The following is a 72089-nucleotide window of genomic DNA, read 5'->3' as shown; positions in this document are numbered from 1 at the left end:
GAACCAAGCTTGGGTTCTTCAAAAACGTCACGATAGTCAGACAAGAATTCAGGAATCTCAGAGGGAATAGATGATGAAATGGAAACCAAAGGTACGTCCCCATGAGTCCCTTTACATCCCCAGCTTAACACAGACATAGCTTTCCAGTCGAGGACTGGGTTATGAGATTGCAGCCATGGCAATCCTAGCACCAAAACATCATGTAGATTATACAGCACCAGAAAGCGAATAATCTCCTGGTGATCCGGATTAATACGCATAGTTACTTGTGTCCAGTATTGTGGTTTATTACTAGCCAATGGGGTGGAGTCAATCCCCTTCAGAGGTATAGGAGCTTCCAAAGGCTCCAAATCATACCCACAGCGTTTGGCAAAGGACCAATCCATAAGACTCAAAGCGGCGCCAGAGTCGACATAGGCGTCCGCGGTAATAGATGATAAAGAACAAATCAGGGTCACAGATAGAATAAACTTAGACTGTAAAGTGCTAATTGAAACAGACTTGTCAAGCTTCTTAGTACGCTTAGAGCATGCTGATATAACATGAGTTGAATCACCACAATAGAAGCACAACCCATTTTTTCGTCTAAAATTCTGCCGCTCGCTTCTGGACAGAATTCTATCACATTGCATATTTTCTGGCGTCTTCTCAGTAGACACCGCCAAATGGTGCACAGGTTTGCGCTCCCGCAGACGCCTATCGATCTGAATAGCCATTGTCATGGACTCATTCAGACCCGCAGGCACAGGGAACCCCACCATAACATCCTTAATGGCATCAGAGAGACCTTCTCTGAAAATCGCCGCCAGGGCGCACTCATTCCATTGGCAGTATATTTCAGCTTCATCTTGCCCCTGAGATAGGGACATCAAAGCTTTTTCCGCCTGAAGCTCTAAATGAGGTTCCTCATAAAGCAACCCCAAGGCCAGAAAAAACGCATCCACATTGAGCAACGCAGGATCCCCTGGTGTCAATGCAAAAGCCCAATCTTGAGGGTCGCCCCGGAGCAAGGAAATTACAATCCTGACCTGCTGTGCAGGATCTCCGGCAGAGCGAGACTTCAGGGACAAAAACAATTTGCAATTATTTTTAAAATTTTGAAAGCAAGATCTATTCCCTGAAAAAAATTCAGGCAAAGGAATTCTAGGTTCAGACATAGGTGCATGAACAACAAAATCTTGCAAATTTTGTACCTTCGTGGCGAGATTATTCAAACCTGTAGCTACACTCTGAAGATCCATTTCAAACAGGTGAACACAGAGCCATTCAAGGATTAGAAGGAGAGAAAGAGAGGAAGGCTGCAGTATAGGCAGACTAGCAAGTGATTCAATTATGAGCACACTCAGAACTAGAGAAAAAAAAAAAAAAATTTTCAGCAGACTTCTTTTTTCTCTCCTTTCTCAGCCAATAATTTAACCCTTTTGGGCCGGTCAAACTGTCATGATTCTCAATGGCGAGAGAACATAGCCCAGCATATATAAGAACTAGCTCTTGGAAGATGGAATCTAAACTGACCATGAACTAAACCTGCCGCACAATTAACAGTGGCCGGGTAGCGTGCCTACGTTTTATCCCTAGACGCCCAGCGCCAGCCGGAGGACTAACTAATCCTAGCAGAGGAAAATACAGTCCTGGCTCACCTCTAGAGAAATTTCCCCAAAAGGCAGACAGAGGCCCCCACATATATTGGCGGTGATTTAAGATGAAATGACAAACGTAGTATGAAAATAGGTTTAGCAAAATCGAGGTCCGCTTACTAGATAGCAGGAAGACAGAAAGGGCACTTTCATGGTCAGCTGAAAACCCTATCAAAACACCATCCAGAAATTACTTTAAGACTCTAGTATTAACTCATAACACCAGAGTGGCAATTTCAGATCACAAGAGCTTTCCAGACACAGTAACGAAACAGCAGCTGTGAACTGGAACAAAATGCAAAAACAAACTAGGACGAAAGTCCAACTTAGCTGGGAGTTGTCTAGTAGCAGGAACATGCAAAGAAAGGCTTCTGATTACATTGTTGACCGGCATGAAACTGACAGAGGAGCAAGGTTATATAGAGACTCCCACATCCTGATGGGAACAGGTGAACAGAGAGGATGATGCACACAAGTTCAATTCCACCAGTGGCCACCGGGGGAGCCCAGAATCCAATTTCACAACACATTGAACTGAAGGTCCAGGGAGCTTATATAGCAACACCCCTGACCTAACGACCCAGGTGAGCATACAAGGGATGGCAGACATACCCAGAGTCAAATCACTAGTAACCACTAGAGGGAGCCAAAAGGTAAATTCACAACACTAACCCTAGCTAATTCTATTAATAGTGGGTTTTCTAGTTGATTTTGATGATTGGCAGCTGTCACACACTTCTCAGCATGCGTTTCAAAAACGCAAACGCAGTAAAAAACGCATGTAAACGCGTCAAAACGCAGTGTTTTTTTCTGCATGCAAAAACGCATGCGTCTAAAAAACGCAGCGTTTGCACGCGTTTGCATGCGTTTTTTCACCACATGCGTTTTTTTTAAAAACACTGCAGATCAAAATGCAAGTGTGAAACCAGCCTTAGCTATTCAGCTGTCTGGACAGTGCCTTGCTAAATCAGATACCAGTACCAATGTTGTTCCTGAGTAGCTGCACCCTGTGTTGTTCCTGATTGCCTTCATCCTGAACTGGCATCTCCTTCCTTGTAAGTTTCTTGAGCTTCCAGCCTCTAGTCTAGCTCTCTCACCCGCTGCTGCACCATAAGATATTACTTTCTCCGGTCTACCGACCTCTGATTATGCAATCTGCTAATCCTCCAATATCGTACAGCCACACATGTGAACCGACCTCTGAGTCCCCTACTGACTACATGACCTGCTAATCCTCCAATATCGTACTGCTACTTCTGTGTACTGAGCTCCGGCTTGCCTACTGACTATGCGATCTACTAATCTTCCAATATCGTACTGCCACTCCTGTGTGAAGCCTCTGGCTTCCCTACTGACTATGCAACCTGCTAATCCCCCAATATCATACTGCCACTCCTGTGTACTGACCTCTGGCTTCCCTACTGACTACGTGAACCGGCTAATCCTCCAATATTGTACTGCCACTCTTGTGTACCGACCTCTGGCTTCACTACTGACTACGTGACCTGCTAATCCTCCAATATTGTACTGCCACTCCTGTGTACTGACCTCTGGCTTCCATACTGACTACATGACCTGCTGATCCTCCAATATCGTACTGCCACTCCTGTGTACTGACCTCTGGCTTCCATACTGACTACATGACCTGCTGATCCTCCAATATCGTACTGCCACTCCTGTGTACTGACCTCTGGCTTCCCTACTGACTACGTGACCTGCTAATCCTCCAATATTGTACTGCCACTCTTGTGTACCGACCTCTGGCTTCACTACTGACTACGTGACCTGCTAATCCTCCAATATTGTACTGCCACTCCTGTGTACTGACCTCTGGCTTCCATACTGGCTACATGACCTGCTGATCCTCCAATATTGTACTGCCACTCCTGTGTACTGACCTCTGGCTTCCATACTGACTACATGACCTGCTGATCCTCCAATATCGTACTGCCACTCCTGTGTACTGACCTCTGGCTTCCATACTGGCTACATGACCTGCTGATCCTCCAATATTGTACTGCCACTCCTGTGTACTGACCTCTGGCTTCCATACTGACTACATGACCTGCTGATCCTCCAATATCGTACTGCCACTCCTGTGTACTGACCTCTGGCTTCCTTTGACTAGGCTACTAGCCTCTGCTCTCCCTAGTGGTTGCAATAATTAAAGACTCCAATCCTGACCGAATCATAACAGAATGTCCCTTCCAGTAACACACTGGTCATTACTTGCCCAGTGAATATAACATGTATGGAAGCTTAGAACAAGTTTAACTGCAAATATCAACTCAAATCTGTATGACTACGATGATGGAAAGATGGTTCACCCATCAATCTACTTTTTCAACACAAAGTGGGCATGCACATTAGATAAGACATCAGCAATGTTGTCTTAAGGTACCTTCACACTGAACAACTTAACAACGATAACGCTAGCGATCCGTGACGTTGCAGCGTCCTGGATAGCGATATCGTTGTGTTTGACACGCAGCAGCGATCAGGATCCTGCTGTGACATCGTTGGTCGGAGCTAGAAGGCCAGCACCTTATTTCGTCGCTGGATCACCCGCTGACATCGCTGGATCGGTGTGTGTGACGCTGATTCAGCGATGTCTTCACTGGTAACCAGGGTAAACATCGGGTTACTAAGCACAGGGCCGCGCTTAGTAACCCGATATTTACCCTGGTTACCAGTGTAAATGTAAAAAAAACCCAAACACTACATACTTACATTCCGATGTCTGTCGCGTCCCCCGGCGTTCTGCTTCCCTGCACTGTGTCAGCGCCGGCCGGCTGTAAAGCAGGGCACAGCGGTGACGTCACCGCTCTGCTTTACGGCCGGCGCTTACAATGCAGGGAAGCAGAACGTCGGGGGACGCGACAGACACGGAATGTAAGTATGTAGTGTTTGTTTTTTTTCACATTTACACTGGTAACCAGGGTAAACATCGGGTTACTAAGCGCGGCCCTGCACTTAGTAACCCGATGTTTACCCTGGTTACCCGGGGACTTCGGCATCGTTGGTTGCTGGAGAGCTGTCTGTGTGACAGCTCTCCAGCGACCACACAGCGACGCTGCAGCGATCGGCATCGTTGTCTAGATCGCTGCAGCGTCGCTAAATGTGATGGTACCTTTAGAACCAAGGAGTTAGGACAATACCGGTCATCCCCAGCCGTCTCCTAGTCTTGGATGATTTTAGTTTACCAAGGAATGAGGCTGGTTTTGGGAAGACACGCATGTGATAACAAGTCAATTGGCTGATATCAGTGAACATACCACTGAATATGAGACCAGCATATCACAGGCAAACACATAGAAATAGACTTCATTATAAGACAGAATGCTATCTGGATAACCAGAGATAAAAAAATAAAAGGAGACTCCATTTCCTGCAGATATACTATTTTCCAGCCGTCCTTCTTATCTTATATTTACAAAGCTACAGAGCTTTAGGGGTGTTTGTACGATTCTTGACATTGCATGTAAAGCTGGCCATACACCAGAGTATGGTAACGTTCACATTAGCGTTCTGCGCCGCAGCTTCGGGCGCCGCAGCGTCGCCGCATGCGTCATGCGCCCCTATATTTAACATGGGGGCGCATGGACATGCGTTGCACTTGCATTTTGCGACGCATGCGTCACTGCGGCGCACGCGTCATGGCGCAGAGGACGCAGCAAGTTGCATTTTTGCTGCGTCCAAAATCAAGCAAAAAAAGGACGCATGCGTCGCAAAACGCAGCGTTGTGCATGCGTTGTTCCTGCGTTGTGCGTTGCGTCGCCGACGCTGCGGCGCACAACGCAAATGTGAACGTAGCCTATGTACATGTTGGCTATTCCACACAGTTAGGGATTCATATACATTAGATGAAGGTCAGCAGGATCGGCCAACCATCTGATGTCGGGTCCTCCTGACTCTCCCATGACAGATGTTGTCTGGGGAGCAAAGAATTGAGAGACTCTAGAATCAAGAGAAGGTTCGATCCTTTTGTCTTCAAGGTGGTAAGCAACTGCCAGAGGAGTCTGGCACCAGCTTTCTCCACACACTTCATTGTAAACGCATGAAAGTCCAGCGGAGCCCTGAGATCATGTGTATGGGGGAGTGAGGAGAGATGGATGTCAGGGAAACGTGTATGTCCAGCTTTTCTCTACTGACTATGGTCCTGATTTAGATCATATCAAGCAATGGCAGATATCTGTGAAAGATTCAATATGCCATATTTTTTGTGGCTTTCTGGTGCAGATCTTGGCACATGTGCACCATATCTACTGGTAGAATAGGCAATAGAGTAATCTACTAACAGCTTTCTGTTGGCTTGTTGGAGCAAAACCATCTTGAGGAGACAACTACAGTGATTTCTACTGTCTACTTGACTGCATATAAAGAGATGTCACCACTTTCCATGAAAATAATAAAGATTGATGAAGAGAAGTTGGCACTCCGCTGAGCAACGTGCTAGAAAAAAGTTCTGTGACGAGAACCTAACTCTTGTACTATGTGAGCCAAACTTCACTGCTTCTCTTAAGACCCCCATACACATTAAACTAATGTTTGATGAACTTTCAGATATCAGTGGGTTTGGCCAACAGTCTAAGTTGTATGGGGGCTTCTCGAAACTTGTGCAACACCCCAGGTAACCGATTGTTGCAGTGATGTTGCCTTCCTTTCGGGGAGGGCAATATCATGCTTGGAGGCAATGGGAATTTCCTTCACCAGGTAAGGCCCCACAAACAATACATTCTGAATCCAGGCCACGAGGGGGAGCTCAGGACCCGGATTCAGGGGAGCTTCCCTCAAATATGGATATATGTCCTTGTCTGGAGGAGGAGCTAGCCAGTCTGGGAGAGACAGTGGACAGAGACAGTTAGTTTCCAGGAGGGAGAGATAGAGGAAGGACGTGTGGAACAGACAGAGAGGCCTAGCAGCCATGTGGGAGCTGCAGCCTCTGGGAAGAGAGATAACCTGAAGGGTGGTATGTGGTGGAGCTACAGAGGAAAAGAGCACAGGAGTGGAAAAAGGGCTCTGAGGGGAACTGTGACCGGGCACCCTCAGAGCCAGAGCACAGCAACTGGGCACTGGGAGCCCGAGGCTTTAGTGGGACTCTAAGACACTTAGCAGAACCGGAGAGCTAAGATCTTTATGTGATTGGCCCACACCACACCTGAGATGCAGCAGCACCTGAAGAGCCCGGGGCATGATAGAGTCCCTGTAAAATGGCTCAAGCTGCCCGTCATGCAGGTAACTGTCCCAGGACAGGAGAGAGAGGATTCCTTGCCAACAAGCTACAAGCAGCAGGGACCTCGCCATCTTAGCGCAAGTAGGAAAGGCTCATGAACCCCAACTGTAAAAGGGATCCTCTATTGACTCCAAGCTGGCCGGACCACATCACCACCTGTACCTGGTACTCTGGACTGAGATGCATTACTACCATCAGTAAACCAGGTAAAGACTTTACAACTTGTGTCCTCCACTTATTTGTCTGCATACAACAACCTTGCCACTCACCTTGGGAGCCCTGGGGACCCCACTTCACCTGTGGGAAGCGTCACCATCCAGCCACCATACCATCCCCCCAGAGGACCCCTTTAAGCGGCGTTGGTCCCTACTGACCGAGAACCACAGGTGGCGTAACGAACAATAGACTTTATTCACAATACCCCTTTAAAAGACCTTTCCCCTTTAATTTGGCTCCCAGGGTCACGGACCGGGTCGCAGCCACCATGACCTCCCCTTTAATAGCGACCGGACCCGGTGCCGAGTACCCCGCTGCCCTGGTAGGGTGCTCCACTTGCCCAAGAGGTGATATCGGGGGAGAGAAGGATTAGGCATGTATGATTTGGGACTGGCAATCCTTTTTCTCTTGGAGCGATAAGCCCCCCACATAGGGGGGTTCATAGAGAACATAGAAGCGTTTTGCAGAGCGAGCACCCCTGTGTATGAGTCAGATGAGACAGCTGCTGGCCAAACGACTGGCCGCCCTGTCATTCTTCCGACAGCTATCTATTGGGTATAGGACCCTATATACATTCCAAATATTTTTGGTTTCTATATGCCATATATTTATGATTTGGGGCCAAGGGCTTATAGGCTCCACTGCAAAATCTATAACAGAGCATTGACACTGGCACCCCTTAGGCATCAGGACCCGGATGCGACTGCGATGTCTGAATCATCCATGTTGGTGATGATGATTTTATGCATAAAGGAATTACATAATGAGTATCATCAAATATTGCCTGAAAGTGCTATGATTCGTGTTTTGTTATTATTTTTTTCCACTTCATGCACTTGCATTATGAGGCAATGGACAGGATGTGTGCCCATGTACGTGATATTTAACATTAAGTCATATGACTGCAGCTGGTTATCTAAGGATTTCATATGCAGGCTGATAAACTCTGTATGGTGCAACCAAAGAGGCAGATCCGAAACTGAACTTAATCTAGAAGGCACCTTCTGCACATAGATATAATTAGCATTTAGAGAATATTATTATTGTTATTATTATTATTATATTTTTATTTTATTATACTATTTTTTGTATTATTTGTGAATTATATTATACATTAATAACTAGTAATAATATTTATGAATGCATAATATAATACACATAATATGTAGCATAATAAAAAATACATCTAAAATCTAAAATATATAATTATAATAATTCAATTATTATTATTATTATTATTATTATTATTATGTTAGTAAATGTCATTGAACATGACAGTGCAGACCTGAAGATATACATAAAAATCCTCAAATTTCATCCTAGCATTTACCATATTGAAAATCAATCTACTACTTATCCACTACTTGGGCAACCTCTCTCAATTAGCATATTTGCCCACAGTAAAGTAATAAGGCTGCGTTCACACGTTCAGTATTTGGTCAGTATTTTACATCAGTATCTATAAGCCAAAACCAGTAGTGGGTGATAAATACAGAAGTGGTGACTGGTTTCTATTATACTTTTCCTCCAATTGTTCCACTCCTGGTTTTGGCTACAAATACTGATGTATGATTGTGATCTAACACTTATACTCACCTCCAGTGCAGGCGCCATTCCAGCAGTGTCGGCACTGCCTCTCTCAGGGATTGCGTGACATTGTTGTGTCACGCAATCCCTGTGGTCAATCAGCTTCCGCTTTACTCTCCTTCAGGCAAATCATCCAGAGGTAGGGGAGATGCATCTCTGTCACTTTCTCCGGATGCATGTGATAAATAAGGCGGGGAGAGTAAAGTCCACCATAAATGGCCACAGGGATCCCGTGACCTAACAACGTCACACAATCCCTGGGAGAGGCAGTGCGGGCACCGCTGGAATGGCCCCAGCTCTGGAGGTGAGTGTAACTGTTATTATATAATTAGCTGGGAAACATAGGGATTTAAAAGGAGTTGTCCAAGTAGTGGACAACCCCTTTAAAGGGATTGTTCAGATAAAATAATTCTGACCAATCTCTTTCAATTAGTAAACAATACAAGTTACTATCATACTTTATTTCTGATCCTGGTCCAGGAGTACCGATAACGTTGGTGTTGGCACATGACTGGAGCTGAGTGTGAAGGGGGGGCTGGCGGACTGCTTATTTGAGTAGCTAAGCCAGCCCCCTTCTCGGTATACACAATGGCTGTTAAATAGAAGGGGTCTGGCTTAGCTACTCAAGTGAGCAGTTATCCACCTCTTTCCAAGCATAATAGTGGTCATGTGACAACATAGGAAATGTCGGGAAGAAACAGAAGAGTGTGTGGTCACATGATTCATATCAGACTGAGGAAGACGACCATGTACAGTGCTCCACTATCTCTGTTAGCCCCAAAGTCTTTGAATACTGAAAGCAGGGCGTATGTTTGACTCCTGCTAAATTCAAACAGGAAAATGATTGGTTGGAATGTAGTGGATAAGATGAATGTATCCTATCCTGTCAGTAGGTAATATTTTTTTAATCTGGGAAAACACATTCAAATGATAATATTTAATTGCCTGAAGACACCACTAGAGGGAGCTAATTAGCTTAGTGCAAGCTGCTATGTATTGTATGCGGTATGCAGTTGGCTCCTAAGCTCCCTCTAGTGGTGACTGCAGGTGTTAGAATGTTTAAAAGAGTTTTCCAGGATGGACAGAAAAGTTTGCAGTCGCTGTATGTGACTGTAGACTACCAAATTCTAGCAGTGTGCAATGTGCAACTGTCAGGATTCCCCTTATTCCCATCTTGAGCAGGAGGTGGTGTGACTGCATGTATATGATTTGCTAACTTGCGGTCATGATTAGAGTCTCAACTGCTTCTTTCAATATTCTATTGAGAAAAGCTGATGACAATCTACTCGGTATGTGACTGCAAGTATGCAAATTGCATACTCATGGTCACATGACCTTCTATTTGCTCCGGAGAATAATGGAGAACTAGCTGTTTCCAGCCAGCTAACGCTCGGCACACTCACTGCCATCTAATTAATGCTGCTAGTGATTAAACTAAAGTAAATAATGTCAACATTCAATAGCGCTTCCGCAGGTGGTAAAGTAACTTAAAATGAAGTTAATAACAATAATAATCATTAAAAATCTGAATAATACTAATAATACATTTTATTCACAGTGTAAAATCAAAAACAAACTGGATTTAGTAAGATGTGCGTTTTTTATTCATTCCAGCATCTAAACAAATTTCATATGAACCATAAATTAAGTTAAAATTTCTCTGTAAACACAATTAAATTGTGGGGATGGAGCCTCATGTGGTAATGAGTGAGGATGGAGCCTCGTGTGGTAATGTGTGGGGACGGAGCCTCGTGTGGTAATGTGTGAGGACGGAGCCTCGTATGGTAATGTGTGGGGACAGAGCCTCGTGTGGTAATGTGTAGAGACAGAGCCTCGTGTGGTAATGTGTGAGGACGGTGCCTCGTGTGGTAATGTGGGGGGGCGGGATTATGTGTGATAATGTGGTGGGGGCAGGATTATGTGTGGTAATGTGGTGGAGGGCGGGATTATCTGTGGTAATGTGGTGGGGGGCGGGAATATGTGTGGTAATGTGGTGGGGGGGCAGGATTATCTGTGGTAATGTGGTGGGGGCGGGATTATGTGTGGCGATGTGGTGGGGGTGGGATTATGTGTGGTAATGTGGTGGGGGGCGGGATTATGTGTGGTAATGTGGTAGGGGGGCGGGATTATGTGTGGTGATGTGGTGGGGTGGCGGGATTGTGTGTGGTAATGTGGTGGGGGGATTATGTGTGGTGATGTGGTGGGGGCGGGATTATGTGTGGTGATGAGGTGGGGTAGGATTATGTGTGGTAATGTGGTGGGGGGCGGGATAATGTGTGGTAATGTGGTGGGGGGGCGGGTGTTGTGAATTCTGCTTTTGGGCTCCCTCCGGTGGTTGTAGGTGGTAATGCAGTTGTCCCTGAGTTGCTGTCCTGGTTAGGTGTATCTGCTGATTGCAGTTCTGACTGGGGTATTTAGGCGTGCAGGATTCATTAGTCCTTGCCAGTTGTCCATGGTTGTTGGGAGGTTTTGGTCCTGGTTTGGTTCCTTCTGCCTTCTGCCAAATCAGCAAAGATAAGTGTCTGGTTTTGTTTCGGTGGCACACATGCTGTGTGCTTAATAATTCTCTGCTATTCAGTGTTTTTTTGTCCAGCTTAGATTGTGTCAGTATTTTCTCAGTCTTGTTGGATTCTCTGGAGTGGCAGATATACATTCCAAGTCTTTAGTTAGATTGTGGAACTTTTTGTATTGTCTGCTGTGGATATTTTTTGGAAGGGTTTTAATACTGACCGCTTAGTATTCTGTCCTATCTTTCCCTATTTAGCTAGAGTGGCCTCTTTTGCTGAATCCTGTTTTCTGCCTGCGTGTGTCTTTCCTCTCCTACTCACAGTCAATATTCGTGGGGGGCTGCCTATCCTTTGGGGTTCTGCTCTGAGGCAAGGTAGTATTCCTATTTCCATCTATAGGGGTATTTAGTCCTCCGGCTGTGTCAAGGTGTCTAGGGTTTGTTAGGCACACCCCACGGCTACTTCTAGTTGCGGTGTTAGTTCAGGTTTTGCGGTCAGTACAGTTTCCACCTACTCCAGAGAAAGTTCATGCGGCTCCAAAGTCACCGGATCATAACAGGCGGGATTATGTGTGGTAATGTGGTGGGGGGATTATCTGTGGTAATGTGGTGGGGCGGGATTATGTGTGGTAATGTGGTGGGGGCAGGATTATGTGTGGTAATGTGGTGGGGGGATTATCTGTGGTAATGTGGTGGGGGCGGGATTATGTGTGGTAATGTGGTGGGGGCGGGATTATGTGTGGTAATGTGGTGGGGGGCGGGATTATCTGTGGTAATGTGGTGGGGGGCTGGATTATGTGTGGTAATGTGGTGGGGGCGGGATTATGTGTGGTGATGTGGTGGGGTCAGGATTATGTGTGGTAATGTGGTGGAGGCGGGATTATGTGTGGTAATGTGGTGGGGGGGTGGGATTATGTGTGGTGATGTGGTGGGGGGCGGGATTATGTGTACTGATGTGGTGGGGGCAGTATTATGTGTGGTGATGTGGTGGGGGGCGGGATTATGTGTGGTGATGAGGTGGGGGTGCGTAATTATCTGTGGTAATGTGGTTGGGGGCGGGATTATGTGTGGTAATGTGGTGGGGGTGGGACTATGTGTGGTGATGTGATGGGGCGGGATTATGTGTGGTAATGTGGTGCGGGGCGGGATTGTGTGTGGTAATGGGGTGGGGGGCAGGATTATGTGTGATGTGGTGGGGGGCGGAGCTACTGTGCAGGGGGTGGGATTAGCGAGTGTGATGTGGTGGGGGGGTGGGATTATGTGTGATGATGTGGTGGGGGCGGGATTATGTGTGATGATGTGGTGGGGGCGGGATTATGTGTGGTAATGTGGTGGGTGGGATTATCTGTAGTAATGTGGTGGGGGGCGGGATTATGTGTGGTGATGTGGTGGGGGCGGGATTATGTGCGGTGATGTGTTGGTGGGGGATTATGTGTGATGACGTGGTGGGGGGCGGGATTATGTGTGGTAATGTGGTGGGGGGGCGGGATTATGTGTGGTGATGTGTTGGGGGCGGGATTATGTGTGGTGATGTGGTGGGGGGCGGGATTATGTGTGGTGATGTGGTGGGGGGCAAGATTATGTGTGGTGATGTGTTGGGGGGCGGGATTATGTGTGGTGATGTGGGGGGGTGGGATTATGTGTGGTGATGTGGTGGGGGGGCGGGATTATGTGTGGTGATGTGTTGGGGGGGCGGGATTATGTGTGGTGATGTGGTGGGGCGGGATTATGTGTGGTGATATGGTGGGGGCTGGATTATGTGTGGTAATGGGGTGGGGTTTGGGATTATGTGTGGTGATGTGTTGGGGGGGCGGGATTATGTGTGGTGATGGGGTGGGGGGCAGGATTATGTGTGGTGATGTGGTGGGGGGCTGGATTATGTGTGGTAATGGGATGGGGGACGGGATTATGTGTGGTAATGCGGAGGGGGGCGGGAGTATGTGTGGTGATGTGGTGGGGGGCGGAATTATGTGTGGTGATGTGGTGGGGGGCTGGATTATGTGTGGTAATGGGGTGGGGGGCGGGATTATGTGTGGTGATGTGTTGGGGGGGCGGGATTATGTGTGGTGATGTATTGGGGGGGCGGGATTATGTGTGGTGATGTGTTGGGGGCGGGATTATGTGTGGTGATGTGGTGGGGGGGCGAGATTATGTGTGGTGATATGATGGGGTCTGGATTATGTGTGGTAATGGGGTGGGGGGTGGGATTATGTGTGGTGATGTGTTGGGGGGCGGGATTATGCGTGGTGAAGCGGTGGGGGGTGGGATTTTGTGTGGTGATGTGGCGGTGGGTGGAATTATGTGTGGTGATGTGGTGGGGGCGGGATTATGTGTAGTAACGTGGTGGGGGGACAGGATTATGTGTGGTAATGTGGGGAGCGGGATTATGTGTGGTGATGTGTTGGGGGCGGGATTATGTGTGGTGATGTGGTGGGGGGCAGGATTATGTGTGGTGATGTGGTGGGGGGCAAGATTATGTGTGGTGATGTGTTGGGGGGCGGGATTATGTGTGGTGATGTGGGGGGGCGGGATTATGTGTGGTGATGTGGTGGGGGGGCGGGATTATGTGTGGTGATGTGTTGGGGGGGCGGGATTATGTGTGGTGATGTGGTGGGGCGGGATTATGGGTGGTGATATGGTGGGGGCTGGATTATGTGTGGTAATGGGGTGGGGTTTGGGATTATGTGTGGTGATGTGTTGGGGGGGCGGGATTATGTGTGGTGATGGGGTGGGGGGCAGGATTATGTGTAGTGATGTGGTGGGGGCTGGATTATGTGTGGTAATGGGATGGGGGACGGGATTATGTGTGGTAATGCGGAGGGGGGCGGAAGTATGTGTGGTGATGTGGTGGGGGGCGGAATTATGTGTGGTGATGTGGTGGGGGGCTGGATTATGTGTGGTAATGGGGTGGGGGGCGGGATTATGTGTGGTGATGTGTTGGGGGGGCGGGATTATGTGTGGTGATGTATTGGGGGGGGCGGGATTATGTGTGGTGATGTGTTGGGGGCGGGATTATGTGTGGTGATGTGGTGGGGGGGTGAGATTATGTGTGGTGATATGATGGGGTCTGGATTATGTGTGGTAATGGGGTGGGGGGTGGGATTATGTGTGGTGATGTGTTGGGGGGCGGGATTATGCGTGGTGAAGCGGTGGGGGGCGGGATTTTGTGTGGTGATGTGGTGGGGGCGGGATTATGTGTAGTAACGTGGTGGGGGGACAGGATTATGTGTGGTAATGTGGGGAGCGAGATTATGTGTGGTAATGTGGTGGGGGGGTGGGATTATGTGTGGTGATGTGTTGGGGGGGATTATGTGTGGTGATGTGGTGGGGGGCGGGATTATTTGTGGTGATGTGGTGGGGGGGCGGGATTATGTGTGGTAATGTGGTGGGGGCGGGATTATGTGTGGTGATGTGTTGGGGGCGGGATTATGTGTGGTGATGTGGTGGGGGGCGGGATTATGTGTGGTGATGTGGTGGGGGGGCGGGATTATGTGTGGTGATGTGTTGGGGGCGGGATTTTGTGTGGTGATATGGTGGGGGCTGGATTATGTGTGGTAATGGGGTGGGGGGTGGGATTATGTGTGGTGATGTGGTGGGGGGCTGGATTATGTGTGGTAATGGGGTGGGGGACGGGATTATGTGTGGTAATGCGGAGGGGGGCGGGATTATGTGTGGTAATGTGGTGGGGGGCGGGATTATGTGTGGTGATGTGGTGGGGGGCTGGATTATGTGTGGTAATGGGGTGGGGGCGGGATTATGTGTGGTGATGTGTTGGGGGGGCGGGATTATGTGTGGTGATGTATTGGGGGGCGGGATTATGTGTGGTGATGTGTTGGGGGCGGGATTATGTGTGGTGATGTGGTGGGGGGGCGAGATTATGTGTGGTGATATGGTGGGGTCTGGATTATGTGTGGTAATGGGGTGGGGGTGGGATTATGTGTGGTGATGTGTTGGGGGGCACAATTATGCGTGGTGAAGCGGTGGGGGGGCGGGATTATGTGTGGTGATGTGGCAGTGGGCGGAATTATGTGTGGTGATGTGGTGGGGGCAGGATTATGTGTAGTAACGTGGTGGGGGGACGGGATTATGTGTGTGTGGTAATGTGGGGAGCGGGATTATGTGTGGTAATGTGGTGGGGGGGTGGGATTATGTGCGGTGATGTGTTGGGGGGATTATGTGTGATGATGTGGTGGGGGGCGGGATTATGTGTGGTGATGTGGTGGGGGGCGGGATTATTTGTGGTGATGTGGTGGGGGGGCGGGATTATGTTTGGTGATGTTTTGGGGGCGGGATTATGTGTGGTGATGTGGTGGGGGGGCGGGATTATGTGTGGTGATGTGGTGGGGGGCGGGATTATGTGTGGTGATGTGGTGGGGGGGCGGGATTATGTGTGGTGATGTGTTGGGGGGCGGGATTATGTGTGGTGATGTGTTGGGGGGGTGGGATTATGTGTGGTGATGTGGTGGGGGGGCGGGATTATGTGTGGTGATGTGGTGGGGGGGCGGGATTATGTGTGGTGATGTGTTGGGGGGTGGGATTATGTGTGGTGATGTGGTGGGGGAGCGGGATTATGTGTGGTAATGTAGTGGGGGGGCGGGATTATGTGTGGTGATGTGTTGGGGGCGGGATTATGTGTGGTGATGTGGTGGGGGGCGGGATTATGTGTGGTGATGTGGTGGGGGGCGGGATTATTTGTGGTGATGTGGTGGGGGAGCGGGATTATGTGTGGTAATGTGGGGGGGGGGCGGGATTATGTGTGGTGATGTGTTGGGGCGGGATTATGTGTGGTGATGTGGTGGGGGGGCGGTATTATGTGTGGTGATGTGGTGGGGGGGCGGGATTATGTGTGGTGATGTGGTGGGGGGGCGGGATTATTTGTGGTGATGTGGTGGGGGAGCGGGATTATGTGTGGTATTGTGGTAGGGGGGCGGGATTATGTGTGGTGATGTGTTGGGGGCGGGATTATGTGTGGTGATGTGGTGGGGGGCGGGATTATGTGTGGTGATGTGGTGGGGGGGCGGGATTATGTGTGGTGATGTGGTGGGGGGCGGGATTATGTGTGGTGATGTGTTGGGGGGTGGGATTATGTGTGGTGATGTGGTGGGGGGGCGGGATTATGTGTGGTGATGTGGTGGGGGGGCGGGATTATGTGTGGTGATGTTGTGGGGGGGCGGGATTATGTGTGGTGATGTGGTGGGCGGGATTATGTGTGGTGATGTGTTGGGGGGTGGGATTATGTATGGTGATGTGGTGGGGGGCGGGATTATGTGTGGTAATGGGATGGGGGGCGGGATTATGTGTGGTGATGTGGTGGGGGGGCGGGATTATGTTTGTAATGGGGTGGCGGGCGAGATTATGTTTGTAATGGGGTGGCGGGCGGGATTATGTTTGTAATGGGGTGGCAGGTGGGATTATGTGTGGTAATGGGGTGGGGGGCAGGATTATGTGTGGTGATGTGTTGGGGGGCGGGATTATCTGTGGTAATGTGGTGGGGGCGGGATTATGTATGGTGATGCGGTGGGGGCAGGATTGTGTGTGGTAATGGGGTGGGGGGGCGGGATTATGTGTGGTGATGTGGGGGGCAGAGCTACTGTGCAGGGGGAGGGATTAGCGAGTAATGGCAATGCCTCTTATATATATAGATCCTGACAGTGTGAGCATTGCGCACTGTTACCATTCAGCAATCTACAGTTAGAGTGACTAAATACTTTTCTGCTCAATTCATAAACCCCCTTTATTTGAGTTGTTTCCGGATACAGTTTGTTACAACACAACAAACTGTGCCTTACCCATTGTCCCCGGGTCCACGGCTGTGTCAGTTATTGGCTTCAGCGCCCGAAGTCATGTTGACAGAGTTGCAGCCAATCAGCTATCTTATCTACTCGGGCAGATCCCCTAAGCTGAGTGATTGGCTGCTATGCTGTTGTTGTGACATCAGTGCTGCAGCCAGTCACTGACACCAGGAGCTGTGGACCTGGGGACGGTGAGTAAGGGACCAATTTTAATTTTTTTTGCTAATTACACCTGGGACCAGGATTTTCTGGAAGGGAACATCTCCTTTATATTTTAACTATAAAGAAATAAGCCAGGAAGGAATCCGAAATTGACAAATATGCGGATTGCTGCTGTGGATCTCTTTTCTGTATGGTCCTTGGAGGCACTTTTACATGTCCGCACATGCAGATAATGGTGCACTGATGCACTCCCTGACACATGGTGTGCTGCTCCACTTGGGAGTAATAGAGAGGTATGTAACGAGCGCTACCTTTCTGGATGTGTGGCTCGTACTGATAGATTTTACTCATTTCCTCCTTTTCATTTTCCAAGTGAGAAAGATTAAGGAAAATGAACAATTCTGGTTGAGAGTGATCGCAGCGCGACCAGGGTTCAGCAGTTCACCTGTATGTTTCCTTTTTTGAAGAATACATTTTTAACTTCTTTGTTATTCAGGAAGTAATCAGGATGTAACTATGGAAATATATGAATGCAGAGGAAATGTAACAAGCGGGATAATCCAGCCAGAAAACTCAGCTGCATTCATTTTTATTTTATACAATAACAACATCCTAAATTAATCAGGAAAAAATATAATACGGGAAGGCGCTGTCATTACGTAAGCGATTCAAGGTGAAGAAAAAAAACAGATATGTTTCATTGTCCGCATTCTCAGAACGCTGCCCCCCCGACATGTTCAGAGCTGCTGAAATAAATCGCCTTGTTACAAACCCAAACCAAGATTCTTCCTTCTTTTCATTTCTCTGCCAAGACTACTAAAGATGTTGTTTCTTGGACAATTTCTTTTTATTGGAAGAATCCTAAAAATAAGATTTCAGGGTGATCCGTTGAAATTTGAAAGCAAATTTATTGTTTAGTTTTTCTGCAGTGTCCCCGCAGAGGACATGGAGTATTACACAGTACATAGTGAAGACAATAGGCTGTCTATTTAAAGGGAATCTGTCAGCAGGTTTTAGCTATATATTCCGAGAGCAGCACGATGTAGTGTCAGAGACCCCGATTCCAGCGATGTGTCACTTACTTGGCTGCTCGGTGTAGTTTTGACAGAATCCCTGTTTTGTCTGATGTAAATCTAGCAGAGCTAAGACTTCTGGGTTTCTGTATAACCCCGCCCACACCCCTGATTGGCAGGTTTCTTGGTACACTGTACATTCTCAGCAAGCAGCCAATCAGTGGTGAGGGGAGGGGTTCCATCGATTAGCTGGACCGCCAGGCACCTGAGATCTAGTCAGACACTGATGATATCCTGATGATAAAACACTGATTGTATTGATACTACAGCACACAGCCTAGTAAGTGACACATCTCTCGAATCAGGCTTACTTGCCCCATAGTATGCTGCTCCTGGATTAAATAACAAAAACTTGCTGACAGATTCCCTTTAAAAAAAACAGGAAAAAAACTACTTCTATCTCCTCATAAAATGAGTATCCCCCAAAAAGTAAAAAATTCACAGTATACTAGAAAATTATAAAAACGAAGCAAAGAAAAGCAGCAACAAATAGAGGGTGCTTTTCTAGTATACAAAATATTAGTAGTAAAAAGGAACACAACCAAGTCAGAACTAAGAAGCACACCAGTAAATACAAGAGTATAATTGATTAATTAGTTAGTATAAATTTTATTAAAGTAAAAAAATACCCTCAACTCAACAATTTTTTAGATAATAAAATGTATATTAGTTAATTAATCATGTATCCTCTTGTATTTGTTAGTGTGCATATTAGTTCTGGATTGTTTGTTTTGCTTTATTATAAAATTATGTAGCTGGCATGAAATAAATTGCTGAAAAAATAATAAAAAAACATTTTTTATTTCTCTCTCCATCTAAATTGATGGTAACTGACTTCTCTTAATATCTTAGAAGTTAGTTACCATCGGCTGAGCGGCAGAGAGAGAAGTAGTTCAAATAAATAATTAAAAGCTAAGATTTACCCCTATTCTAGTATACCGTGAATTTGCAATGTGGACATTTAGGATTGAAAGACTTTTATTATTAAGGGGCTCATTTATTTTTCTGTTTTATTCGATGTAACATAGTAGAATTATAAGGTATAACCTATGTGTAGGACAGATTCAGCTCTAGTGTTCCATCATACATTCTGGTAATTGCTGTGTCCATTGCTTCCATCTATTACACATTCACTATGTCAGTCACAGTCTGTGAACACTTTATTCTTCTCTCTTGATAATAATCAGAATGTGGAAATTTCAATTAGCAGGATAAGATTATGCGAGTAGTAGTTACGCTATCATAGTAGTTACATTATCATCCCCATCACCCGACCCATTGACGTAACACAAGACTTGTTTTTTCTTAAGCTAACGAATATCATTACAATCTTTGACCTATAAATGTCTGACAAGTGGTTAGCGTAAAAGACGCCATTAATTCTATGTCTTAAAATAATCGGTTCTTTCAAGAAATAAACTTGGTACACTATGTAACAGTACAAGTGACCCTCTTCCTAATCTCCACCGTGACGCCATGGGCTGTGACAGGACAGATAGGAGGTCTACAATGTGTGACTTCCCATTTGATAATTTTGTCATTGCGGTGACAATTGAATCTTTAGATATTTATAAATGTTACTAATGGAGCAAAATGAATGGTTTATTGGTAAAATAGAAGAATATACGCTTTCGAGTTATCATCATCATTCTCAGGTGTCCACTTGACCACAAAGATTATGGACCAGGAGAAGGTCAATGATAAAACTTATTGCAAAATTCATTGTTATTGGTGGCATGATTGGTAAATGTCACAAGTAGCCCAAATAAGTAAGGAATCAATGTCTATAAAATGAATAGCTAAAGCGAGTCTCTAGAAAAAAATTGGAAATACCTGAGAGAAGGCACCTCATCCAACACCAAAAGTTATACTACTCTGTTACGAGCGATGGAGCCTCCTTCACTGGTGGAGTTAGCCTTTCTTCTGTTTTTATCTTTTTTTTTTTTAAAGAGGATCACTTTGAAAAAAGCCAAGCAGGGATTTCTTGACCAACTACAGAAGTGGTGCAGCAGCCACAGAACAATGTTATAGGGTTCCAAAATCCATGATCCATAGTCCTCCAGAAGTCTGGGCAGCATGGAGAATTTTTGGAAATCTTTGAATAATCACAAAAGACTTTTATAGTCAGTAGACATGAGTAGCTAGCCAGATCATTGAATCAAGAGGAGTTAAGACGCCTAAACAACCTCAATGACTGTCAAACGCCCCATATGGATGCATACATGGGTCAGCATGTAATTCTCAATATGGAGAAGGAAGTACGAAGCTGACAGATACTTCTAGCAGTGGTTTATCTGCCATAAAAACAATGTATCTGCATGGAGATCTAATTCAAACAGAAGCAGAAGGGCCTCGTTGATTATTATGCTGCATGCAGAACTTTTTGTTCTTGGCTAAAAAACTGATAACAATCCAGATGAATCTGATAATAATCAATAAAGTCCCTCTCCTTATAATTGCATCAATTAGCAAATGGCAAATAGGTCAATTTTGGGCATGAATCATGTTTGTGTGTTCCTAAAACTGAACAGATGAACAGAAATCCCAATTGAATGTTTGAACAGGTCCAGTCCTGCTGAAACTTCTACATGAGCGGGACTGAGCATGCTGGACTGTCAAACAAGAACAGAGTTAAATTTGTTTCCCAGTGGTCGGTAGCGAGGGGTCAGTAAATTTCCCTCTCCCGCTGGAATGCTTGGATAATCCAGATGGGTGTTAATTTTTATGGAGCATTGTCATGAAACGTGAATGTCAGTTGAAGCCAACTTTTATTTTTGACTAAAAATGAACCATACGGCGCTGCTTAATTGCTCCAGGTGAATAAGCAGCAAGTATATGGACGAAAATCACTCCCAATCCTCCCAGAAATGGTTAATCAAAGAAAACAATATGTGATATTTGTGCTAAGTTCACCTATATGAAGCCATAAATAGTTAAAATACTGGGAAATGTCATAAACAAGGTTCCCCACACAGGACTGTGATTAACAAGATGTGTTTACCTTAATATCAAAGAAAAGGAAATCTGTGTCCTAGTGCTGACATGCGGAAAGGTCCTTCACTCATGCGCTGAAGGGTTGGTATCTGAAACCTTCTCTGAATCTCTGTTCCAAAAATGTCCAATATGTTGCAGAGCAAATAGTAGTATAGGAGACGCTGTCCCGGCCGGTGACTAGCGTACTCCCCCAGAGCTTGGTAACTGCCGTGCACAGGCAGTGGCGGCCACGTGTATAGAGCTGAAGCCGTCAAGGTGCAGGACCTTGTGTGACGTCACAGTCACGTGATGTGTACACGTGACCAGCTGCAAAGCTGCGGAGCTACGGAGCTACGAGTAGCACACAGGACCAACTAATCCTACGCGTTTCAGAGTCACTGACTCCTTCATCAGGATTAGTTGGTCCTGTGTGCTACTCGTAGCTCCGTAGCTCCGCAGCTCCGCAGCTTTGCAGCTGGTCACGTGTACACATCACGTGACTGTGACGTCACACAAGGTCCTGCACCTTGTCGGCTTCAGCTCTATACACGTGGCCGCCACTGCCTGTGCACGGCAGTTACCAAGCTCTGGGGGAGTACGCTAGTCACCGGCCGGGACAGCGTCTCCTATACTACTATTTGCTCTGCAACATATTGGACATTTTTGGAACAGAGATTCAGAGAAGGCTTCAGATACCAACCCTTCAGCGCATGAGTGAAGGACCTTTCCGCATGTCAGCACTAGGACACAGATTTCCTTTTCTTTGATATTAAGGTAAACACATCTTGTTAATCACAGTCCTGTGTGGGGAACCTTGTTTATGACATTTCCCAGTATTTTAACTATTTATGGCTTCATATAGGTGAACTTAGCGCAAATATCACATATTGTTAACTTTTATTTTTGGTTGGCTATTTATGTACCAATATCCAGTCCTCAATAAATTCCATGTGCAGTCAGTAAATGCTGCCATCATAGAGATTACATGATCATTACATACAGTTAAAATTTGATTACTACAGGAGCCAGTATTGGGCCCTTTTCTTTTTAACATATTTATTAATGACAGAGTAGACTTTCAATATTTGCAGATGATATTAAATTCTGCAAGGCAATAAACACAGAAGAAGTTAATGTAATGTTACAGAGGGATTTTGTAAGCTGGAGGCTTGTGCTGAGAAATGGCAATTGAAGTACAGTATAATGTACATAAATGTAAGGTCATGCACTAGAGCAGAAGAAATTAAATGCACAGTGTGGAAAATAAGTATTTGATACACTGCCGATTTAGCAAGTTTTCCCACCCACAAAGAATGGAGAGATCTGAAATTTTTATCGTAGGTACACTTCAACTGTGAGAGACAGAATTTAAAAATAAAAACACATTTTGTGATTTTTAAATAATTAAATTGCATTCAATTGCATGAAATAAGTAATTGATCACCTACCAACCAGCAAGAATTCTGGTTCTCACAGACCTGTTAGTTTTTCTTTAAAGGCCCCGTCTCACATAGCGAGATCGCTAGCGAGATCGCTGCTGAGTCACAAGTTTTGTGACGCAACAGCGACCTCCATAGCGATCTCGCTATGTGTGACACGTACCAGCGATCAGGCCCCTGCTGCGAGATCGCTGGTCGTGTCGGAATGGCCTGGACCTTTTTTTGGTCGTTGAGGCCCCGCTGACATTGCTGAATCGGTGTGTGTGACACCGATCCAGCGATGTCTTCACTGGTAACCAGGATAAACATCGGGTTACTAAGCGCAGGGCCGCGCTTAGTAACCCGATGTTTACCCTGGTTACCAGCGTAAATGTAAAAAAAAACAAACAGTACATACTCGCCTTCTGATGTCCGTCAGGTCCCTTGCCGTCTGCTTCCTGCTCTCACTGACTGCCGGCCGTACAGTGAGAAGTGAGAGCACAGCAGTGACGTCACCGCTGCGCTCTGCTCTCACTGTACGGCGGCTCAGTCAGAGCAGGAAGCAGACGGCAAGGGACCTGGACACCGAAAGGCGAGTATGTACTGTTTGTTTTTTTTGGTAACCAGGGTAAACATCGGGTTACTAAGCGCGGCCCTGCGCTTAGTAACCCGATGTTTACCCTGGTTACCCGGGTGCTGCAGGGGGACTTCGGCATCGTTGAAGACAGTTTCAACGATGCCGAAGTCGTTCCCCTGATCGTTGGTCGCTGGGGAGAGCGGTCTGTGTGACAGCTCCCCAGCGACCACACAGCGACTTACCAACGATCACGGCCAGGTCATATCGCTGGTCGTGATCGTTGGTAAATCGCTTAGTGAGACGGGGCCTTAAGAAGCCCTCCTACTCTGCACTCATTACCTGTATTAATTGCACCCGTTTGAACGTGTTACCTGTATAAAAGACACCTGTCCACACACTCAATCAATCACACTCCAACCTCTCCAAGCAGCTTGGTGAGAAGGCAACAACTGTTGGCACAATTATTAGAAAATGGAAGAAACAGAAGATGACTGTCAATCTTCCTCGGTTTGGGGCTTCATGCATGCATCCATCTCGCCTTGTGTGGTAAGGATGATTCTGAGAAAAGTCAGGAATCAGACCATAACTACATGGGAGGAACTGGTCATTGACCTGAAGAGAGCTGGGACCACAGTCTCAAACATTACCTTTAGTAACACACTACGCCGTCATGGATTAAAATCCTGCTGGGCAAGCAAAGTCACCTTGCTCACACCAGCACATGTCCAGGCCCATTTCAAGTTTGTTAACGACCATCTAGATGACCAGAGGAGGCATGGGAGAAGGTGATGTGATCAGATGAGACCAAAACAGAACTTTTTGGTATCAACTCCACTCGCCGTGTTTGGAGGAAAAAGAAGGATGAGTACAACCCCAAAAACACATTCCCAACCGTGAAGCATGGTGGGGGAAACAGCATATTTTGGGGTGCTTTTATACAAAAAGAACAGGGTGACTGAACCGTATTGAAGGAAGGATGGATGGGGTCATGTATCATGAGATTTGGTCCAAAAACCTCTTTCCCTCAGTAAGAGAATTGAAGATGGGTCGTGGCTGCGTCTTCCAGCATGACAATGACCCAAAACACACAGCCAGGGCAACTAAGGAGTGGCTCCACAAGAAGTATTTCAAGGTCCTAGAGTGGCTTAGAAAGTCTTCAGTCCAGAACCCAATAGAACAATTCTGGAGGGAGCTGAAACTCAATAATGCCCAGTGACAGCCTTGAAACTTGAAAGATCTGGAGAAGATCTGTATGGAGGAGTGGGCCAAAATTCCTGCTGCAGTGTGTGCAAACGTGGTCAAGAACTACAGGAAATGTCTGACCTCTGTAATTTCAAACCAAGGTTTCTGTAGCAAATTTTAAGAACTGTTTTCCTATTTTATCAAACACTTATTTCATGCAATACAATGCAATTTATACAATGTGATTTTCTGTATTTTTTAAGATTCAGTCTGTCACAGTTGAAGTGTACCTATGATAAAAATTACAGACCTCTCCATTCTTTGTAGGTGGGAAAACGTACAAAATTGGCAGTGTATCAAATACTTATTTTCCCCACTATATAATTAAGCACTAAATTGTAAAAACTGGGTAAAACTGTTGCTGAAAAAGACTTTAGTGACCAGAGTCAGACAGCTTATGCCTGGGAGAAAGAAATCATGGAATGCATTATCAGAGGCATAGATGCTCATGCAAAAACATAGTTTTGCCTCTATACAAGTCCCTAGTGCAGCCACACTTAGAAGACTGTGTACAATTTTGGTCTCCGGTGAAGAAGAAGGTGCAGAGAAGAGCAGCCAAGGTGATTAGGGAAATTGGTGGACTACAATACCAAGACAGGGTATCAAACTTGGGGTTATTCTGTTTGGTAAAAACTAGGCTTAGGGGCGACCTTATTAAATGAACTATATGGCTGCCATCACACGATCAGTATTTGGTCAGTATTTTACCTCAGTATTTGTAAGCCAAAACCAGGAGTGGGTGATAAATACAGAAGTGGTGATGGGTTTCTATTATACTTTTCCTCTATTTGTTCCACTCCTGGTTTTGGCTTACAAATACGGAGGTAAAATACTGACCAAATACTGCTAGTGTGACGGCAGCCTATGAGGGGATGGTACAAAGATCTTTCTAATGATCTTTTTACACCTAGGCCTGCTATGATGACAAGGAGGTATACGCTACGTCAAGAGTAAGGGTAGGTGCACACGTTCAGGATTTTTTGCGGTTTTTTCGCTATAAAAACACGATAAAATCGTGAAAAAAACGCTTACATATGCCTCCCATTATTTTCAGTGTATTCCGTATATCTTGTGCAAATGTTGCATTTTTTTCCTCGAAAAAATCGCATTGCAGAAAAAAAAGCAACATGTTCATTAATTTGCAGAATCGCGGGGATTCCGCACACATAGGAATGCATTGATCTGCTTACTTCCCGCATGGGGTTATGCCCACCATGCGGGAAGTAAGCAGATCATGTGCGGTTGGTACCCAGGGTGGAGGAGAGGAGACTTTCCTCCACGGACTGGGCACCATATAATTGGTAAAAAAAAGAATTAAAATAAAAAATAGTGATATACTCACCCTCTGATGGCCCCGGAGTCTTCCCGCCTCTCATCGGTGCATGCTCTCTCTTCCGTTCCTATAGATGCCCTGTGTGAAGGACCTGCGATGACGTCGCGGTCATATGACCGTGACGTCGCGGTCATTGCAGGTCCTACACACAAAGCAACAGCTGAGGAGATCGGGGGCCATCAGAGGGTGAGTATAACCTTTTTTTTATTTTTTTATAATTTTTAACATTATATCTTTTTACTATTGATGCTGCATAGGCTGCATCTATAGTAAAAAGTTGGGCACACTTGTCATGTGGAGCGCCCCTGCAGCTCCCCAGAGTCCTGGTCGTTGCAGTACTGTGGCTCCGCCACTAAGGGGAGCTATGGTACGTCTGATGGCACTGAAGGAGTTCATCTGACCAGGTATCACAGACACCAATACATTTCACAGCCGGGCCACCAGGGGGAGCTAAGGGTTCTATTCACTAGGCCACTCCCCACCATTGAGGGTAAACTGGGGGTCAGGCAGGAAGTTAGGCAGAAAGCTGACTGGGTTGGAACCAGGCAACACCTTGTGGCAGAGGGTGTTGTGGGAGAAGATTCGGTAGGGTCCCTGTCAGGGGTGGGATCCTGACAGAGGCTTGGCAACTTGAGCGAACGTAACGGGACCGTGCCTGCTCAGTATAGCGGCGGTACCCAAGGAGGGATTGGAAGCGAGATAGATTGTGCTGAGTGAGAAACGAGATCAAAGCAACAAGGAGAATACCAGTAGGAGTCGTGCTGTAAGACCGAGGCAACATCCTACTGAGGCGCACAACCGGCGGCCGGAACGCCGAGGGAGTATTACAATATTCAGCTTCAAGCAATACTCTAAACCAACGGCAGGACAGTCAGTCTAAGGCGGGCTGTCTCACCTAAATCACCTATGCAGTCTTGGGGGGCAACTTGTGGAGAGGGGCGACTCTAGGGTCCCGGAAGAGCTCCGAGCCTACCCGTCATACGGGTGCCGTCCTAACCGTAACATCAGGGAGGAACGGAGGATTAGCAGAACATCATCTAATCGAGTTGTGAGGGAACTTAAGAAACGGACACAACAGTTGTGGGGACTTTCCGTAAGCACAGCAGGGAAGGACCACAACACATAGCGCTAGCAGGAAGGCACAGATTTCCACCTGTTAAGAGAACTCTGGAGGTGCCATTGGACCGGCCGGACTTGCGCAGCCTGGTTATCCGGATTCCGGACTGAGGACCCAGAGATCTTCAGTAAAGAGGTAAAGAGACTGCAACCTGGTGTCCTCGTTATTTACTGCACCGCACCACTACGGCATCACCACCACCATCATCTATCCACATCTATTACTGTATGCCCCTCAGCAGGGTCACAGACCGGGTCTAGCCACCGTGACAACCCCAGAGCAGAGACTCGGAGGCCCGGTACCGGGTACCCCTCGGCCCTGCGGCAGTGGGGGCGCTACAACTTGGCGTCATGAACAGGATCTACTTAAGCCTGAAGAATCAGGTCATGTGTGCCTTGGAGCTGTGATTTATTGTGCTTGGACTGTACTTAATTGCAAAGACTGTGTATTGCCACTTGCCGCCAGAAGTTCCCGCCAAAACCGCCGCCATTACAGCGCTGAGGAGAGCGCAGGAGAAGAAGAAGGGCGTGGAGTGGGCGTAGACGAGCTGGAGAGCGCGAAAGGCAATGGCCGCCCAGTCTAAATATTTCTGTACCTTGAGGACGTGTCCGTCAGCAGCCGAGATCCGCCTCCTGATTCTCAATGGTGAGCGGAGACAGAGAAAACGAAACCGCCCACGAAGGAAAGAGCGGGAAAAGGACCAGGAAGAAGAAGTCAGCGACATGGAGGACGCCATGGCGAGCCGCCAGGAGCCGGAGCGTGGGGTCGGAGCAGAGGACTCCCCCAGCCACCCGGAAGGGCACCGCAACCAGGCCTCCACTGCTGATGCTGAATTCCTGCAGGCCGGAGTGGACGAGCTCAGCGACCGACCCCGGCGGACGCAGCTGAGCACTGAGGCCGGGTGGAAGAAGATCTTCATCTGGAGCCTCGCCGGACGCCTGTCGGCAGCCTCGTCTGGTCCGGAGCAGGAAAGAAGTTCCAGTGCTCCGAAGCTGGAAAGCCAGGCCCTGCCGGAAAGCGGGATGCTGCATGCAGAGATGACAACGCCGCAGCACAAGGCCCCGCAACCAGCGTTCCAGACCCCAGCGGAGGCAGAGCAGACCGGCACCGGAGGGACCGCATCTGAAGCAGGTATGAAGGACGACCCTGCCCTGACGACCGACACCACTCCGGTGACTGCTAGTGCCGCAACTGCTGACTCCATTCCAGTGACTGATCTTGCAGCAGCCACTACCTCTGCTGCAGCAGATGCCCATACTCAAGCTGCGCAGATCTCCATCGCTGCGCATGATTTAACCGTACAAGAAGGACGGATTAACGGCGTTTGTCCAGCACTGGGTGTAACCCTGGACCTCACTTTTCCCAGGCCAAGGAGGGTTAAGTGCCAGGTGCAGCCCTGGAAGCCGTCCAACTAAACCTCGGAGAACCGAAGATTGTAAATAGTTAACTGTTTGTTTTCCTGCTTTTTGCTACTTTAAACCCGACTAGGGTTAACTCTTAAAGGGATCCCTTTGTTGACCCGGGATCCCTATTGCTTTTTGGTTGTTTTTCTACCTTTTGTTTCCTGTTGAAAAGAACTGCTGGGATCATGAACAGTGCATGATACAAACTGCTTGTAAATAGTTTGCACCTTCTTAAAGGTGCTCCCTATTGGTTTTACTTAAAGAAGGACTCTTTGTGAAGATACCGCACCGGAGCCTTTGCTGAGTATGGACTGGTAGCTTGAGAATATGTGCTACCTCATAAAGACTTGGTCCCCTCTTAAAGGGGATGTTCACGTATTGCGCTGATGAACCGTATTGCCTTAAGACAGTTGGGTGGCAATAATGTCTTGGAAAGAGAAAGTAATAATGTTGATATGAACACGTTAAATGTACCTAACTAGTTAAATGTGAAAAGTGTTTGATAATGTTGATGGAAGAACGAGGACAGGAAGTGAACCCGTATGGGGTTAGTGGTGAGTCCTCTTAGGAGCCGTATAGGGATGGCTCAGTGATCCAAAACTGAAAGTAATGTTATGTTCTATACTGTGTATAGTAGTTGAAAATGCAGAAGGCCCGGGCTGAAAGGGGCGGTCCTGTAAAGAAAGGAGAGGCAGTAGGCCTGGAGCAGTTAGGACAGGCGGTCCTGCAGATTTAAAGAAGGAGAATGAAAAGTTAAAATTGCCTTATAATGTGATTATTAGAAGGTCTTTAGTGGATTCAGAGTGTACGTCCTTAAAGGCAAAGTTAAACTATTGTTTGAACCTTTGTACTAAGTAGAATACCCGGTTGGGTAAGAAAAGTTACTTATAGCATGTTGCTATGATATTTAACCATGTTTGTAACGTTCAAGTGTCCTCACCTCCCATAAAGGGAAGCTCTGTTCAAGTATGCTTATTGTTATTGCACTCAACAAAATTGTATGTCTTTTTGCTAACCTGTATTGTTGTTTTCTTCCCAGTCCAGGAGTACTGGATTTAACCGGGGGGAGTGCAGCGCCCCAGAGTCCTGGTCGTTGCAGTACTGTGGCTCCGCCACTAAGGGGAGCTATGGTACGTCTGATGGCACTGAAGGAGTTCATCTGACCAGGTATCACAGACACCAATACATTTCACAGCCGGGCCACCAGGGGGAGCTAAGGGCTCTATTCACTAGGCCACTCCCCACCATTGAGGGTAAACTGGGGGTCAGGCAGGAAGTTAGGCAGAAAGCTGACTGGGTTGGAACCAGGCAACACCTTGTGGCAGAGGGTGTTGTGGGAGAAGATTTGGTAGGGTCCCTGTCAGGGGTGGGATCCTGACAGAGGCTTGGCAACTTGAGCGAACGTAACGGGACCGTGCCTGCTCAGTATAGCGGCGGTACCCAAGGAGGGATTGGAAGCGAGATAGATTGTGCTGAGAGAGAAACGACATCAAAGCAACAAGGAGAATACCAGTAGGAGTCGTGCTGTAAGACCGAGGCAACATCCTACTGAGGCGCACAACCGGCGGCCGGAACGCCGAGAAAGTATTACAATATTCAGCTTCAAGCAATACTCTAAACCAACGGCAGGACAGTCAGTCTAAGGCGGGCTGTCTCACCTAAATCACCTATGCAGTCTTGGGGGGCAACTTGTGGAGAGGGGCGACTCTAGGGTCCCGGAAGAGCTCCGAGCCTACCCGTCATACGGGTGCCGTCCTAACCGTAACATCAGGGAGGGACGGAGGATTAGCAGAACATCATCTAATCGAGTTGTGAGGGAACTTAAGAAACGGACACAACAGTTGTGGGGACTTTCCGTAAGCACAGCAGGGAAGGACCACAACACATAGCGCTAGCAGGAAGGCACAGATTTCCACCTGTTAAGAGAACTCTGGAGGTGCCATTGGACCGGCCGGACTTGCGCAGCCTGGTTATCCGGATTCCGGACTGAGGACCCAGAGATCTTCAGTAAAGAGGTAAAGAGACTGCAACCTGGTGTCCTCGTTATTTACTGCACCGCACCACTACGGCATCACCACCACCATCATCTATCCACATCTATTACTGTACGCCCCTCAGCAGGGTCACGGACCGGGTCTAGCCACCGTGACAACCCCAGAGCAGAGACTCGGAGGCCCGGTACCGGGTACCCCTCGGCCCTGCGGCAGTGGGGGCGCTACACCCCCACTGTCGCAGGGCCGAGGGGTACCCGGTACCGGGCCTCTCTGTCTCAGTTCTGGGAGTGTCACGGTGGCTAGACCCGGTCCGTGACCCTGCTGAGGGGCGTCCAGTAAAAGTTGAGAGTGATGATGTGTGGTGCAGGGTGCGATGAATAACGAGGACACAGGGTTGCAGTCTCTTTACCTCTTTACTGAAGGCTTCAGGATCCTCAATCCGGATTACGGTTAACTGGGCTGTCTGAGACCGGCCGGTCCGATGGCACCTCCAGAGTTCCCTTTGCAGGTGGAAATCTGTGCCTTCCTTCTAGCGCTTGTGTGTTGTAGTCCTTCCCTGCTGAGCACCACGGGATAGTCCTCACAACTGTTGTGTCTGTTTCTGAAGTTCCCTCACAACTGATTCTGATGTTCTTCTCCGTCCCCCAGATGATATGGCTAGGACGCACCCGTATGACGGGTAGGCTCGGAGGTCTTCCGGGACCCTAGAGTCGCCCCTCTCCAACTGTTGCCCCCTATGTCTGCTTAGGTGATTTAGGTGAGACAGCCCGCCTATAACTGACTGTCCTGCTGTAGGTTTGAAGTAAGGCTTGGAGCTCAATACTTCCTCGGCGTTTCCGGCCACTGGCTACGCGCCTCAGTAGGATGTTGCCTCGGTCTTACAGCACGACTCCTACTGGTGTTATCTCCTTGTTGCATTGATCTCGTTTCTCACTCTTCACAATAAACCTCGCTTCTTGTCCTTTCTTGGGGTAGCGCCGCAATGAAGTGCAGGTGCGGTCCCGTAACGTTCTTTCTGTTCGCTAGGCCTCTGTCAGGATCCCACCCCTGACAGGGACCCCCCTGAATCTTCCCCTGCAACACCCTCTGCCACAGGATGTTGCCTGGTTCCAACCCAGTCAGCTTTCTGTCTAACTTCCCATCTAACCCCCAGTTTTACCAGATTGTGAGGAGTGGCCTAATACATAGCACCCTTAGCTCCCCCTGGAGGCCAGACTGTGAAGTGTATTGGTGTCTGTGATACCTGGTCAGGTGAACTCCTTCAGTGCCATCAGACATACCAATACCCCCCTTAGCGGTGGAGCATCAGTACTGCAACGACCAGGACTCTGGGGCGCTGCACATGCACTATGTTTGACAAGTGTGACCAACCTGTCAATCAGTTTTCCAAGTGATGCTACAGATCGCTTGGAAAACTTTAGCATTCTGCAAGCTAATTACGCTTGCAAAATGCTAAAAAAAGTGGAAAAAACGGGAAAAAAACGCGAAAAGAAGCATGCGGATTTCTTGCAGAAAATTTCTGGTTTTCTTCAGGAAATTTCTGCAAGAAATCATGACGTGTGCACATACCCTAAGTAGTAATATAAAATTGAGAATAGGGACATGACAATAGTACACAAAGAGATGCAGCCACGGCAGTAAAACAGGTTAGCAAATTTGCGTTGAACCCCCGGAAGAAGCCACTGCTGCCGAAACGCGCGTTGGGGTGGGTGTCTCCATGGCTTATACAGGTAAACCCTCTGGCTTTGCTACATATTATACATCCATGACACTAGATCTCTTATCTTTTCTGCCTTAATGGCTGGTGACTTTTGTATATTGGTGTATGCTATAAACGCTTAACTTTTAGAGGTTTACATATACATCGTTTGCACTTTGCTATACCTCTCAGCACTACACTACCGCACTTTATGACCTATTGTCTTATTCATTTGGCCAGGGGTTCAACGCAAATTTGTTAACCTGTTTTACTGCCGTGGCTGCAACTCTTTGTGTACTATTGTCATGTCCCTATTCTCAATTTTATATTACTATCTACTGTTGTGCAATAATAAAATCTACAATTTGTATATATTGGTTCTTTTGGTGCTTTCTTTCTTGGTATGAGTTTCATGGTTGTGCAATGAACCGTGCTCTATACATCCTTGCACCCCTTGATACGAATCTGTTTTCTGTATTAAGTATTGTGGTGTTGGCTTGTTATATAGGTGTTTGTACGTCAAGAGGAAAGAAGGTTCAACCATAATCACGGACACAGATTCTTTACTGTTCGAGCAGCGAGACTATGGAACTCTATAACATATGATGTTGTAATGATTTCGTCACTACAAAAAATCAAGGACTGCCTGGATACCTTTATTGAAAAATATAATATTACAGGTTCTGGGTACTATTGTAGATTCTGTGATGGAACGTTGGTCCAGGAAACTAATCTGATTGTCGTATGTGGACTCGAGAAGGAATTTTTCCCCTAACATGGAGGTATTACCATTTGCCCCATGGGGTTTTTGTCTTCCTCTGCATCAACATATTAGGCTACTTTCACACTAGCGTTAACTGCATTCCGTCACAATGCGTAGTTTTGCCGAAAAAACCGCATCCTGCAAAAGTGTTTGCAGGATGCGTTTTTTCACCATTGATTAACATGAAGCGACGCATTGTGACGGATTGACACACGTCGCACCCGTCGTGCGACGGATGCGTCGTGCAGTGGCGGACCGTCGGGAGCAAAAAAACGCTACATGTAACGTTTTTTGCTCATGACGGTCCGCTTTTTCCGACCGCGCATGCGCGGCCGGAAATCCGCCCCCACCTCCCCGCACTTCCCCGCACCTCACAATGGGGCAGTGGATGCGCTGGAAAAATGCATCCGCTGCCCCCGTTGTGCGGCGGAGAAAACGCTAGCGTCGGGAACGTCGGCCCGACGCACAGCGACGAGCCGAGCCCGACGCTAGTGTGAAAGTAGCCTTAGGCTATAGTTTTACCTCTATGGACTTAAATCTACCTTCAACTTTAAAAAACTATCAAACTGTTAGTCCAACTGATGATTAAACTATTTGGTTAATGTCGGTTGAGCCTTCTATTTCCCCAGGACAGCCTGACCATGTATTGTCCAATAAATAGATAAAAAGATGAGGGCACTCACCAATCTTCTCAGGATATAAACTTTATTGAAAAAAAGTGTTCATGTTAATTCCATGGCCGGAGCTACTAGAGCCTTAGCTCTTGTGAGCAGGGGAGAACCAAGACGACGGCCGTTTCGTGCTGTGCCTGCACTTCTACGGGTCAATCAGTGGCAAGGTGAGATAGCGGAAATATAGTGCCGTCTAAGGCACCTCCCCACACCAACTACTCAACCCTCCCACTATTTAAAATACAAACATAGACAAAGCACAATTAAAAACAATGTGTACAAAAGGAAATACAACTACAATAATTACATTGGGCTGAAACTGAAACAAATAATATGCTTATACTCTAATATACATCCGAATTGTCATGTTAATAAAACTATCATTGATTTACAAGAGGAACACTTGCCGGACCTGGCAACCAAAACCGTATCTGTGTGACAATGCTCTAAGTTCTACTATAGAAAAATGGACATGTCCACTCTATCATTAAAACCTAGCGGTCCCATCGCATTACTCCGTAGAATCCACCTGGTTTCACATCTGAGGAGCAGATTGTCAAGGTCTCCCCCTCTAGCTGGTAAATTAACCTTCTCAATACCTGCAAAGGACATATTTTCTGCTTTGCCTCCATGGTGTTCTTTCATATGGGTAATTAACCTAGGAACTCCCTTGCCTGTGGACAACGACCTACAATGCTCTCGAAATCGTACATAAAGTGGTCTGATTGTTTTCCCTATGTAATAGTATCTGCAGGGACACCAGATAATATACACCACGTGGTCAGTTTTGCATGTAATAAAATTATTGACCACATGCTTCAGTGCCCCTATATGAAGAACCCGATCAGTGATATGCTGTTTGCAAAACGCACAATGACCGCACTTAAAATTCCCTTTTGGGACCATTGAATTGAGCCAATTCTGATTAGATTTACTAATGCGGTTTTTTACTAATTTGTCCTTCAATGTGGTGCTCCGCTTGTTTGCTATCAAAGGGCCTCTAGCTACTACCTCCGCTAGGTCTTTATCTCGCCCCAAAATATGCCAATTCTTTTTGATGGCTAGTCTGATCTGCTGATCCATATTACTAAATGCAAAACTAAAAGTGAACCTTTTTTCTTTGTCGCCATTTCTATCAGGGATCGGGGTTCTATCAACTGTGTTCCTCTCCTTGGTTACCTTATCTTTTTCTAATTCTAATAGTGTCTTGGGGTAACCTCTTTGTTCAAATCTATGTAGCATTTCTTCCGACTGCTGTAAGAAACCTTCATTGGTATTATTTACTCTACTCACTCTCAGAAATTGACTCCGAGGTAATGCTCGCTTAATATGTCTGGGATGAAAACTGTTAAAGTGCATCATAGTATTAGCTGCCACGGGTTTACGGTACAACGATGTGCAGATATTATTACTTTTGACTTCCAACAATACGTCTAAAAATTCTAATCGTTGTCCACCGAACACTGAAGTGAAAGACATATTCATTTTGTTAATTTTATTTAATTGGACTACAAATTCGTTAAAGGTCTCTTCAGTGTCATCCCAGATCACTATTATGTCATCAATATATCTCTGATAAAATTTGATGTGTTGTAGAAAACCATTACTGTCTGCATAAATATATTTTTCTTCAAAAAAAGCCAAAAACAAATTGGCAAAAGTGCATGCTACCGGAGTACCCATCGCAGTCCCCACCTCTTGAACGTACCAATCGTCTGTTAGTCTGTTCTTAGCCCCCCAGGCCGACCTATCGTGGCTGGGATAGGTTCGCTCACCGAGCCCCTATCCCAATATATCGATTGGTTGTTACGGCCTCTATTGAAAGATGTCCCAGCATATTTGAAAGATACCAAGTCATTTTTACAAAGTATTCATAACTTTGAGTGGCAGGACTATTATTCTTTAGCCTCTATTGATGTAGAGAGTTTATACACAAAAATTCCCCAGAAAATGGGGGTAGAGGCTATAGAGCAGATTTTGTGCACAACGGATAAAAGTCCTGGATTTATTAACCCCTTCACCCCCAAGGGTGGTTTGCACGTTAATGACCGGGCCAATTTTTACAATTCTGACCACTGTCCCTTTAGGAGGTTATAACTCTGGAACGCTTCAACGGATCTTGGCGATTCTGACATTGTTTTCTTGTGACATATTGTACTTCATGATAGTGGTAAAATTTCTTCGATATAACTTGCGTTTATTTGTGAAAAAAACGGAAATTTGGCGAAAATTTTGAAAATTTTGCAATTTTCCAACTTTGAATTTTTATGCCCTTAAATCACAGACATATGTCACGCAAAATACTTAATAAGTAACATTTCCCACATGTCTACTTTACATCAGCACAATTTTGGAACCAAAATTTTTTTTTGTTAGGGAGTTATAAGGGTTAAAAGTTGACCAGAAATTTCTCATTTTTACAACACCATTTTTTTTTAGGGACCACATCTCATTTGAAGTCATTTTGAGGGGTCTGTATGATAGAAAATACCCAAGTGTGACACCATTCTAAAAACTGCACCCCTCAAGGTGCTCAAAACCACACTCAAGAAGTTTATTAACCCTTCAGGTGTTTCACAGGAATTTTTGGAATGTTTAAATAAAAATGAACATTTAATTTTTTTTCACACAAAATTTATTTCAGCTCCAATTTGTTTTATTTTACCAAGGGTAACAGGAGAAAATAGACTGCAAAAGTTGTTGTACAATTTGTCCTGAGTACGCTGATACCCCATATGTGGGTGTAAACCATTGTTTGGGCGCATGGCAGAGCTTGGAAGGGAAGGAGCGCCATTTGACTTTTCAATGCAAAATTGACTGGAATTGAGATGGGACGCCATGTTGCGTTTGGAGAGCCCCTGATGTGCCTAAACATTGAAACCCCCTACAAGTGACACCATTTTGGAAAGTAGACCCCCTAAGGAACTTATCTAGATGTGTGGTGAGCACTTTGACCCACCAAGTGCTTCACAGAAGTTTATAATGCAGAGCCGTAAAAATAAAAAATCATATTTTTTCACAAAAATGATCTTTTCGCCCCCAATTTTTTATTTTCCCAATGGTAAGAGAAGAAATTGGTCCCCAAAAAATGTTGTGCAATTTGTCCTGAGTACGCAGATACCCCATATGTTGGGGTAAACCACTGTTTGGGCGCATGGCAGAGCTTGGAAGGGAAGGAGCGCCATTTGACTTTTCAATGCAAAATTGACTGGAATTGAGATGGGACGCCATGTTGCGTTTGGAGAGCCCCTGATGTGCCTAAACATTGAAACCCCCTACAAGTGACACCATTTTGGAAAGTAGACCCCCTAAGGAACTTATCTAGATGTGTGGTGAGCACTTTGACCCACCAAGTGCTTCACAGAAGTTTATAATGCAGAGCCGTAAAAATAAAAAATCATATTTTTTCACAAAAATGATCTTTTCGCCCCCAATTTTTTATTTTCCCAAGGGTAAGAGAAGAAATTGGTCCCCAAAAAACGTTGTGCAATTTGTCCTGAGTACGCAGATACCCCATATGTTGGGGTAAACCACTGTTTGGGCGCATGGCAGAGCTTGGAAGGGAAGGAGCGCCATTTGACTTTTCAATGCAAAATTGACTGGAATTGAGATGGGACGCCATGTTGCGTTTGGAGAGCCCCTGATGTGCCTAAACATTGAAACCCCCCACAAATGACACCATTTTGGAAATTAGACCCCCTAAGGAACTTATCTAGATGTGTTTTGAGAGCTTTGCACCCCCAAGTGTTTCACTACAGATTATAACGCAGAGCCGTGAAAATAAAAATTCTTTTTTTTTTTTCACAAAAATGATTTTTTAGCCCCCAGCTTTTGTATTTTTACAAGAGTAACAGAATAAACTGGACCCCAAAAGTTGTTGTCCAATTTGTCCTGAGTACGCTGATACCCCATATATGGAGGGTAACCACTGTTTGGGCGCATGACAGAGCTCGGAAGGGAAGGAGCGCCATTTGGAATGCAGACTTAAATGGATTGGTCTGCAGGCGTCACGTTGCATTTGCAGAGCCCCTGATGTACCCAAACAGTACAAACCCCCCACAAGTGACCCCATATTGGAAACTAGACCTCCCAAGGAACTTATCTAGATGTGTTGTGAGAACTTTGAACCCCCAAGTGTTTCACTACAGTTTGTAACGCAAAGCCGTGAAAATAAAAATTCTTTTTTTTTTTCACAAAAATGATTTTTTAGCCCCCAGCTTTGTATTTTTACAAGGGTAACAGAATAAATTGGACCCTACAAGTTGTTGTCCAATTTGTCCTGAGTACGCTGATACCCCCTATGTGGGGGGTAACCACTGTTTGGGCACATGACAGAGCTCGGAAGGGAAGGAGCGCCATTTGGAATGCAGACTTAAATGGATTGGTCTGCAGGCGTCACGTTGCATTTGCAGAGCCCCTGATGTACCCAAACAGTACAAACCCCCCACAAGTGACCCCATATTGGAAACTAGACCTCCCAAGGAACTTATCTAGATGTGTTGTGAGAACTTTGAACCCCCAAGTGTTTCACTACAGTTTGTAACGCAAAGCCGTGAAAATAAAAATTCTTTTTTTTTTTCACAAAAATGATTTTTTAGCCCCCAGCTTTGTATTTTTACAAGGGTAACAGAATAAATTGGACCCTAAAAGTTGTTTTCCAATTTGTCCTGAGTACGCTGATACCCCCTATGTGGGGGGTAACCACTGTTTGGGCACATGACAGAGCTCGGAAGGGAAGGAGCGCCATTTGGAATGCAGACTTAAATGGATTGGTCTGCAGGCGTCACGTTGCATTTGCAGAGCCCCTGATGTACCCAAACAGTACAAACCCCCCACAAGTGACCCCATATTGGAAACTAGACCTCCCAAGGAACTTATCTAGATGTGTTGTGAGAACTTTGAACCCCCAAGTGTTTCACTACAGTTTACAACGCAGAGCCGTGAAAATAAAACATATTTTTTTCCCACAAAAATGATTTTTAGCCCCCCAAATTTTTATTTTCCCAAGGATAACAAGAGAACTTGGACCCCAGAAGTTGTTGTTCAATTTGTCCCGAGTACGCTGATAACCCATATGTTGGGATAAACCCCTTTTTGGACGCACGGGAGAGCTCGGAAGGGAAGGAGCACTGTTTTACTTTTTCAACGCAGAATTGGCTGGAATTGAGATCGGACGCCATGTCGCGTTTGGAGAGCCCCTGATGTGCCTGAACAGTGGAAACTCCCCAATTCTACCTGAAACCCTAACCCAAACACACCCCTAACCCTAATCCCAACGGTAACCCTAACCCTACCCCTAACCTCACCTCTAACCGTTTAATGAACATTTTCTGACAGTCATAAGTGCCACGTATTTAAGTGCCACGTATTTAAGTGCCACATATTTAAGTGCCACATATTTAAGTGCCACGTGTTTCAGTGCCACGTGTTTCAGTGCCACGTGTTTCAGTGCCACGTGTTTCAGTGCCACGTGTTTCAGTGCCACGATATTTCAGTGCCACGTATTTCAGTGCCACGTACTATAAATACTATAACTATGTGGTTATACGTGGCACTGAAATATCGTGGCACGTAAATACGTGGCACTTAAGTACGTGGCACTTAAGTACGTGGCACTTAAATACGTGGCACGTAAATACGTGGCACGTAAATACGTGGCACGTAAATACGTGGCACGTAAATACGTGGCACTTAAGTACGTGGCACTTAAGTACGTGGCACTTAAGTACGTGGCACTTAAGTACGTGGCACTTATATACGTGGCACTTATATACGTGGCACTTATATACGTGGCCACTGAAATATCGTGGCACTTATATACGTATATAAACGTATATTTTAGTGCCACGTATTTCAGGTTAGGGGTAGGGTTAGGGGTAGGGTTTTTTTTTTTGTTTGTTTTCTTGTGTTTTTCTATAAAAACGCATGCGTCTAAAAACGCATGCGTTTTACCACGTTTACATGCATTTTTTCACACATGCGTTTTTTTAAAAAACGCATGCAGATAAAAACGCAAGTGTGAAACCAGCCTAAAAGACGCTTTTTATAGCAAAAAAGTTTTTGCGTCTCCACATTTTGAGACCTATAATTTTTCCACATTTTGGTCCACAGAGTCATGTGAGGTCTTGTTTTTTGTGGGACGAGTTGACGTTTTTATTGGTAACATTTTCGGACACGTGACCATTTTTGATCACTTTTTATTCCGATTTTTGTGAGGCAGAAGGACCAAAAACCAGCTATTCATGAATTTCTTTTGGGAGAGGCGTTTATACCGTTCCGCGTTTGGTAAAATTGATAAAGCAGTTTTATTCGTCGGGTCAGTACGATTACAGCGATATCTCATTTATATAATTTTTTTATGTTTTGGCGCTTTTATACGATAAAAACTATTTTATAGAAAAAATAATTATTTTGGTATCGCTTTATTCTCAGGACTATAACTTTTTTATTTTTTTGCTGATGATGCTGTATGGCGGCTCGTTTTTTGTGGGACAAGATGATGTTTTCAGCGGTACCATGGTTATTTATATCCGTCTTTTTGATCGCGTGTTATTCCACTTTTTGTTCGGCGGTATGGTAATAAAGCGTTGTTTTTTGCCTCGTTTTTTTTTTTTCTTACGGTGTTTACTGAAGGGGTTAACTAGTGGGGCAGTTTTATAGGTTGGGTCGTTACGGACGCGGCGATACTAAATATGTGTACTTTTATTGTTTTTTTTATTTTATTTAGATAAAGAAATGTATTTATGGGAATAATATTTTTATTTGTTTTTTCATTATTTTGGAATATTTTTTTTTTTTTTTTTTACACATTTGGAAAAAATTTTTTTTAACTTTTTTACTTTGCCCCAGGGGGGGACAATACAGATCGGTGATCTGCCAGTTTGCATAGCACTCTGACAGATCACCGATCTGAGGAAAGTGCAGGCTGCTTCACAGTGCCTGCTCTGAGCAGGCGTCTGTGAAGCCACCTCCCTCCCTGCAGGACCCGGATCCGCGGCCATCTTGGATCCGGGTCTGGGAGCTGCAGGGAGGGAGGTAAGACCCTCGCAGCAACGCGATCACATCGCGTTGCTGCGGGGGGCTCAGGGAAGCCCGCAGGGAGCCCCCTCCCTGCGCGATGCTTCCCTGCACCGCCGGCACATCGCGATCATGTTTGATCGCGGTGTGCCGGGGGTTAATGTGCCGGGGGCGGTCCGTGACCGCTCCTGGCACATAGTGCCGGATGTCAGCTGTGATAATCAGCTGACACCCGGCCGCGATCGGCGGCGCTCCCCCCGTGAGCGCCGCTGATCGCGTATGACGTACTATCCCGTCGGCGGTCATACGGGCCCACCCCACCTCGACGGGATAGTACGTCAGATGTCAGGAAGGGGTTAAATTTATATGTGAAGGATTGGAATTTATTCTATCCCACAACTCATTTATGTTTTTGGACGATTGGTACGTTCAAGAGGTGGGGACTGCGATGGGTACTCCGGTAGCATGCACTTTTGCCAATTTGTTTTTGGCTTTTTTTGAAGAAAAATATATTTATGCAGACAGTAATGGTTTTCTACAACACATCAAATTTTATCAGAGATATATTGATGACATAATAGTGATCTGGGATGACACTGAAGAGACCTTTAACGAATTTGTAGTCCAATTAAATAAAATTAACAAAATGAATATGTCTTTCACTTCAGTGTTCGGTGGACAACGATTAGAATTTTTAGACGTATTGTTGGAAGTCAAAAGTAATAATATCTGCACATCGTTGTACCGTAAACCCGTGGCAGCTAATACTATGATGCACTTTAACAGTTTTCATCCCAGACATATTAAGCGAGCATTACCTCGGAGTCAATTTCTGAGAGTGAGTAGAGTAAATAATACCAATGAAGGTTTCTTACAGCAGTCGGAAGAAATGCTACATAGATTTGAACAAAGAGGTTACCCCAAGACACTATTAGAATTAGAAAAAGATAAGGTAACCAAGGAGAGGAACACAGTTGATAGAACCCCGATCCCTGATAGAAATGGCGACAAAGAAAAAAGGTTCACTTTTAGTTTTGCATTTAGTAATATGGATCAGCAGATCAGACTAGCCATCAAAAAGAATTGGCATATTTTGGGGCGAGATAAAGACCTAGCGGAGGTAGTAGCTAGAGGCCCTTTGATAGCAAACAAGCGGAGCACCACATTGAAGGACAAATTAGTAAAAAACCGCATTAGTAAATCTAATCAGAATTGGCTCAATTCAATGGTCCCAAAAGGGAATTTTAAGTGCGGTCATTGTGCGTTTTGCAAACAGCATATCACTGATCGGGTTCTTCATATAGGGGCACTGAAGCATGTGGTCAATAATTTTATTACATGCAAAACTGACCACGTGGTGTATATTATCTGGTGTCCCTGCAGATACTATTACATAGGGAAAACAATCAGACCACTTTATGTACGATTTCGAGAGCATTGTAGGTCGTTGTCCACAGGCAAGGGAGTTCCTAGGTTAATTACCCATATGAAAGAACACCATGGAGGCAAAGCAGAAAATATGTCCTTTGCAGGTATTGAGAAGGTTAATTTACCAGCTAGAGGGGGAGACCTTGACAATCTGCTCCTCAGATGTGAAACCAGGTGGATTCTACGGAGTAATGCGATGGGACCGCTAGGTTTTAATGATAGAGTGGACATGTCCATTTTTCTATAGTAGAACTTAGAGCATTGTCACACAGATACGGTTTTGGTTGCCAGGTCCGGCAAGTGTTCCTCTTGTAAATCAATGATAGTTTTATTAACATGACAATTCGGATGTATATTAGAGTATAAGCATATTATTTGTTTCAGTTTCAGCCCAATGTAATTATTGTAGTTGTATTTCCTTTTGTACACATTGTTTTTAATTGTGCTTTGTCTATGTTTGTATTTTAAATAGTGGGAGGGTTGAGTAGTTGGTGTGGGGAGGTGCCTTAGACGGCACTATATTTCCGCTATCTCACCTTGCCACTGATTGACCCGTAGAAGTGCAGGCACAGCACGAAACGGCCGTCGTCTTGGTTCTCCCCTGCTCACAAGAGCTAAGGCTCTAGTAGCTCCGGCCATGGAATTAACATGAACACTTTTTTTCAATAAAGTTTATATCCTGAGAAGATTGGTGAGTGCCCTCATCTTTTTATCTATTTATTGGATTATTTATGACTTTGGCAGAGGAGCACCCCAAGCCAGGATTTACGGGCTGCTGTGATTAATGCTGGATCATTATACATCCTGTAGTGGTAAATTTAACTTTGCAGGCAGTGCCACCCAACATTTCTTTTTTTTTTTTTCCTTCTGACCATGTATTGTATACATCTGTGGATGGGGCATGCTTGATTGCATTGCCTAACCCATTTATTTAGTTCAGTGGGAAGTCATTATCAGAAACATTTGAAAAACACATCCAAGCATGTATGTATATGGGAAAGTTTGGAGAGATTGCTTCGAGAAATAGTTTTTGTCCAAGCAAGCACTGGGCAGATTGATTTGTGGGACTCCTTTCATTGAACAGGTCAGAACTCTGTAACTGCTGGAAAGGAGCACTACAAATCTCTTAAATCTAGGATCCCCGGCATGACATTTGATTGGTCACGCTACAATGCTGACGTTGCACCAATCAAAATCCAAGGTTGGGATCCAGGAACGTAAGAGATTTGTGAGCCTCCCAGAGATTACTGACTTGACCGATGGACTGGAGTCCCATAAATTGATCTGTCTATCTCTGCTCACTTATGAAAGGTAACGCCTTTGTGCCTCCATTAGATCATATGGAAAGAGACCTATGACGGACTATGCTTCACATTCTTTTTGTTCTGCGCTAAAAAAAATCCTTTGAAGACATAGATGATGTCGAGGAATCTCGGTAGCATCGTAGATGTAAGCTAGATATGTGGAGTGTCCACTAAGAAGCTGTTTGAGCAGCACTCCGAGCCCTGGTTTTTCAGAGAGGATTAAGTTCAGAGTTCATTGTTTTGCCTGTCATTTTGGAGATTAAATAGTTTAGTTAGGCTCCTACTGGCAATGTAAGTGACTCTCTATTTATTGACTGTCTAGAAGAATTATCAAAGCTTGTAAGCTCAATCGACACCCTGCAAACAAAAAGCCCATTATATTTGCAGTTTGATAAGATTTACATGGGACGCGTATCTCCGCTAAGATTGATTAAGCAGTTAAAGGGTTTAGTTCGGTGGAAAGCATTCTGATCATTGTGGAAACATTCACTAAACAAGACAATCTTCTTGCATTGATTAAGGTAGACAGTAGATATTTGTGACTGGGCAAGCAATTGGTAATGAGGATTAACAAGGAAATCAACATGACCATCGAAGCCCATTGGGATAGTTGGAATTCACACACAGAAAGTGAGAATATTAGAAATAAATATTTTTTTTACCTTTTTATTGGCTCTTCTTTATCTTTATGCTTTCTAGCTTAAGGGTATGAGCACATGTTGACTTTTTCAGGGGGATTCTGTTTCGAAAAACTTCTGAAAAAGGGCTAGCTAAACTCAAAAGAATAAACCTAATAATTTCTATGTAAAACGACTCGCTGATTATACGTACAGTCTTTTGAGGGTCTTACCTGCTTCAGGTTTTCAAAGATGCCAAGCAATTAAAAGAATTTACCCGACCATTCTTCAGACGGTTTCCGTTCTGAAGACGCCCTATACTTTATTGTAGAAGTCAATAGAAAGGCTCAAAAGATGCCAGGGTGTCTTAATTCAGAGTTTTGCCCAGGATTTTGCTTGAAAATCTGTTAGATGATTCTTCATTGTTCAATAGAGTTAAAAACAAATTCCCAGAAAATGCCAGAAAAAAGACATCACAAAAAATATGGGGGAAAAAAACAAAACATCTGCGGAAAAAAACGATCAGGAAGAAAAAAATTGCTACAAAAGACTCTACAGCAAAAAAAAAATGCAGATGGTTTCTGAAAAACTTGGCAAATTTGCCCCCTTGAAAAAGACGTGTAAATACACTAAACCCTTATTGTCAGAAAGAATAAGTTTTGGATCCTGTTATTACAGCTCAGCACAGTCATTTTCTTAAATCTCATACAACCTTTTGAATTGACTTCATTCTGCCGTTTTATTAGTAGTTTATGTACATTCCTGTTTAAATAATCAAGATTTCAGGCACTCAGCCACTAAAAAAGCTCAGGACGTTATATTAAAAAATTATTTTTTATAGTATTTATTATAAATGTATGCATTATTTTATCTATTTCATTATATTATTACTTATTATTAAAAACGACCTGTCACCAGGTGAAAAGTGTTTGTGCTTTTATTTTATTCCCGCTGCTCCCCTAAATATTTATTTATTTTTTTTAATTCAGCCATACTGTTCTAGTGATTTGGGCTTTTTCAATTATTGCTAATTTTCAAGGTCTTAACCAAGTGGGTGGTGCTCACAGGGTTCCTCAGGGGCATGTCCTTAGATTGATCTGCCCCATTGTAAAGATAATAAGCAAGAATAAAGTAAGTAAGCAAGTAAAGTTAAAAACTGTCAACTTTTAACCTGGCAACAGGTCCTCTATATGGAATAAATGTTTATGTAAAAATATATTCACATGAAGTAGATTTGATCCATAAATTTCAGTGACTTCACATCTTTATAGGATTTTTTTTTTTAAATCCTGTGTTGCAGAAAAAAAAGCATTCAGAAGCACAAAACTGATTTTCGGACACTGAAAGGACCAGAGCAGGCCTTCTGATTGGGGATGTACCTTAAAATGTCATCAAACCATAAGTTGTCTTTACCTATAGCGCCCCCTACATTTCAGTTTTTGTGAAAATAAATTTTGTTCCAAAAGCGCTAAACCAAATATCTGTATTTTTTTGTTCCTTCTGACCTTGAAATGAAGATGACATAATAACTGGTCTCTGCGCTGTAACGGATACTATTAGATAGTGCAGATAACCGCACTGGGTTACTAAAGTGGGTGATGTCCTAATGTGATAATGGCGTAATCCTCTCTAAAACAAAAGGAGGCATTATTAACACATTACCACTGCGGAGCGGTAATTGAATGGTGACTCCTTATCCTGTCTTCATTAGTGAATGTCTGTGCACCAATTAGCAAATGTGCATCTTCATCGCAGAGCAAATATAAAACGCAGTGATCTCCAACCTGTCACTCTCCGGCCTGTGGTATGTTGGGAGTTGTAGTTTCTCCACAACTGTAAATATTAAGAGAAAAATAGTTGTAAGAAAAAAAAGATGCATTGGAGCTGTATATCAGAAAAAAAAAATCTTATTGTCAAAAAATGTTATAAATATATTATACCGTAACTATTTTGTACACAAAAATGACACGATTATGACCAAAGATGGAGATTAGTTTAGAGGCCTCCATACAGGTTAGACTAATGTCGGTAGAATCTGACAATAGTCTAATGAGTACTGGGGCCTCCTGACTCTGCCCCCGACAGATGATGGTCAGGCACATTGGATTTCTCATAGTCAGTCCTTCTGTTCTCCAGGAGATCGAGAACATAAGAGCTAAGCAATCATGTGTATCGGGGACTAGGAAGGCAAAGTTTCCACAGTCTGACTACACTAACTGTAAAGAACCCTCTCTGGCTATTTGGCTGCCGGAATTGTCTTTCCTCCAGTTGTACTAAATCTTCCTTGATGCTCCTTGCTGACCACACACTTTGAAATATACAGTAGATATTGATACAAGAGAGTTGCGTCTCATCGCGTAACCCCTCATGATGATCAGTGTCCTAGAAAGGGATATATTGATTTGCTAACTTAGGCTACTTTCACACATCCGTCCCGCGCCATCAGGCATAATCCGGCGGCGGGACAGATTGCTGGATCCAGCGCAATTAGTGTAAAAACTGATGCGCCATATCAGCTTTTCTTCCAGATCCGGGATAAAGATATAACATAAAAAATAATAAACAAAAATAAAAAATCATGATATTCTCACCTTCCGGCGGCCCCGGCACCCTTCCCTCTCCTCGCGATGCTCGCAATGCTCCTTGTTGTGGATTCTGTTTTTGGGCTCCCTCTGGTGGTTACAACTGGTACTGGGTGACTTTGGTGGGTTGCGGTCTCTGGTTTCCACCTGTCCATCAGTGGCTGGGTGTTTCCTATTTAACCTGGCTTTCCTGTCATTCCCTTGCCGGCTATCAATGTATCAGTGTGTGTCTGTGTTACCTGTGTGTGTCTGTGTTACCTGCTCCTAGGCCTTCAAGACAAGCTAAGTCTGTATTTCCCTGTTTCATGATTGCTTTCATGTTTTTTAGTCCAGCTTGCAGATATGTAATTCTCTGCTGCTGGTTGCTCTAGTGGGCTGAAATTACCACTCATGTACCATGAGTTGGCACATGAGTTCAAGTAATTTCAGGATGGTATTTTGAAGGGTTTTTCAGCTGACCGCGCAGTTCACCTTTTGTATCCTCTGCTATCTAGCTTAAGCGGGCCTCATTTTGCTGAATCTGTTTTCATAACTACGTTTGTGCCTTCCTCTCATTTCACCGTCATTATATGTGGGAGGCTGCTATCTCTGTGGGAATATTTCTCTGGAGGCAAGTGAGGTCTGTTATTCTTCTGATAGGGGAAGCTAGATCTCCGGCTGGCGCGAGACGTCTAGGGGCCCCCAGGAACGTCCCCCGGCTACTGTTAGTTGAGTGTTGAGGTTCAGGATCGCGGTCAGCTCAGGTTCCATCACCCTAGAGCTCGTCCTGTTTTTGCCCGTGTTACGTTGACAAATTCCCTGCCATTGGGAAACATGACAGCTCCTGTTCCCAGTAATGCCTTGCAACAATGACCTGTGATGACCTGTGATGATGTAGAGGTCTCACGAGACCTCTACGTCATCTGGGATCATTGCCGTGATGCATTACTGGGAACGGGAGCATCGTGAGCATCGCGAGGAACGGGAAGGCTGCGGGGGCCGCAGGAAGGTGAGAATATCACGATTTTTTATTTTTGTTTATTTTTTTTTTACATTATATATTTTTACTATTGATGCTGCATAGGCAGCATCAAAAGTAAAGAGAGAGAGAGAACAGGGCATGCACAGTTTGGAGGCCAGACTCCGGCGACGGATATCGTCATGTGGCGTATTCGGCTCCCATAGGCGTCCATTGTCAGAAAAGCCGTCAGGTTTTTCGCTGGAACAAAAAAAGTTCCTCTGGACGTTTTCTCCGGCCGCCGGACAGGACAAAACAGAAGGCCATCAAGCGCAATCCGGCGCTAATACAAGTCTATGGGAAAAAACGCATCCGGCGTCATCATTCGCCGGATCCTTTTTCTTTCACAATTCGCCGGATTGCGCCTGATGGCGAAAAATGGATTTGTGAAAGCAGCCTTAAAGGGGTTTTCCCAGGAGTTAAAGTTTATTTTAATCAATAGATCTTGGAATAATAATAATACCTACAATTGAATGTGTTTAAATAAAATGTTCCTGTGCTGAGATAATCTTATAAATGTGCCCCTGCTGTGTACTGTGTAATGGCACGCACTGTACTGTTTAAGGAGGGTGCCTCTGACTGCGGTGCCCCCCTCACTCTCCTATGGTTAATATGTCACACTCCTGCCCCATCCCACCTACTCTTTAAATGATGGAGCCAATGAAAATGGGAAGTAGCTAGTACAGCCCCTTCCTGGTGCTTATAATGGGGCACTGCGCCTTTTCTCCTCCTCTTCCCCCTGTTCGGGTCCCGGAGGTGCTTGTCCCACTCTCGCTCCCCTTTTATAATTGTATTTTATGACCGTTAAAATATGTTTTCATTTTCTAGAATTCAAGTCACAGTGGCGGTAAATGAAAGAAAGGACACATGGATACGGCTCGTCGGCTGACTTGCCTGTGAATATGCAACAGGGCATTTGGCGGTGAGCGCGGTTTACTAAATTGAAGTGCCTTTCTAATGGTTGAACTAAAATCTAATATATAAAGCTGAATGTGTGTGTGTGTGTATGTATGTATGTATGTATGTATGTCCGGGATTGGCATCTGAACCGTAGCAGCTACAGCCACAAAATTTTGCACAGTCACACGTCTGGACCCCGAGAGCGTCATAGGCTATGTTGTGAGGTGAAATTTTAACCCCGCGCTTTCCAATTCACCAAACAATTTTGCCCCTATCTACATAATGGGGAAAAAGTGAAAGGAAAAGTGTTGGAGGCGTCGCAGCTACAGGCACAAAATTTTGCACAGTCACACGTCTGGACCCTGAGAGCGTCAAAGCTATATTGTGAGGTGAAATTTTAACCCCGCGCTTTCCAAGTCACCAAACAATTTTGCCCCTATCTACATAATGGGGAAAAAATGAAAGGAAAAGTGTTGGAGGCAAATTAACAGCTGCCAGATGTGAACAAGGGGGACTTAAAGAATGACAGCGATGGCACCAAAGAGTATATACTGTACAGTTGCTAAGGTGGGGCCCCAACATGGGATAATCACACCACCACGGGGATATGAACACACACACAAAATGCGCCACACACTACCACGTGCTCGAACACATATACCACCCTCAGTGCACATTTTACCACACATACACCAACCTCGCCACATAAAAGTAGAAACACAAAAGTCGCCGCTCAAAACTCGCCACGCGCAAAACTCTCCACATGCAAAACTCGCCACACGTGCAAAACTCGCCACACGCGAAACTTGCACACGCAGAAAAATTGCCACACGCAGAAAAATTGCCACATGCACAAAAGTTGCAACACATGCAAAAGTTGCCTCACACAAAACTTGCACATACTCAAAAGGCACCACACATAAAACTCGCCACGCGCAAAACTCGCCATGCGCAAAACTTGCTGCACACAACTTGCTACACTAACCTGTCACATGCAACTCGACACACAAAAAGTTGCTACACGCATGTCGCCACACAAAACTCATCTCACAAAAGTCCCTACATGCATGTCGCCACACGCAACTCAACACACACAACTTGACACACGAAACTCGCCCTAAAACACACACAAGTCTGGTATCCTTCAAAAATAAAAATCTGATTAATAAGCAGACAAACTACAAGAGCAACAAATGTACCATATAGGAATCCGGCAGCTGTCAGTCACATGACCAGTCTATTATGTGTATGTGTGAGCTAATATATACTGCCAGGGGGTGGGCTTACTGTTGGCTGGGGATTTATCAGGCTGCCATTTTAGCTTACAAATACTGAGGTAAAAATACTGACCAAATAACGTGTGAACGAGGGCTAATACAGGAGGAGATGGCATACAGCTATATACTATATACAGGAGATGACACACAGGTATATACTATTTACAGGGGAGATGACACACAGGTATATACTATATACAGGAGGAGATGACACACAGATATATACTATATACAGGAGAGATGACACACAGGTATATACTATATAGAGGAGGAGATGACATACAGGTACATACTACATACAGGAGGAGATGACATACAGGTATATACTATATACAGGAGGAGATGACACACAGGTATATACTATATACAGGAGCAGATTACCTACAGGTATATAGTATATACAGGAGGAGATGACACAGGTATATGCTATGTATAGGAGGAGATGACATACAGGTATATACTATATACAGGAGATGACACACAGATATATACTATATATAGGTGAGATGACACACAGGTATATACTATATACAGGAGATTACATACAGGTATATCTAATATATAAAGCTGAATGTGTGTATGTATGTATGTGTGTATGTCCGGGATTGGCATCTGTACCGTCGCAGCTACAGCCACAAAATTTTGCACAGTCACACGTCTGGACCCCGAGAGCGTCATAGGCTATGTTGTGAGGTGAAATTTTAACCCCGCGCGTTCCAATTCACCAAACAATTTTGCTCCTATCTACATAATGGGGAAAAAGTGAAGGGAAAAGTGTTGGAGGAAAATTGACAGCTGCCAGATGTGAACAATGAGGACTTAAAGAATGAGAGCGATGGCGACAAAGAGTATATACCGTACAGTTGCTAAGGTGGGGCCCCGACATGGGATACTCACCACACACGGGGATATGAACACAAACACAAAATGCGCCACACACTACCACGTGCTTGAACACATATACCACCCTCAGCACACATTTCACCACACACACACACCAACCTCGCCACATAAAAGTCGAAACACAAAAGTCACCACTCAAAACTCGCTACATGCAAAACTCGCCATATGCAAAACTAGGCTCACGCAAAACTCGCCACACGTGCAAAACTCACCTCATGGAAAACTCACCTCATGCAAAACTTGCACACACAGAAAAATTGCCACATGTACAAAAGTTGCACCACATGCAAAAGTTGCCTCACACAAAACTTGCACATACTCAAAATGCACCACACATAAAACTCGCCACGCGCAAAACTCGCCATGCACAAATCTTGCTGCACACAACTTGCTACACTAACCTGTCACATGCAACTCAACACACAAAATGTTGCTACACGCATGTCGCCACACAAAACTCATCTCACAAAAGTCGCTACATGCATGTCGCCACACGCAACTCAACACACACAACTTGACACATAAAACTCGCCCTAAAACACACACAAGTCTGGTATTGTCCTTCAAAAATAAAAATCTGATTAATAAGCAAACTACAAGAGCAACAAATGTACCATATAGGAAATACGGCAGCTGTCAGTCACATGACCTGTCTATTATGTGTATGTGTGAGCTAATATATACTGCCAGGGGGGAGGGCTTCCTGTTGGCTGGGGATTTATCAGGCTGCCAATAGCAACCAATCACAGCTCAGCTTCTATTTTGCTACAGTTAATTAACCTGAGCTCTGATTGGTTAATATAGGCAACAAAGACATTCTCAGTATAACAAAGCTAATATATGTTGTGAAATGCTTCTATTTGCTTAGTTTTTGCCTTTTAATAATTACATTTCTATCTATTTGTTTTGTGGTTTTTGTGTGCAGAATAAATTTTTGTTAACACATTCTATTTTGCTAACAGCAGTCATTAACCCGGGCGAAGCCGGGTAGTACAGCTAGTACTTTAATAAAGCTGTGACCGACCTTCACCCATCACTTAGTGTTATCGTATTATTTCATATGGGGTAGTAGTGGGTTGGAAGGTGTGCCAGTGAGTTAATGCTGGGTCACCGCAGTCTGGCTGTGTCTGTGTGCAGGAACATAGGTCTGATCATACCACATCTCCTGGGCAGGGGGGAAAGCCAGAGAGAATATGCAGACATTACAGCACGGGATCACAACTGTCAGTAAAACATTTCACTGCCTGTTTTTAAACACTATTTTATCTCAAAGAAAGAATCATTTGTGATCCCGTTCTGTTTGTATACTCTTGTTTGCTTCCTCCCCTGCCCAGGAGCTGTGGTATGATCAGACCATGTTCCTGCACAGTCAGACACAGCCATTACACAGTACACAGCAGGGGCACATTTATAAGGCTAGGGTCACATTGCGTTAGGGCAGTCCGTTTAGCGCATAGCGCTACGGACTGCGCTAACGCAATGTTCCAAAAGGGATCGCGGTTAGCCGATCCCGCTAGCGCAGATCCCCGATCTGCGCTAGCGAGGAACGGACCGCAACGCTGCAAGCAGCGTGCGCGGGCTGTCACTCAAATGACGGCACATCGCTAGCGCACGCCCAATGTGGGCGTGCGCTAGCGAGGCGTTCGCCATTACAAGCAATGGCGGCGTTAACAGACTACGTTACACCGCGTTATGCCGCGGTGTAATGTAGTCCCTTAAACGCGGTCACATAACGCAATGTGACCCTAGCCTAAGATTATCTCGGCACAGGAACATTTTATTTACATACATCCAATTGTGGAAATTATTACTATTCCAAGATCTGATGATTTAAACTTTGCTAGTGGGAAAACCCCTTTAACTTCACATGAAGTCCTCCTTTCTTATCCTTAAAGTAACTGTCAATTCCATTTTCATTTCATAAATCAATAGCACACATGAAAATAAGCAACTCTGTAATATATCTTATTAGAGGAATCTGCTTCTTTCTCCTCCTAGACTGATCTTACACTCTCAGTCCATGGGTAAAATCTGTATTCAGTGAAGTTAGAAGTTTGCATTACTGAGATAGGAGATGACAGTTGGTGCGTATAACATTCTATGGTGAGTGGCGAGGGGAGGAGACATTCTTTTGCAAGTTTTCTTGAAATGAGAGTTACATTTGAGATCTATGGTAAAAAAAGGTTAGTGCAACTGTCTTTTAAGGAGAACTTGCAGCAGAATGTCTGTGCCTGCCTCTAGCTCCTAGCTCCTCATCCCTACGCCCCTCTCCAAAGAACCTTATAAACACTAACTGTCATCTCCTATCTCAGCAATAGGGAAATCAATCTTCACCTAACACAAATTTTACCCTGAAATTGAGAGTGAAAGAAGAAGCAAATTTTTTCTGATAAGATATATTTCATGTGTACTATTAATTTATGAAATAAAAATTAAAATGACAGGTATGCTTTAAGAACTGTGGGTCTAAGGACTTGACAACTTTATAGCGATCTATTAAGTTGTCAACTAGGGTCTCAGTCCTGTGGTAGTTTCAAAATTGGCCATGTTCAAGGAAATAAAGGCACCATATGCCTGACTATGTAATGGAAGGCATACTCGGTATTGGAGGGGGCTCGTGGGCCGTCATGGTGGCTCCATTAGACACTGTAAATAAAGGCTGACTACATATTATGCAGCCAAAGTCAATGCAAATAGATTCATTTCATTATGACACTATGCAAAACGTATCTTATCTTATCTACATTGGTTTTGCAGTTGTATACAGATTATTGTTCCCTGTTATCAACTGTTTCAGACTGGGGAGAGGATAAAGCTATCCACACACCTAGATTGCTGTTGTCCCAATACGCATTGGGCCAACAGCTAATCCTCCCAAAGGCTTGTTTCCAGATTATCGGCTTGTAAGTCGCCCAGCAAGTACCCATCGAACTAAAAAACACTTGTTTATCTCATGAAATCATTTTTAACCTTGGTTAAAATGCCTAAAAATCATCATTCTCTGCAGCACATTGTCTGGTATAAACAGGGCATATGCTGCAGAGAACAATGATTTTGTACGTGCACAGAAGATCATATTAATAATCCTTCTGTGCAAAGGGAAGTGCAGTCTGCCAAGCTAAGTAGGGCTTTTAAACTATAATCAATTGTCTTGCACGTAGCCCATCAGTGACCACCAATGGCCAGTCTAAATGCAGCCTATCACCAGTGACATTTCTAGAGCCTGATGGGCCTTGGTGCAAAATTTGGACCCGCCCCCGCCCCATCCCTCCACATGTTGTTCAGATGCATGAGCTGTTGAAGGGTTCTAAATCATATAAGGACATACGTGTTACCCACTATCCCCCAATATATAGTAATGTATCCCATCCTGGGCCCCTTCCTGGTATGTATGTCATCATCCTGGTATATATATGTCCCCCATCCTGATATACCGGTATATGTCCCCCATCCTGGTATTTATGTCCCCTATCCTGGGCCCATCCTGGTATATACTGTATGTCCCTCCATCCTGGTATATATGTCCTCCATTCTAGTATTTATGTCCCCCATCCTGGTATATATGTCCCCCATCCTGATATATATGTCCCCCATCCTGGTATATATGTTCCCCTATCCTGATATATATGTCCCCCATCCTGGTATATATGTCCCCCATCCTGATATATATGTCCCCCATCCTGGTATATTTGTTCCCCTATCCTGATATATATGTCCCCCATCCTGGTATATATGTCCCCTCTTCTGGTATATATGTCCCCCATCCTGATATATATGTCCCCCATCCTGGTATATATGTCCCCTATCCTGGTATATATGTCCCCTATCCTGGTATACTGTATATGTCCCCCATTCTGGTATATATGTCCCCCATAATGGTATATATGTCCCCCATCCTGAGATATATGTGCCCATCCTGGTATATATGTCCCCCATTCTGGGTCCATTCTGGTATATATGTCCCCCATCATGATATATGTATGTCCCCCATCCTGGTATATATGTCCCCCATCCGGGTATATATGTCCCCCATCCTGGGTCCATCCTGATATATATGTCTCCCATCCTGGGTTCATCCTGGTATATATGTCCCCCATCCTGGTATATATGTCCCCCATTCTGCTGCTGTTCATTAACGCATTAAAAACAAAATGCTACTCACCTTCCTCCATTCCCATGACGTGCGGTGTTCTCTTCTGTAGCCGACAGCTGACTTCAGTATGCAAATGACGGGTAGTGCATGACGTCACCGCCACACGCCGCTTGTGACCGCACACCGATGTCAGCTGCATTCCTCTGATTGGCCAGCGGCGTGTATTGCAATGCATTTCAGCTGAATGAGTGGCCTCGGACGCACATCCGCCTGAAGTTTTCACTGGCGTCGGCGGGCCGCCCTCCTGCACAGACCCAGTCACAGTTGCACCCTCTGCGGCCATGATCATTACGCCCCTGCCTATCCCCTATTCCTTTTTCACACATACATGATTGGTCGAGCAAATGATTTATGTTTTCAGAAAGTAAAGAGGAAAAGAAACCACTGCCAGACAGCTTTGCTACAGCTTATGTCACATTAGATGGTTTTACACGTGCGTCGCTCATGGTTGGTGAGTGATGTCCTTTCAGGCGGCAGGTCTCCTGATCCGAACTCAGCAGCCTCATGAACCTATGTAAGAGCCATGACCGGTCTGGACATCACAGTCCTCACTCGAACCGTGAATGTGGGATGTGTAAAAACTACCTTCATTGCTGTATTCTTCAAAAGGATTACAAACAAGAACATAGAATTGCATCCATATTCTTTTAACAGCTTTCTATTTATGTTCTTCTTTAGGGCCTTCAAGTCCTCCAGACAATGTTCACTGTTAGGATATGTTCACACGTGGCAGATTTTGCTGCAATTCCATGGTGAGATCTGCATATTTTTACAAGGAGGATTTTGTTGCAGATTTTCCGTTGATTTCACCCCATGTGTTGCAAAGGATGATGTCCATGCCAAAAATCTCCTACATAAATAAATGTGATGCCAACTTAAAACCTGCAACAAGTCAAATGCTACAAAGATATTTTTTCAGCAATGTGTAGATTATATTTGTTAAAACCCCATTGGGACAACTCCTGTCTATATGCCTCACTTAGGCATATGGATATCATAAATGGGGATTCCCTGCTTGGGGTTCTCTTAAAAACCAGAACACAGAGCAGTTCTGGAAAACCCAACTCATCTATATATTATGTGGATTCCTATCCATTAAAATGCCCACGACCAGCGATTAAAAGCTGCATTTCCCCTGTGTCAGCCCTGGCAGGGGAAAATCCATCATACAATACCCCTAAAGAAGATGGAGTCCTGGAAGTGATGATACGACCCCACAGAGCCCAGATCTCAACATCTTCGAGCAGATACGGACTGGGGCTGAAATTCAGTCCTGGCATTTGAAATCACACAGTCCCATGTTGTCCCTGTCCCCATGAACCAGATGGGATATATTACTAATATTACACTGGATGGCGGAAAGGAAGATTTTCTACAAGACCAATATTTCTAATGATACCCATGGCCTGCTGGGGTAAGTGATGGAGTCAGCGACTTTGTGCTCCATCACAATTCTTAACAGTATGGGTATCTTGAGAACACCGATTCTCTTATTAACATAGCAGACAAGGCAGCCCATGATCAGACCTTCTGGCATTTACCAGAATTGCCAGATGGCCAGTCCGGCCCTGTCTTCGAGTCAGTCTGGGGTCACATGAAGAGATAGAAGAATTTGCGCAAGTGACATCCACTGAAGATCTGTGGTCAGTTCTCTTAGATGTTTGGAACAACCTCCCTGCTGAGTTCCTTCAAAAACTGTGTGCAATTACCTAGAAGAATTGATGCTTCGATGGACAGACCAAATATTGATGGGATTTAGATTTCTCTTTTGCTCATTCACTTTGCATTTTGTTAATTGATACAAAAATTAACTTTTAACGCTTCAAGTTTTGAAAGCATTTCTACATCGCGGTGTTTTTTTCCCCTCCTGCCAAAAACTTTTGCACACTGTCGTATTTTGTTTGAATTTCACATGGGCTTTGGACATGGTTTTGTATCGCTTCCTATTATACAGTATAAGTATTACAGATTTCCATCCTTCCTCACAGACGGCATTTCTTTCCTGTTCTCAAAATGGCTGCTGGTGGAGGAGCATGTGACAGGACCTGTACTTCAGCCTCCTCAAATTGATAAACAGTTTTTCAATCTGAAAAATTTTTCAATTAGAGAAGGTGATGGATAGGTCTGGGCAAATCCTCCTCCACCAGTAGCCATTTTAAGAAAAAAAGAGCTGTGAAGTCTGTGAGGAATGCAGTACAAACTAGTGTGAGAAGAGAACCTGAAACATGTATCTATGTTGTGTCTCACCTGGGGAAGTGGTTCGTCAAAGCGCTTAGTCCGGTCCTACTGCACCAAGGACAGACAGCACTGGCACTTTGGAACAATATAGTTGGAACAGTGGACGTGGTATGGATAGAATCTGGAGGAGCAGAACTGGAACCACAAGGACCGATGAAGCAGAGTACAAGTCACGGCAAGCGAAGCAGTGCTAGACAGCGATGTAGCCAACAGAACCAGAGCTAAAGACACAGGAGGTTCTGAGGCAAAACTGATCCAGCAGTACAGCAGCGTTAACTATGTCGTATTAGAGTTGAGCTGGTCACAGAGCACAGAGCAGGGCTGGAACAGCAGTTAGGCAGAGATACCCAGCAATTTAGCAGAGCTGGTTTTGTCACAGAGTCCAGGAAGAACAGGTCAATGGCGTAGCAGAGCTAGCCAGCAATGTAGCAGAAGAGTAAGCAGAGTAAGAAGTTGGAAATCTGTTGACGACAGCAGCATGCATTTAGCCTGAACCAACCTATAAGGTCTAGAAGTTTGATCATGCTTGATTTCTACTCGAAAAAGGAAGAGGATGTAGAGCTTGGTGCTGGAACCAGGACAACCGAGTAACAGAATATTAGTAAGAGGCACAAAATTACTGTATGTCCACAATATTTTGCTAAAATCAAGATAAAGTGGATCACCACTTTAAATCAAGCCACATATGGTAACCATTATCTCCTATGTTTACTAACTTTAGGTAAGGATTAGGATGTGCTGGACTATTGCAAACACAGATCTCACCTTGACCTCCACCCTTAAAAAAACCCCAGCAAAAGTGACACAAGTACAGATCCCCTGTATCACAAAGAAGTTAATGGAACGTCACCTTGACAATGCACGTAAAGAGTATTATTAAGAGCACTCCAGCCACATTTATGTCTTTGGCATAAGCGATTTATGGAAGCCCAAAAAGCCCTTATTGTGGAAAAATGCTTTTCTTTCCACCGTCAGAAAAGGGATTAAGACAACAACCCTTTTAGAGATACAATCAGGCGAATTCCGTCTTTTTAATTAGTCTGTTAAACACAGGAGCTACTAACACAAATATTTAACTGTGGTTTTTAACTCGGCCATCAAAAGAAAATTTATTGCTGCCTTAAATGCCTCTCTTCAGTGAATATCTTGGGTTATGGGTTCTTCAATAGCAGTTTATTGCCAATTGCTCTACATCTGACAGATACACTATATAGATGATTAGCTCGATGTCCCGGTAAAGCTGTTTAATCTACGCTCCAGCTAAAAGTGGTCTCTTTAGAGGCTGGGAGACTCGCCTATAAACACGGTTAGCTATTTTTACACAAACTAATGAATCACCGGGCTGAAACCTTTCTTGACTAGCTGCCAGGATTTGTCATCGTTGGTTAATTTTTGGAGAAATGTTATCACAGAGCTCAATGAACAATTGAAACGGCCCCACGAAACCCCCTTGCAGTGTAGTAGTGGCTAGGGTTGAGCGAAACGGGTCGATCATTTTCAAAAGTCGCCGACTTTTGGCTAAGTCGGCGTCTCATGAAACCCGATCCGACCCCTGTGCTTGTCGGCCATGCGGTACGCGACTTTCGCGCCAAAGTCGCGTTTCAATGACGCGAAAAGCGCCATTTCTCAGCCAATGAAGGTGAACGCAGAGTGTGGGCAGCGTGATGACATAGATCCTGGTCCCCACCATCTTAGAGAAGGGCATTGCAGTGATTGGCTTGCTGTCTGCGGCGTCACAGGGGCTATAAAGGGGCGTTCCCGCCGACCGCCATCTTACTGCTGCTGATCTGAGCTTAGGGACAGGTTGCTGCCGCTTCATCAGAAGCAGGGAGAGCGTTAGGCAGGGTCCACTAACCACCAAACCGCTTGTGCTGCAGCGATTTCCACTGTCCAACACCACCTTCGGTGTGCAGGAACAGTGGAAGCTATTTTTTTTTTTTTTTCCCCTCAGCGCTGTAGCTCATTGGGCTGCCCTAGAAGGCTCCGTGATAGCTGTATTGCTGTGTGTACGCCACTGTGGAAACCAACTGCTTTTTTCAAAGCACATATCCTCTTGTTCCTTCCTTTCTGCACAGCTATCTTTTTTGTTTGTCCACACTTTTTATTTAATTTGTGCATCAGTCCACTCCTATTGCTGCCTGCCATACCTGGCTTACATTACTGCAGGGAGATAGTAATTGTAGGACAGTTTTTTTTTTTTTTTTGTTTTTTTTTTGTGGGAGATTAAGATTGGCATTTCTGCTACAGTGCCATCCCTGTGTGTGCCATCTCTCACTGAGTGGGCCATAGAAAGCCTATTTATTTTTTCCGTGATTTGTGTTCTAAAATCTACCTCAACACAGAAACACTACATCAATCAGTGGGAGAAAAATATTGGCCTCAGTCAGGGCTTGTGTGCCACTGCTGTGTGTGCGCTATCTCTCATTCAGTGGGCTATAGCAAGCCTATATTTTTTTTTTTTTTTTTTTTTTAATATTATTTGGTTTCAAAAGTCTCCCTGAAAAAAAAAAAAAACCTAAAAAAACAGTGGGAGAGTAATATTGCCCTTTCAGCTTGTGTGCCAGTCTTGACTCCTGGGTGTGCCACCTCTCTCCCTCTCATTCAGTGGGCCATAGAAAGCCTATTTATTTTTTTTTTTAAATATTATTGGGTTTCTAAAGTCTCCCTGAAAAAAACAAAAAATACATAAAAAAACAGTGGGAGAGTAATATTGCCCTTTCAGCTTGTGTGCCAGTCTTGACTCCTGGGTGTGCCACCTCTCTCCCTCTCATTCAGTGGGCCATAGAAAGCCTTTTTTTTTTTTGGTTTTTTTAATATTATTTGGTTTCTAAAGTCTCCCTGAAAAAAACAAAAAAAACATAAAAAACAGTGGGAGAGTAATATTGCCCTTTCAGCTTGTGCGCCAGTCTTGACTCCTGGTTGTGCCACCTCTCTCTCTCTAATTGTGGGCCATAGAAAGCCTTTTTTTTTTTTTAAAATATTATTGGGTTTCTAAAGTCTCCCTGAAAAAACAAAAAATACATAAAAAAACAGTGGGAGAGTAATATTGCCCTTTCAGCTTGTGTGCCAGTCTTGACTCCTGGGTGTGCCACCTCTCTCCCTTTCATTCAGTGGGCCATAGAAAGCCTATTTATTTTTTCCGTGATTTGTGTTCTAAATTCTACCTCAACACAAAAACACTACATCAATCAGTGGGAGAAAAATATTGGCCTCAGTCAGGGCTTGTGTGCCACTGCTGTGTGTGCTATCTCTCATTCAGTGGGCTATAGCAAGCCTATTTTTTTTTTTTTTTTTTTTTTTTTAATATTATTTGGTTTCTAAAGTCTCCCTGAAAAAAAAAAAAAACCTAAAAAAACAGTGGGAGAGTAATATTGCCCTTTCAGCTTGTGTGCCAGTCTTGACTCCTGGGTGTGCCACCTCTCTCCCTCTCATTCAGTGGGCCATAGAAAGCCTATTTATTTTTTTTTTTAAATATTATTGGGTTTCTAAAGTCTCCCTGAAAAAACAAAAAATACATAAAAAAACAGTGGGAGAGTAATATTGCCCTTTCAGCTTGTGTGCCAGTCTTGACTCCTGGGTGTGCCACCTCTCTCCCTTTCATTCAGTGGGCCATAGAAAGCCTATTTTTTTTTTTTTTAATATTATTTGGTTTCTAATTCTCCCTGAAAAAAAAAAAAAACCTAAAAAAACAGTGGGAGAGTAATATTGCCCTTTCAGCTTGTGTGCCAGTCTTGACTCCTGGGTGTGCCACCTCTCTCCCTCTCATTCAGTGGGCCATAGAAAGCCTATTTATTTTTTTTTTAAAATATTATTGGGTTTCTAAAGTCTCCCTGAAAAAAACAAAAAATACATAAAAAAACAGTGGGAGAGTAATATTGCCCTTTCAGCTTGTGTGCCAGTCTTGACTCCTGGGTGTGCCACCTCTCTCCCTTTCATTCAGTGGGCCATAGAAAGCCTATTTATTTTTTTTTTTAAATATTATTGGGTTTCTAAAGTCTCCCTGAAAAAACAAAAAAAACCTAAAAAAACAGTGGGAGAGTAATATTGCCCTTTCAGCTTGTGTGCCAGTCTTGACTCCTGGGTGTGCCACCTCTCTCCCTCTCATTCAGTGGGCCATAGAAAGCCTATTTATTTTTTTTTTTAAATATTATTGGGTTTCTAAAGTCTCCCTGAAAAAAACAAAAAATACATAAAAAAACAGTGGGAGAGTAATATTGCCCTTTCAGCTTGTGTGCCAGTCTTGACTCCTGGGTGTGCCACCTCTCTCCCTCTCATTCAGTGGGCCATAGAAAGCCTTTTTTTTTTTTGGTTTTTTTAATATTATTTGGTTTCTAAAGTCTCCCTGAAAAAAACAAAAAAAACATAAAAAACAGTGGGAGAGTAATATTGCCCTTTCAGCTTGTGCGCCAGTCTTGACTCCTGGTTGTGCCACCTCTCTCTCTCTAATTGTGGGCCATAGAAAGCCTTTTTTTTTTTTTTAAATATTATTGGGTTTCTAAAGTCTCCCTGAAAAAACAAAAAATACATAAAAAAACAGTGGGAGAGTAATATTGCCCTTTCAGCTTGTGTGCCAGTCTTGACTCCTGGGTGTGCCACCTCTCTCCCTTTCATTCAGTGGGCCATAGAAAGCCTATTTATTTTTTCCGTGATTTGTGTTCTAAATTCTACCTCAACACAAAAACACTACATCAATCAGTGGGAGAAAAATATTGGCCTCAGTCAGGGCTTGTGTGCCACTGCTGTGTGTGCTATCTCTCATTCAGTGGGCTATAGCAAGCCTATTTTTTTTTTTTTTTTTTTTTTTTTAATATTATTTGGTTTCTAAAGTCTCCCTGAAAAAAAAAAAAAAACCTAAAAAAACAGTGGGAGAGTAATATTGCCCTTTCAGCTTGTGTGCCAGTCTTGACTCCTGGGTGTGTCACCTCTCTCCCTCTCATTCAGTGGGCCATAGAAAGCCTATTTATTTTTTTTTTTTAATATTATTGGGTTTCTAAAGTCTCCCTGAAAAAACAAAAAATACATAAAAAAACAGTGGGAGAGTAATATTGCCCTTTCAGCTTGTGTGCCAGTCTTGACTCCTGGGTGTGCCACCTCTCTCCCTTTCATTCAGTGGGCCATAGAAAGCCTATTTTTTTTTTTTTTTTAATATTATTTGGTTTCTAATTCTCCCTGAAAAAAAAAAAAAAACCTAAAAAAACAGTGGGAGAGTAATATTGCCCTTTCAGCTTGTGTGCCAGTCTTGACTCCTGGGTGTGTCACCTCTCTCCCTCTCATTCAGTGGGCCATAGAAAGCCTATTTATTTTTTTTTTTAAATATTATTGGGTTTCTAAAGTCTCCCTGAAAAAACAAAAAATACATAAAAAAACAGTGGGAGAGTAATATTGCCCTTTCAGCTTGTGTGCCAGTCTTGACTCCTGGGTGTGCCACCTCTCTCCCTCTCATTCAGTGGGCCATAGAAAGCCTTTTTTTTTTTTGGTTTTTTTAATATTATTTGGTTTCTAAAGTCTCCCTGAAAAAAACAAAAAAAACATAAAAAACAGTGGGAGAGTAATATTGCCCTTTCAGCTTGTGCGCCAGTCTTGACTCCTGGTTGTGCCACCTCTCTCTCTCTAATTGTGGGCCATAGAAAGCCTTTTTTTTTTTTTTTTTTAATATTATTTGGTTTCTAAAGTCTCCCTGAGAAAAAAAAATAAATAAATTAGGTGGGAGATTAATATTGACATTAGTGCTTGAGTGACAGTCCTGCGTGTGTGTCATCTCTGTGATTTTGTGCCACAGAAAACAGAGTGTGTAACATTGTGCCTGATTTTCCTTGTGGTCTCACCAACCTGTTAAGGGATATTGAAATCATACTGAAGTTATAGCTCACCGTGTAAGTTGTTTGATAGCAACAAATAAAGTTACTTTGGTTAAGATTTTAAAACAATGAGGAAGTCTGGTGCAAGAGGTCGTCGTGGGCGTTCATTGTCAGCTGGTAATGATGGTAGTGGTAGTGGAGCATCAGGTGGTCGTGGGGATAAAAATATTCCACCTAAGTCTGGAGCTGTGGAGCCAGTTTCGTCGTCAGGCTACACAAGGCCTCGAACGCTCTCTTTTCTGGGAGTAGGAAAACCGCTTTTAAAGGCGGAGCAGCAACAGCAAGTTTTGGCTTACATTGCAGACTCAGCCTCTAGCTCTTTTGCCTCCTCTTCCGAAACTGGTAAATGTAAAAGCAGCGCGTCGCTTGTGGATGTTCACGGTCAGGGACAAGTCGCTTCCTTGTCCTCCTCAGCAAAAACTACAACAAGAGAGAAGGATGCAGCAGGCGACACAACGGGTCACTCCATGGAGCTCTTTACACATACCGTCCCTGGCTTAGAAAGTGAAACATTTAACAGGCCATGCCCATTACAAGTATATTCTGACATGGAGTGCACTGATGCACAGCCACAGCCAGAGTACTATGCTGCTCCTTTGACTCAGACCACCACATTGCCCTCTCAGGGTACAGATCCACAATCAGACCCTGATGAGACTATGTTGCCCCGCCACGAACGCTATACCACCGACCGACACAGTGACACAGACGAAGTTGCACACGAGCTCGAAGAGGAGGTAATAGATGACCCAGTTATTGACCCCGATTGGCAGCCATTGGGGGAACAGGGTGCAGGCGGCAGTAGTTCAGAAGCGGAGGTGGAGGAGGGGCCGCAGCAGGCATCAACATCGCAACAGGTTCCATCTGCCGGGCCCGTATCTGGACCAAAACGCGTGTCAAAGCCAAAACCTGTTGGAGCACAGCGTTGCCATCCGGTTAAAGCTCAGTCTGCAATCCCTGAAAAGGGATCAGAGTCTAGGAAGAGTGCAGTCTGGCATTTTTTTAAACAACATCCAACTGATCAGCGCAAAGTCATCTGTCAAAAATGTTCAACTAGCTTAAGCAGAGGTCAGAATCTGAAAAGTCTAAATACTAGTTGCATGCATAGACACTTAACCACCATGCATTCTCAAGCCTGGACTAACTACCAAACGTCCCTCAAGGTTGTAGCACCCTCGGCCAATGAAGCTAGTCAGCAACGCAACATCCCTTCCGTCACTGTAAGGCCACCATTTTCCGCACCACCGGCAGTATCTGTGCAGGTTTCTTTGCCAGCCAAAAGCAGTCAGGGTCAGGGAATCACCAGTTTTGTAGGAGGAAATATTGCATGTAGGGCACCGGCGGAAACAATACCGTCTCCAACCGTCTCTCAGTCTGCCATGTCCACCGGCACACCCGAAAGTTCCACGATCTACAGCTCTCCAGTCCAGCTCACCCTACATGAGACTCTGGTTAGAAAAAGGAAGTACTTATCCTCGCATCCGCGTACACAGGGTTTTAACGCCCACATAGCTAGACTAATCTCGTTAGAGATGATGCCCTACCGGTTAGTTGAAAGCGAAGCTTTCAAAGCCCTGATGGAGTACGCTGAACCACGATACGAGCTACCCAGTCGACACTTTTTTTCCAGAAAAGCCATCCCAGCCCTGCACCAGCATGTTAAACAGCGCATCGTCCATGCACTCAGGCAATCTGTGAGTACAAAGGTGCACCTGACTACAGATGCATGGACCAGTAGGCATGGCCAGGGACGTTATGTGTCCATCACGGCACACTGGGTGAATGTGGTGGATGCAGGGTCCACAGGCGACATCAATTTAGGGACAGTTGTGCCTAGCCCACGGTCTAGGAAACAGTTGGCTGTAGGCGTTCGCACCCCCTCCTCCTCCTCCTCGTCCTCCTGCAGAAGCTACAGCTCTTCCACAGAACGCAGTCGGCCAACCACTCCATCGGCAGATGACACTGTTGCACACCAGTTGTCCCATTATGGGCCAGCTACTGCCAAGCGTCAGCAGGCTGTATTGGCTATGAAGTGTTTGGGCGACAACAGACACACCGCGGAAGTTCTGTCCGAGTTCTTGCAACAAGAAACGCAGTCGTGGCTGGGCACAGTAGATCTTGAGGCAGGTAAGGTAGTGAGTGATAACGGAAGGAATTTCATGGCTGCCATCTCCCTTTCCCAACTGAAACACATTCCTTGCCTGGCTCACACCTTAAACCTGGTGGTGCAGTGCTTATTGAAAACTTATCCTGGGTTCTCCGACCTGCTCCTCAAAGTGCGTGCACTTTGCTCACATATCCGACGTTCGCCTGTACACGCCAGCCGTATGCAGACCTATCAGCGGTCTTTGAACCTTCCCCAGCATCGCCTAATCATAGACGTTGCAACAAGGTGGAACTCAACACTGCACATGCTTCAGAGACTGTGCGAACAGAGGCGTGCTGTTATTTATTTGTGGGAGGATACACGGGCAGGCAGTAGGATGGCAGACATGGAGTTGTCAGGTGTGCAGTGGTCGAAGATACAAGACATGTGTCAAGTCCTTCAGTGTTTTGAGGAATGCACACGGCTGGTTAGTGCAGACAACGCCGTAATAAGCATGAGCATCCCCCTAATGCGTCTGCTGATGCAAAGTTTGACGCACATAAAGGAGCAGGCGTCTGCACCAGAGGAAGAGGGAAGCCTTGATGACAGTCAGCCATTGTCTGGTCAGGGCAGTGTACAGGACGAGGTAGCGGGCGAAGAGGAGGTGGAGGACGAGGAGGATGATGGGGATGAGTATATTTTTAATGCGGAAACTTTCACGGGGGCACAGGAAATTGGTTGCGTGTCACGGCCGGGTTCTGGTTTTTTGAGGGACACAAGTGACGTAGATTTGCCTGCAACTGCCCCTCAACCAATCACAACCGGAGATTTGACAAGTGGAACTTTGGCCCACATGGCGGATTATGCCTTACGTATCCTACAAAGGGACACACGCATTACGAAAATGATGAACGATGACGATTACTGGTTGGCCTGCCTCCTTGATCCACGCTATAAAGGCAAATTGCAAAATATTATGCCACATGAGAACTTGGAACTAATATTAGCAACCAAACAATCAACTCTTGTTGACCGTTTGCTTCAGGCATTCCCAGCACACAGCGCACGTGATCGTTCTCACACGAGCTCCAGGGGGCAGCAGACTAGGAGTGTTAGGGGTGCACACATCAGAAGTGGCGTTGGACAGAGGGGTTTTCTGACCAGGTTGTGGAGTGATTTTGCTATGACCGCAGACAGGACAGGTACTGCTGCATCAATTGAAAGTGACAGGAGACAACATTTGTCCAGTATGGTTACTAACTATTTTTCATCCCTTATCGATGTTCTCCCTCAACCGTCATTCCCATTTGATTACTGGGCCTCCAAATTAGACACCTGGCCAGAATTGGCAGAATATGCATTGCAGGAGCTTGCTTGCCCGGCAGCAAGTGTCCTATCAGAAAGAGTATTCAGTGCTGCAGGGTCAATATTAACCGAAAAAAGGACTCGTCTGGCTACCCAAAATGTTGACGATCTAACATTCATTAAAATGAACCACAACTGGATTTCAAAATCTTTTGCCCCACCTTGCCCGGCCGACACCTAGCTTTCCTATGAAAAGCTCTTGCCTGTGAATTACTTTTCTAATGTCTAATTTGCTGCTGCAGATTGTACAGCATACGACATGTTTACACCTCCCTAAATGGCCAAACTCCCCACACGGGGCCGTGGTATCGCGACTTGGCGCAAGCACCCGTGAGACTGCTGTTTGTCTGAAGAGGTGGGTGTGCTCGCTTTTGGTTGACGGCATTGCTACTGGGTCCCTCATAGTACAATGTAGTGTCTCTGGCGGTGGTGGTGCGCACCCAACGTCAGACACACCGTTGTAACATGAGTGGCCCTGGGGCGGTCCCGCCGGCCTCAAGAGAGTTCCCCCCTACCCCAGCTCAAACTGGGCTCTACTACGTGCAAAATTATGTCGCACAGCTCCACCAATCTTTAGTCTATTCGCTGACATCATTCAATGTCTGGCACTGACAATACAAATTTGTAGACATCTATGATGCAACTTAAAGTAGTCTGTGTCTGTGTCCTATATTGGCACCATTAAATAGTTACTGCCAAATTACTATGTCAGAAACACAGCAGATGAGCCCACCCCTGTACCTAAGTATGCCATCTTTTTTTTTGTTTTGGTTGTTTTGCGAGACATTAACATCTATTTATATTTTGGGAGTACTGGGACAGACACTCCTTGCACTACTCCTCCACTCAGCACCAAGCTGCCTGCCCGTGTATCCATGTAACCGCTGTAAAACTGCCATGAGCCTATTGTTTGTTATTTTAGGCCTTTGATAGCCTGTCTGCGGTCCCTACTCCTCCACTGACCACCAAGCTGCCTGCCCGTGTATCCATGTAACCGCTGTAAAACTGCCATGAGCCTATTGTTTGTTATTTTAGGCCTTTGAAGCCTTTCTGCGCTCCCTCCTTCCACTAGTCCTCCACTGACCAGACCACTGCTGCCCGTGTACCCCTGGAACCAATTTTAAAGTGCCTACAGCCAGCCCATTTTATTGTGTTAGGCCTTCGAAGCCTGTCTGCGGTCCCTCCTTCCACTAGGCCTCCACTGACCAGACCACTGCTGCCCGTGTACCCCTGGAACCAATTTTAAAGTGCCTACAGCCAGCCCATTTTATTGTGTTAGGCCTTCGAAGCCTGTCTGCGGTCCATACTTCCACTAGTCCTCCACTGACCAGACCACTGCTGCCCGTGTACCCCTGGAACCAATTTTAAAGTGCCTACAGCCAGCCCATTTTATTGTGTTAGGCCTTCGAAGCCTGTCTGCGGTCCATACTTCCACTAGGCCTCCACTGACCAGACCACTGCTGCCCGTGTACCCCTGGAACCAATTTTAAAGTGCCTACAGCCAGCCCATTTTATTGTGTTAGGCCTTCGAAGCCTGTCTGCGGTCCCTCCTTCCACTAGGCCTCCACTGACCAGACCACTGCTGCCCGTGTACCCCTGGAACCAATTTTAAAGTGCCTACAGCCAGCCCATTTTATTGTGTTAGGCCTTCGAAGCCTGTCTGCGGTCCATACTTTAAATACTCCTCCACTCAGCACCAAGCTGCCTGCCCGTGTATCCATGTAACCGCTGTAAAACTGCCATGAGCCTATTGTTTGTTATGTTAGGCCTTTGATAGCCTGTCTGCGGTCCCTACTTTAAATACTCCTCCACTCACCACCACCAAGCTGCCTGCCCGTGTATCCATGTAACCGCTGTGAAACTGCCATGAGCCTATTGTTTTTTTATGTTAGGCCTTTGATAGCCTGTCTGCGGTCCCTACTTTAAATACTCCTCCACTCACCACCACCAAGCTGCCTGCCCGTGTATCCATGTAACCGCTGTAAAACTGCCATGAGCCTATTGTTTGTTATGTTAGGCCTTTGAAGCCTTTCTGCGCTCCCTCCTTCCACTAGTCCTCCACTGACCAGACCACTGCTGCCCGTGTACCCCTGGAACCAATTTTAAAGTGCCTACAGCCAGCCCATTTTATTGTGTTAGGCCTTCGAAGCCTGTCTGCGGTCCATACTTCCACTAGTCCTCCACTGACCAGACCACTGCTGCCCGTGTACCCCTGGAACCAATTTTAAAGTGCCTACAGTCAGCCCATTTTATTGTGTTAGGCCTTCGAAGCCTGTCTGCGGTCCATACTTCCACTAGGCCTCCACTGACCAGACCACTGCTGCCCGTGTACCCCTGGAACCAATTTTAAAGTGCCTACAGCCAGCCCATTTTATTGTGTTAGGCCTTCGAAGCCTGTCTGCGGTCCATACTTCCACTAGTCCTCCACTGACCAGACCACTGCTGCCCGTGTACCCCTGGAACCAATTTTAAAGTGCCTACAGCCAGCCCATTTTATTGTGTTAGGCCTTCGAAGCCTGTCTGCGGTCCATACTTCCACTAGGCCTCCACTGACCAGACCACTGCTGCCCGTGTACCCCTGGAACCAATTTTAAAGTGCCTACAGCCAGCCCATTTTATTGTGTTAGGCCTTCGAAGCCTGTCTGCGGTCCATACTTCCACTAGGCCTCCACTGACCAGACCACTGCTGCCCGTGTACCCCTGGAACCAATTTTAAAGTGCCTACAGCCAGCCCATTTTATTGTGTTAGGCCTTCGAAGCCTGTCTGCGGTCCATACTTTAAATACTCCTCCACTCACCACCAAGCTGCCTGCCCGTGTATCCATGTAACCGCTGTAAAACTGCCATGAGCCTATTGTTTGTTATGTTAGGCCTTTGATAGCCTGTCTGCGGTCCTTACTTTAAATACTCCTCCACTCACCACCTAGCTGCCTGTGTATCCATGTAACCGATGTAAAACTGCCATGACTGCCTACTGTTTGTTATTTTAGGCCTTTGATAGCCTGTCTGCGGCCCCTACTTGCAATACTCCTCCACTGACCACAATGCTGCCTGGAGTGCCTGCCTGTGTATCCATGTAACCGATGTAAAACTGCCATGACTGCCTACTGTTTGTTATTTTAGGCCTTTGATAGCCTGTCTGCGGCCCCTACTTGCAATACTCCTCCACTGAGCACAATGCTGCCTGGAGTGCCTGCCTGTGTATCCATGTAACCGATGTAAAACTGCCATGACTGCCTACTGTTTGTTATTTTAGGCCTTTGATAGCCTGTCTGCAGCCCCTACTTGCAATACTCCTCCACTGACCACACCAATGCTGCCCGTGTACCCCTGGAACCTATTTAAAAGTTCATAGAGCCTAGTTATATATTTTATTTACTATTAATAAGGCCATGATGGACTACGCTGTACCACGCTACAAGCTAACCAGTCGACACTTCTTTTGCGAGAAAAGCCATCCCAACCCTCCACCAGCATGTAGAAGACCGCATTGTCCATGCACTCTGGCAATCTGTGAGTACAAAGGTGCACCTGACAACAGACGCATGGACCTGTAGGCATGGCCACGGAAGATTACGTGTCCATTACGGCGCAATGGGTTAATGTGGTGGATGCATGGTCCACAGGGGACAGCCTACTAAGTCTGTCTGCAGTCCCTAATTCAAATTGTCCTCCACTGTCTAAATCGGAACTTCCACCTTCTGGCTTTCGGCCTATAGTATCAGAAATTAAACTGCATTTGGCCTTCAACTTTGGTTAGGGCCTACTAACGGCTTCTGCCCCTCCCTGGTGTTGCCCTCAACTAAATAAAGCTGAGCTTCAACCTTCCGGCTCTCATTATGTGGTTTTAAAAAAAAAAATGGTGGTTAGGGCCTACTAACGGCTTCTGCCCCTCCCTGGTGTTGTCCTCAACTAAATAAAGCTGAGCTTCAACCTTCCGGCTCTCATTATGTGGTTTAAAAAAAAAAAATGGTGGTTAGGGCCTACTAACGGCTTCTGCCCCTCCCTGGTGTTGTCCTCAACTAAATAAAGCTGAGCTTCAACCTTCCGGCTCTCATTAAGTGGTTTTAAAAAAAAAATGGTGGTTAGGGCCTACTAACGGCTTCTGCCCCTCCCTGGTGTTGTCCTCAACTAAATAAAGCTGAGCTTCAACCTTCCGGCTCTCATTAAGTGGTTTTAAAAAAAAAAAAAATGGTGGTTAGGGCCTACTAACGGCTTCTGCCCCTCCCTGGTGTTGTCCTCAACTAAATAAAGCTGAGCTTCAACCTTCCGGCTCTCATTATGTGGTTTTAAAAAAAAAAATGGTGGTTAGGGCCTACTAACGGCTTCTGCCCCTCCCTGGTGTTGTCCTCAACTAAATAAAGCTGAGCTTCAACCTTCCGGCTCTCATTAAGTGGTTTTTAAAAAAAAATGGTGGTTAGGGCCTACTAACGGCTTCTGCCCCTCCCTGGTGTTGTCCTCAACTAAATAAAGCTGAGCTTCAACCTTCCGGCTCTCATTAAGTGGTTTTAAAAAAAAAAAAATTGGTGGTTAGGGCCTACTAACGGCTTCTGCCCCTCCCTGGTGTTGTCCTCAACTAAATAAAGCTGAGCTTCAACCTTCCGGCTCTCATTATGTGGTTTAAAAAAAAAAAATGGTGGTTAGGGCCTACTAACGGCTTCTGCCCCTCCCTGGTGTTGTCCTCAACTAAATAAAGCTGAGCTTCAACCTTCCGGCTCTCATTAAGTGGTTTTAAAAAAAAAATGGTGGTTAGGGCCTACTAACGGCTTCTGCCCCTCCCTGGTGTTGTCCTCAACTAAATAAAGCTGAGCTTCAACCTTCCGGCTCTCATTAAGTGGTTTTAAAAAAAAAATGGTGGTTAGGGCCTACTAACGGCTTCTGCCCCTCCCTGGTGTTGTCCTCAACTAAATAAAGCTGAGCTTCAACCTTCCGGCTCTCATTAAGTGGTTTTAAAAAAAAAAAAAATGGTGGTTAGGGCCTACTAACGGCTTCTGCCCCTCCCTGGTGTTGTCCTCAACTAAATAAAGCTGAGCTTCAACCTTCCGGCTCTCATTAAGTGGTTTTAAAAAAAAAATGGTGGTTAGGGCCTACTAACGGCTTCTGCCCCTCCCTGGTGTTGTCCTCAACTAAATAAAGCTGAGCTTCAACCTTCCGGCTCTCATTATGTGGTTTTAAAAAAAAAAATGGTGGTTAGGGCCTACTAACGGCTTCTGCCCCTCCCTGGTGTTGTCCTCAACTAAATAAAGCTGAGCTTCAACCTTCCGGCTCTCATTATGTGGTTTTAAAAAAAAAAATGGTGGTTAGGGCCTACTAACGGCTTCTGCCCCTCCCTGGTGTTGTCCTCAACTAAATAAAGCTGAGCTTCAACCTTCCGGCTCTCATTAAGTGGTTTTAAAAAAAAAATGGTGGTTAGGGCCTACTAACGGCTTCTGCCCCTCCCTGGTGTTGTCCTCAACTAAATAAAGCTGAGCTTCAACCTTCCGGCTCTCATTAAGTGGTTTTAAAAAAAAAATTGTGGTTAGGGCCTACTAACGGCTTCTGCCCCTCCCTGGTGTTGTCCTCAACTAAATAAAGCTGAGCTTCAACCTTCCGGCTCTCATTAAGTGGTTTTAAAAAAAAAAAAAATGGTGGTTAGGGCCTACTAACGGCTTCTGCCCCTCCCTGGTGTTGTCCTCAACTAAATAAAGCTGAGCTTCAACCTTCCGGCTCTCATTAAGTGGTTTTAAAAAAAAAATGGTGGTTAGGGCCTACTAACGGCTTCTGCCCCTCCCTGGTGTTGTCCTCAACTAAATAAAGCTGAGCTTCAACCTTCCGGCTCTCATTAAGTGGTTTTAAAAAAAAAAAAAATGGTGGTTAGGGCCTACTAACGGCTTCTGCCCCTCCCTGGTGTTGCCCTCAACTAAATAAAGCTGAGCTTCAACCTTCTGCTCCAAATTACCATTTTAAAAAATGCAATAGGCTTTTCCGG

General features: G+C 45.1%; 1 long non-coding RNA gene across 1 annotated transcript; it reads left to right on the top strand.

Moving 5' to 3' along the window:
- The first annotated feature begins 21621 nt into the window (after window positions 1-21621).
- LOC143768385 (uncharacterized) lies at window positions 21622-55384 on the top strand. The gene is made up of 4 exons (XR_013213839.1): window positions 21622-21953; window positions 25328-25372; window positions 48170-48263; window positions 55253-55384. It is a non-coding gene; the product is annotated as an uncharacterized LOC143768385 (long non-coding RNA).
- The last annotated feature ends 16705 nt before the right edge of the window (window positions 55385-72089 follow it).

This window comes from Ranitomeya variabilis, chromosome 4, assembly GCF_051348905.1.
Source record: "Ranitomeya variabilis isolate aRanVar5 chromosome 4, aRanVar5.hap1, whole genome shotgun sequence".
Lineage (NCBI taxonomy): Eukaryota > Metazoa > Chordata > Amphibia > Anura > Dendrobatidae > Ranitomeya > Ranitomeya variabilis.
The sequence above is the reverse complement of the archived record's forward strand: the minus strand, read 5'-3'. Positions and strand labels throughout refer to the sequence as shown.